Genomic DNA, 72,089 nt, shown 5'->3' on the forward strand with positions numbered 1-72,089 from the left:
ACCACAGTAGGCATTAAAGATTCGATATAATAATTAACTATATTAATTCAGGATCGACAAGTCCGATACAATAGAATCGTTTCCTTGCGGATATGAAGTTATCCAAATTTCCCCGGAAACACTTTAAAATCAATCTCTAGTCCAATTAATTGAATCTGTCAATTTCAAAACTATTTCAGCAGATAAAATTTGCAGACCCACTACTTTGTACACGCATCTTTAAAACTATGAATTCCTACCAAGTGAAACCTTTTGCCGTTTCTGAATACATAGCTCCAATTTATCATAGAAGTTCTAATTACGTTGTTGTCGCCGGAAAATTACGCTCAACATTTATTCCATCAAATACAGGAAGATAAAATGGATTGACAGTGTGAGTAACCAGGAAGTGCTAAGGGGAGTGGGAGAAAAGAGAAGCCTCCTAAAAACATTAAGCAGAAGAAGGGACAACTTATTTGGCCACATTTTGAGGCACGATGGTCTGATGAAGACAATCGTTGAAGGACAAGTGGAAGAGAAAAAGGGCAAGGGACGGCCCCGAATGAGTTATATAGGACAAGTTATAAAGGATGTAAAAGAGAATAAATATGTAGCTATGAAGAGATTAGCGGATAGGAGAGAGAAATGGATAGCTGCGTCAAACCAATCTTAGGATTGTTGACTAATGATGATGATCAAATACAGGATGGCAATATTGAAAAATCACTAAAATTAGAGAAAATGTATTGTGGGCATAATTTTAGTCGAAGGAAAGGAGTAGTAATGTAGAGAGGAAACGCTGAAAAGCTTCAAAATATGAGAAGCCGGCGGCTCGGCTGGGAAATAAATAGCATGTATGGAAAGCAAGAGGATTAAATATTGAAGGTCCAAGGGACGGAAGACAAAAAAATCTTGACTTTCGCCTAATTCCACAATTCGCAAATGCCTCGGAGGGTATTTCACGCGCTCTGAGTGAAAAAAAACACGAGTTCATTCCATCGTGCGTCGAATGTTTCTAACCCTCTGGTGAAAGAGTGGATCACCACATAATCCTAGAACGGGGCAGGCCATATGAAATTTGGGCGTGCTGCCATCCACGTTGGGTCAATGAAAAGAGCGCCGAAGAGACGACCAAAGCAGCATCAGCGGATAAGTGACCCAGGGGTCAGACCCTCTTCCTGACACTTCCTCTGTGACCAGAAACCAGGAAAAAGGAAAATTAAACTTGTGTGTTGTGAAAGGAAGAGATTAATCCCATTTTTGTGAGGAGGGTAAATGCTACGCAAGTTTCAATTGATAATGCTCATGAAATTCGTTCAAATGCACTGTAGATGCGTTGCTAGAGCAAAACTATGGTCTTAACAACAAGCATTATTCATGGGGAATCGTAAAGAGTTTGATTGGCACCATCGGCATCACACGCGTCATGAGTCGTGCTACGCATGCGCCACCCAAAACAACCATGCGCTGGACAACATGCTATGACTATGTATCTCAGGTTCAGTACAAACAGTGTGACGTCAGTGACCCAGGTTGAAGTTAAGAGCAACTGCTTCAATGGTGAAGTAAATGAAGGCCCTTATCCATTAGGTACAAAGTATGATAGAAGTTCAAAATGACTCCAGAATGCGTCGATTGCTTGCTCCCATTGAGGACCGGGGTGAAGACAAGTCATGGCAAACGCCTGAAGCCTGGCGTCCGTATCCAACCCTAGACTCTCTATCGAATTGTCACATTAACACGTTGCGAACGAATGGCGAGAATTCTCGTCATTGAGGCGCGTCAACTTAAACAATTTTAAAGCACACTCTAGGTCGCATGAAATCGTTTCAGGCTCGACGTGGTGGAAATGCGATATACCTAGGATAAAATGTAATCTACAAGTGGTAATTTCCACACTTTAATATATAAATCCACCATCGACTATGGTTTAGAAACTTTGTAGTGTTTTATGTAATCGGCCTTCTTTTGTTCACCCAAACTTCTTTCTCCTCATACTCCCCTCACGCCACTCCATATACCCCCTCCTCCAACCTTGGCTCTGGTATAAATTCATGAGAGAGTGTCCGTTTCATCAACTTAAAATGGCATAGATTGTCGAAACCACGACCGGCCGGCCGGTAGTGGGGCTACATATTAGTGTGGAAATTACCCTTTGTTGTGTATATTTTTATCATGTATATAATAGATATTTGTTAGTACGTTTTCAGTGATGTTCCCTTCTTATTGTGGATGGGCATATCGTAATATTTGATTTGGCATAGCGATATTTTGAATATTAGCTTTGTAATCATGTTTCAACCAATAGGTAATTCCCCAAATTGACACATATTTTCTATCTCAACACGTCTACCCTGTAACGTCGTTCCGCTTCATTTAAATGCGCCAGTACGCAACGAGTTAATGGACAACTCTCGCCATAGATATAGACGAAGAGAAGCTACAGGTTAGAGGCTACTCCTAAAATAATTATTCGAGAGGTCGTTGAGATGTGTGTGAAAATACACACGAAGACAATGTCTAGAGATATGAGTAAAGTGACATTGTCATAATAAACCTCCTATCAATGGCAGAATCACATGGGTGTTATGCAGTCAAAGTTGGTATCCGAAGAGCCAAGACCATACTGACAAATAAAGTGAAAGACGAAAGACTATACTAACAAATAAAATGAAAGGAGAGAACATATGTGTCGGAAATAAGGAGGATTATATGGTGGAAATGTCAGAAAAAATAATAAATGTAACATCTGCGCGGCATAGACATCAATAGGTCGTACAATAACCAGGATGTCTACATATTGGTGATTGAAGATGCAGATCTTCATTAAGATTAACCCGCGGAAGCCTTCATAAGGATGTTGGTACTTGATTGAGATCGAGAGAAATTTCTCAGACGACCAAATGAATTCACCCTATTCACTAAACTGAAGAAACCGACTATAGTTTCGGCAGAACTGTCGTGCGACGTAAATCGCGGAAAAATTCTGCTTCGCGTTCACACCCGTGAAGTCTGCACGAAAGCGGATATTAAGATGTTTTCCCGGAATCATTTTACCTTTGCACCATCCCAAAATCCGAATCAGTGGGTGTATGGTGGGAGTGTTAGGATACCAGCCTTCAATCAGACATTAAGTAAATATATATTATAATGATCTTATGTGAGCTTTGGTAACAGCATTATTATTTAAATTGGTCCTTAACTGACCTAGAGAAAAACGAATTCCTGAACCTATCCGTTCGGTAATGCAACTCCAGTACTGTCTCCTCTTAATCGGGTCACAAAATATGGTGAGACGCCACGAAATATCCTTATCGCCACACGAAAATATTCAATTACCTACTCTTCATTTAGTCAATCAGCTTAAACCTACCGCGTAATATCCCAGTCTATTAGGGCTCTCAACCTATAAAATGTGAATTCGCGCGTGGCACGTTTATCGAATAGCTCCGTTTTTCCATTTAATTTACTTAGACTGGCAAGAGACTCGGAGTTTGCGCGCTAGGCTTGGATGTCTTGAACAATTGAGAATAGATATCTTTCAGAGCGACGCGAAGGACAGCCTATTAGAACCCCGCAATATTTTCACGTCCCGCAGAAACGAGAAATAAAGAGAGATATTTTCCCGAACGGAATGTAGTTCCGTACGGGAGTTATTTTACCCAGAAAAATGAAGGCTTTTAATAAATGCTGGGCGGAACTTTGTTAGAGTATTACTTTTTATTTATGACCGACTGATGTCCTACATCTCCCTCCATACGCCTACTTAAGGAACTTGGAATGAAGTAAGGAAGGAAGGGTGGAATGTAAATTTGGATTTACTTCATAGACTAAAAAGTTTCAGTCATTTAATTTAGGCGTGAATTCGTGGTTCCACAAAGTCAGCTCTCCAGCCTTGGAAAATATACACTCTGGGGCACATATTCAAACCACGTCATCGATAGCTACTGAGGTATAGAAGTCGCCACGGTTGATGCAATGTTGAAGGAACAAGTGATTTGCGTTCTTACTGAAGACACCACCTTGGCACTCTCGGACAGCCTTCGGTATGAGTCATTTCAATGGATATGAATTCATTTCACGATCTGTCCACTACGATGACTTCCATGGCGTCCCCGCAGCACGTTTGGCCATTCCATGCGCTGTGCGTCACTCTGCCCGTGAATCCGCATCCCACGGCCCTCGCGTGATCGCAGTCCCAAAGAAATAACGGCGAGACCAGAACTAAAATTGTTTGTTGGAAGAGAAATTTGGAAAAGCTGCCATTCATAAATCTTTGACTGTCGGGCACTCTTTGACTAATAATCTTATACATTTATGAAGAAGCTAGAGCTTAAAAGGGCGCATCGTTTCCGCTCGACAAGGATTATTTCATAGCGCATTGTTTATTCAGCGCTAAAGCTTTTATCTTGAAATTTTTGGATGCATGGAGGTGACCCTTTTCAATAATTATATGTACCTCAAATTGTAAAGTTTTACCTCTGAACATTCTCAAAAGTAAAATTTTGCCTTTTGAAATGTAGGCAAATACTGGCATCTCTATGTAACCTGAATATTTTAAGATGATAGCGTGATTTTAAAATGAGTGATGCGTCACTAACTACGACAAAGTAGACCTGGTGAAACGGCCTCTTAATAGAATCAAGGCCAGTTTTGGGCTGGACAAGTAAAGTAGTGTTGCCGCGAGACGGGACGAGACTTGAGCCAGTCTCGTCTCTGTCTCGAACGAGACTCTCGTCTCGTTTCCCCAAAATAAATTTAGCACCATAATAAGGCGTTTCCTTTGCGTGCTTAATCGCTGAATCGGTACGCTCGAAATAGGAAAGCTATTAATATATATTTTGAATATATATATTTCTAGACACCAATTACATCAAACTACTACAAAAACATCAAATTTATTGATACTCAATGAATAAACTAGTAATATAAAAAGTTCTAAAAAGGGAATGTTGACGCAAATTTACTGCAGAGAAATCCCCCAAACGTTTAAGTAAATGATAGTATAAATAATGTGAGTGGTATAAGAGATCATTTTCACTTAAAAAGTACTTTAAATAATTTTCAGATTTAAAAAAAATTTACATAATTTTCTTAATCTGATAACCCAAATTTCACGTCACCCACGAGTTCACACAGAGTAAACTTCTTGCTGATTCGTGACCTAAGCGGTTTCTATGCCTTTTATTCCCAAGGCTGCTCTTGAGAACAGGAGAACAGCCCTTCTGCTGTAACAGATGTCGCGGGAATATTAAGGAAATCTCCCGCCATTTTTGATAGTACTGGAAATGTTGCCTCATATGCCTTCCACCATGTGAATGTGTTTACATCGCATCGGGGATTTCAGCAATTGAAGATAGCCTTCAAGCTCTTTCCTCCATTTTTCATGTTGGGATGATTGACTAGGAACGAATATATGAAAACCAAAAGCTCTTCACAGAAAATGGTCGTATTTCTACGTAAAAATAAAAAATAAATAAAATTTCTAAGATTAATTGAACTCATAGGTCAAAATAGTATAGGTAAGTGAACTTAGTTGAAAAGGAGAAAATACCTACCAGGACTGGGTCTTGACTGCTTAGAGAGAGAATATGAATCTAGAAAATCTTCCTCGTTACTTTCAACCCATGCAGACGTCTCAGGATTCTCTAGATCCATTGACTAACATTGGCGGGCTGTTTTTGGGTGGGTTAACTTTCATGATAGACATTGAACATTCCCTCAAATTTCAAAAGAGACTTTTACTGCACCTCTTTTCCCCATTGCGTCCTGGAGAACGTTTCACATTTATGACTTGGATCTATTATTAATTCCGTGCAATAAATCCAGTTTGTCAGGCGGAAGTGCTTTAACATCTTGTCCCGAGCATCTTGATGGACAAGCAGCAGTTTCTCATCACCTTCGTTCCTTCAAGGCTTGTTATCCAGTATTTCCGTGATTTTTCTAGCTTATCCAACAGGAAGGTTTATGAGTGGAAGGGAGTTCGTAATTTTCTCTTTCTCATTTATTCCTAATTTCCACTTTAGAAAGTAGTCCAATTTTGCTGGATAAATTTTCCAAGATTATTATCACAGGAAACAAGGAAAAGTAGTCAGCATTGAACACTGCATTACTTGGCTCCAGAAGTCACGCTCATACATCCAGAAACAGATTATTTAGCAAATAATCTTTTTTATAGTTAGATAATTTGTTGAAAAGTTATTATTGAATTATATTTCAACTTTAAAGTTAAAGAAAAAATGCAAAATTTACTTCGTCTTAACAGAAGGACACAGTATTAGGTATAAAGCTAGACCAAATACCACTCAAGGACATGCATCTGTATTTCGAGACTTTCGAGAGTTTCGTGGATGTGGTGTCGTCTCGTCTCGTTAAAAAGTTGTCTCGTATTGAATTCTACCCAACGTTCAATTTCGGCATGATATACCCAAAATTACAACTTTTCTACTTTTAAAACCAGCGATTTTACACTTTATGCAGAATTTTAGTATCCCTTTCTCCCCTTACCTTACCTAATAAGCACTCAAATCTCAGGAGATGTTTGGCCAACTATGCCCCGCCATCCCCCTCGGTCTTGCATCCAGCCAGCATCTATTTCCATTCTTCTTATATCTTTCCCAATTTGGTCTTTCCTGTGCAGACTTTGTGTCTTTGAAAGACAGTGCGTCTTTCTTCGATTTAGAAATAGTCTCTTTGGTTTTGAGCCTGACCGTTCGGAGAGATCCAGGTGACTTTGTATGTATCTTTGCGTGAGAAGCTGGTGGACAATATACTCAAATTTCTTAATCTTGCTAGACTGATCAGCCTAAGACCATTATCATTGGTAGTTTCACGTGGGTTGTTGCATCCCATATTGCTGCCATCCCAGATCATTTCCCACCCTTGCATCTCCTTGTAGTATTTTATATCATAGTTTGGTATGCTTGACATGATATGGTCCAAAAGGTCATAAAGTGTCTTTTTTCTAAAAAAAAAAAAACAAAATCAAACGTTATAAGTAGAACTGTCTTGGGCACACCATTCTAAATATCGTTCATTTTACCACCAACTTTTGAAACCCTCACCTACTAATCGAGAAAAATTATCGAGTAGTTTTCGCGTTGGCAAAAAATTACATTGGGTATAGTAGAATGATTATTTTATGGGTACGAATAACTAAAAAAAGGAAAACAGCACAAATGAACTACATTGGTCCCGCCAACGGGAGTATAGTGACCGAAAATTGTGGTAGAAAACGAAAGCTTTTAAATACATTCAAAATTTATTTATGTTGTGTAGTCCAAAAAAAGCACTAGGCCAATTATAGAGGGCTCTCAATGAAAAAGAAAACAATTAATTAACAGCAAGTAAAACGTAAAAAACAATGTAAAATTAATATTCAGCAGCATTATCAAATAAACAACTAAGAGTGGTAGGCTTCATAGGGGGGTGTGAGGAGTTGGGGGAAAATTACGCGATTGGAGATTGTGCGAGATGGATGAGGGATGAGAAAAAATTATCACAATTTGGTACGCACTCTGAATAGTAATTAATGGAAGGAGGCAGTTTGAATAGAAAATAACGTTTTGAGACAGAAAGGTGGGGTGTGAAACAATGAAATAGGTCACTTGAACTCGTCGTGCGCAAAGGAACACGAAGCGGGAAAAGACAAAGAAGGTCTAATGATCTGTATTTGCTATTAATAATAGTTTCCCGTCATTAAGGATACGGCGATCAGCTAGAGCTACAACACCAAGAGAGGATCTAATCATATTGGGGGAAACGTAACGAAAAGGCTTGTGGCGGTAGTGAACAATAGGGAGGGAAGAGCAGCTTAGAGTAAAAAATAACCTCTAAATCGTTCTGAGAGGTAGCTGAAGGAATATTACGCCCAGAGAGCCGGCAATTGTGACTCTATATATAATTACGTAACGTGAAAGGTAAGATTGTGGACTTGACAGGATTAACCCTTAGATGCACGCTAAGCGGGGATTTTGCCGCAATTTTCAAAAATTCGAAATAGCGCGTTTATTGCGCATGGATCACTGGTGGTACACTTAGGTATTCTATTTCTGTACTTTTTCCTCTACCAAGAACATATGTTTGCGTCAATGTGACGACCAGCTATTGCGTCAGAATCTTACAAAGTGAGAACGACGACAACTTCGTGTGATTTGCCGCTAGATGGCGTTCACACGATACTAAGGAACTTCTGATAATCTGTCGCTACCGTGGAAACTTGGAAGCATAATTATTTTTTCAATAATATGTTAATATGTTGTTTCGTATTTATTATATTTATGCGGCTACCCCGAAAAACTTTTGATGAATAAAGTAAGAAAAAAAACGGCTATTTCCAATAAACCCCGAACGGACAAACATTGCTCTCCTTCTCTGCTCACCACCTACTTTCCTGGTGCTCACGTTCTACAGAACATTTTGAAGGACTTGTATCCCATCCTGTCTAAACACAAGTCCATCTCTCAGATTTTCCCCTCCACTCCTCGAATCACATTCAAGAGACCACCGAATCTAAACACCACATTTAAAGCCACCCGCCCTCTTCAAAAGTCGCAGTCAGTCACCAATCTCCACACCCTCACCTTGCAATCGACCCAGGTGTAAAACCTGCAAGATTTTCTCTCCACCCCCTGCTTCTTTTCTCCCCAAACTTAAATGCCTTCCGATTTTCCCCTCCACTACTTGTACATTAGGCCGGCCCTTATTTTTCATAATTGCGAAAAGTTATGTTTTCCTGGTCTCAAAATGATCCAAATGGTGTTTATATTCACGTGTTAAAATTTGGTTACTTTAAAATAACGGCAACCCGTGCCCCAAGGGCCCTAAGTACTAAGGACCCTCAATTGAGTTTTTTGGGGCCGAAAAAGCGCTATTTCTATGTAAAACGTAAAAGTAAAGTCCTTCAGGACCGATTTTCTGTTTGTTTTAACCTATCTCTAAGCGTTTAGGAGATATCGTCCGTCGTAATGCGATCCCCCCCCTAAGGCGCCACCCCGCACCGCGGCACCGCTGAGGTATGTCCCGCACCACTTACAAGAGACTTCCCCTCAACCCCCTCCCCTCCCTCGGCAAAGACTTTGCTCCTGATGTCAAGATATAGCGTCTGAAGAATAGCGCTTACGTTAGAAAGAATTTAATTGCCATAACAATACTTCCAATCTAAGAGATCAATTTATTTTCACTCTGTCCATGAATTTCGGTATATTAACCAAAATAAAATAGATTGTCATTGTATTTCTAATTTTTCACTGACATCCCATATTTGACAATTAAAGTGCCTTTCCGCACGTAAGGGTTGTATTGCGATGAAAAGTCACACTTATTGTTAGAAATAAATTTTGAAAGCTCTCTTCCTTCAACGTGACTGCCTAAAAATCTTGAATTAGTTTCACTCCTCTCGCTGCACAATCATTTCCCACTTAATGACCCCGAATATTTTGCAAATCGTTCTTGTATGTTCATCACATTCGCGCATGTTCACATCAAAGAATGCAACACATATTTACAATACATTAAATAGCTATCTCGAATTAGTGGTGTCAAAATTTGGTATAGATACCTTAGTCATATCTTTACGTTTATAGAATGCCCTCTTCGGTGGATCATATTTTCCTACACAAGACCACATACGGCGTATCACGTTTTTTTCACACCTAGAAATGGATCCGTCAAAGAATGACAGGCATACCAACTCCTCACTCATGTACCACAAGTGGTTTGAAAACCTCTTTTGTGCTGCTTTCGCTATGTCCAGGTTAACACTTTCGTAATTAACAAGTCTTTGTAGGAACTGCGAGTCACTGATGGGAGCTAATGCAACAAAAGGAGCGGAGAACCACATCTTTTCATTTCTTCTTGAATATATTGAAATCTATTCAACTAATAACTGCATTTTGTACTCCTCTTTATTTGCGTAAGAACTTTATTTCTTCAGCCCAAGCACATTTATCCGAGAGATTAACTGCACTTTCCTCCTCGCGCGTCAAAAATGCAATGGTACCGCTCCTTGCAATGTCAAGCAAATCATCAAGTTTTGTTGCGAAAGATTCTCTTCTCTTCATATCCACTGTAGTTCGCGCTCTCTTTATGCCGTTGCACGTTCATCCATTCTTTGCGTCATTTTTCTAACTTTTCAATCGCCTTATTTTCCGTAACAACAGGAATTCTAGTTTTTTTTACTATGTATGAGACGCATTTCTCACGGTTTTTCTCGCACTAAGTCTTACAAATTTCGAACCCATTAGGTGATAGAGAAAACACACAGTACTTCTCTCACTGTCGGTAAATTTGAGCCGAGTATTTCTTCACCTTCTTTTCCAACCAGTTCAATGCCTGGATTTAGTCTTGATTATATGCCTTTCCTTGTTGGTCTATTTTTAAAATGAACGTCACGTTCATGATAAAGTATTTATTTCACCACTTTTCTCCTTACATCCTAAAAAACTTTGCACTTCCTATCCTTTGCACACTATAGACAAGAACTATCTCTATCTATCCACAGTGATCTACATCCGTGAACTGACAGCCTCGTTTCTTCTTCCTTGAATATTTCTATCTACTGTTGGAGCCCTGGAAGCCCTGCTCATTCCCTTCATTCCTTTATTATTCATAGACACATTTGTTACACATGCTTATAATATTTTGTACATAAAAAGCACTTTGGAACAAAGCCTGCTGGAATGGTTTGCGGCCGTATGGCGGCAAAAATCAAGGTTTAAGGGGTCGGTACCCAGTACATAGGACGGCGTTGAAGTTAAAATTGACATTACAGGCTTTAACAACATTAATCATGACACAAGAGGAACAACCTATTCAATACTGTACCACTAGCATGTAAATCTTGCCATCAGGAGCAAAGTCTTTGCCGAGGGAGGGGAGAGGGTTGAGGGGAAGTCTCTAGTAAGTGGTGCGGGACATACCTCAGCGGTGCCGCGGTGCGGGGTGGCGCCTTAGGGGGGGGGATCGCATTACGACGGACGATATCTCCTAAACGCTTAGAGATAGGTTAAAACAAACAGAAAATCGGCCCTGAAGAACTTTACTTTTACGTTTTACATAGAAATAGCGCTTTTTCGGCCCCAAAAAACTCAATTGAGGGTCCTTAGTACTTAGGGCCCTTGGGGCACGGGTTGCCGTTATTTTAAAGTAACCAAATTTTAACACGTGAATATAAACACCATTTGGATCATTTTGAGACCAGGAAAACATAACTTTTCGCAATTATGAAAAATAAGGGCCGGCCTATTGTACATCTACCAACATCATTTACCTCCTTCACTGTAATTTCTGCCCCGCTTTCTATGTCGGCCAATGCACCACCCCCCTCAATCTCAGAATTAATAATCACCGCGCCTCCAGCTGTCCATCATCCCCCACGCATCTTTACCAGTTCCTACACATTGTTTGTCGCACGACTCCGTCTTTAATCAATGTTTCAAAGTTTCAGTCATTGCCTCCCTCCCTCCCACTGACTCCGCCCTCAATCTCCACACCCTCGAATTGGCTTGCATTTGGCACTTACAAGCCAACCCCTTTCCGGGTTTGAACGTCGCTTCCTAACGTCTTTTTCTAACCCCCTCTCCCCATACACCTCTCCCCTCTTATCCCTTTTCCAACACTCTCCTTTCCTCCCCATTCTTAGCTAGGTTGAGAAAGAAGACAGTTCTTCGAAAGCTTCCGAGTTTATTTTTCCAGTGTGAGTGTTTATTTTTTTTGTGTCTCTGTGTTTATTGATATTGGCTTGAACTATTTATATTACGCTCCACGTGCATTTCATATTTTCCAAAACATTATGTGTGTGTATATATATATATATATTTTTTTTTTTTTCAAACATAATGCGGGGAAGGGGGGTATAGAAATAGATGGAATTGATGGGGGAGGAAAGGGGCGGTTAAAATAGGGGGAGGGGAGGGCGTCTAGGAGAAGGCAGAAAAACAAAGATGAGATATTACATCATACAAACAACCAAAAAACCAAATAAATCCCGGGTTTGCGTTATTTCACGAGGTAAAAGGTAAGGAGGTGGATTTACATCAGTGGGGGATTAAGTCGAAAATAGGTGAGTAACAAATAAACTCATTTTCGTTCAGTCTACGTATGAGAGAACTTAACTCGTTGAATTGAAATAAATAAATAAATTGTATGCATGGTAATGTTGTACTAACGCTTCAAACAGTAAAGGGAATGTGCTCAAGTCAGCGTGGCTAACCAAAGGCGAGGCAAAGGAAAGGATACATACAAAAGGAGAGCAAAGTGATTTGGTGGTGGGTATGAATGAGGAAAATAAAAGGTCTGAAAAGTGGGAAAGGAGAGGGGAGTTTGGAATGCACGTACCTGGCCCCGGCCGTGGTGACGTTACCGTTTGAAGCGGCGACACATGCACCCAACGTGCCTGTCATCTTTAAACGGTCCGCATCTTCCCTACTACAGCTTCATGTGGTCATTGCATTTCTCACCGATTCCCTCATTTGCTCACCGAGGAAAATTATCGTACACCTTTTTGCGAAAGTGGAAGGCTGAAATGTGGTAGAACAACGCATTAATTATTAAAATAAATAAAAGATTGTGGCACTTTTCCACAAAATTTTTACTTTGATTGATTAAACATTTTTTGGAAAAGAGCGACAATATTTTTTTTATTTCAGTATGTCTAACTGCCACCAATTGAAGCCTGAATCTGTTGAACTTATTGGAAAAAAAACTTGATGTTGATGTTGTATATAAAATAATATCGTCAAGTATTAGTATTCTATCTAAATCTGAAAAAAATATACATTCAGAAATGCTATATGAAAAATACTTAGACTGAGATGAGAGAAATGTCCCATTTGGGCTGAGCGTCTGGGAGCGAGTGGGAGAATCTCATGCAATGAGCAATGTGATGGCGACAAGTGCCGTAAGATAATCAAAATGTTTATTTTAAGGGGCTATAATTTTCAACTGCTGCGTACCTAATAAAATATGGATAAAATAAATCTGTTTGACAGCAAAATTGAGCCCCAATGAATGGCAAAATTATAAGTATACAATTGGGGGTAGAATGGTTCCTGTGAATGATTCTTTAATAGAGGTGCTTGGGAAGGTCAATGGGAGCGTATCAAAAACAATTAAATAAATAAAAAAATTCTTAAATAAATTGTGTGAAAAAGTAGCAAACATTTTTAATTGTTTACAATGGATTTTCACAAAGTTAAACCTGAAAGAATGGAGTTTATGGGAGCGTATTAGCCTAATGGGTGGAGCGTTGGGCTACTAACCGAAGGGATCTTAGTTCAAATCTCTGGAGAGACTTTAGAACCCACCAGGGCGATAACCTTAAAAGTGAGGTGGCCGAGGAGAAGGAAATGGCCCCAATGTCTGATGCTTAAGCGTCGATGGTTTAGAGCTGCATGAGACGAAGATTTAATAACCTTCTTCGTCCCATCTGTTTGCGTGCTCGAATGTTATCTGACAAAGTTATGAGAAGCAACGAGAATCAACCACGTACACCAAAGCCGTTCAAAACCAACCTTCGCGTTGAATCACTGAGTGAGGGAGGGGGAGCATAGACCATGTGGCCGAAACATATCGAGTTCCTCAAATTTATCCTCAACAGAAAGACATGCTCGCATCCATTGCCGTTGTCCACTCTGGGCCTAGTGGTGACCTTGACTGCGACCACGGATCCAAGGCGGTAGTGACGAGCAGCGATGGAGAGAGCCAAATGAGCGACAGAGACTCATTTGTCCCAGATGGCACTCCTCTCCCGTCAGGGGTTCTCGAGCGCTCACGTATTTTCTGTGCACCCGAGTGCCTCAACCAATGCATGACTGCCCGCACAATTTCTCAAATGCTGCCCAACATGAGGCACGCATTTGAATGCCATTTGCATGAAACTCGATTGCCTCAATGCGGGCGTCTGCGCCAACATTGCCCCTGGCTAAGTGCTCCACTTGATTCTCCTCCACCCAATCTCGACTGACACCTCGAAAACATTTGGCTGGCTACGAAAGCACATGGCAGTCGCCTGAGTGACGGACTTAGAGAGTTCTTCAACTTTTAACTTTGTTCTGTCCAAGTTGAATGAAGTTTCCTTAATCCACATTGCTTATTGTGGAGGAATTAGTTTGTGTGGGGAGTAGCAAGATAATGGAACTAAAGAAACTTTCGAAATGATGGAATTGAAAGTTACGAGTCGTTAATTTGAGTTCGCTTTTTTACAGCCATATTGAAACCGGAAATTTCAATAAGGTGGGATATGACCGGTTTCAAAGAAAAGCCTTATTAAATTATAAAAAGCTAAATTAATTAATTAATAAAGGAAAAGTAAAAAATGGAATATTTTATGATTCAATCAATTAAATATTAGAAATTGGCTGTTTCTCACATGGTTAAAACCTTTGGCATTAAAATATCTCCTCCAGGTAGGGGCGGAGCTCAACTTTACGACCACTATATTGCCATTTAATTTCTACAAAAGCATCTATCTATTATCTTGCAATTAGATGAAAGCCGATTCCTCCAAAATAAGAAACTGGGAAACACGCTCCAACTCAACCGAGCTTACCGAAAAACAACATAACCTAATCCGCGCATGAATCCACACCAGAGGTATGTTGGTATGTGAGTAGGCAAAGGTTTTCGGCCGAGTGGACCAGAGAAAGTTATTGGAAAATGGAAAGTAATTGCTCAATATGGAAAGACACATATAGGATCACTTCACGTGTTGTTGAATGAAATACAATTTCCCGCTTTTTAAATTATTTAAAGTGACGGAAAATTTCGACTATCATTTTCAAGTCTAAGATATTCGGCTTTATGAAGCAATAAATTGTTTAAAACAGTTAAAAACTGTATTTCATTGAACAGTACTTGATAGAAGAGTTAAACTACGTCGACCGTCAACGTCTACTTAAACCCAGAGATCACTGCAATATTAGCATACCTAAAAGTAGTCAAAGATAAGTCATCATTGGATGAAAGTTTGCCATATACCTTTGCCTAACTACTTAACAATGAGATTTTTCACCAGAATATGTTCAGCAGCAGCAGCAACTTCATTAATAATAACTACCAGGCTGAGAATTGACAGTCAAATATTTTACAAACTCAAAAATAATCGAGAGCGTCAAAACATGTCTGGCATTGAGCTTTGGGGAAATCAAAACGAAGAATATGCGGCAATACAATTAAACAAGAACAAGTTTTCATCATCAACTGCACATATATTTACCAGAATAACACATAACACCTGAACCAATTGTTACTTTTTTTGATTTTCTAGATTTTAACATCAAAATCAAAAACAGAGTATTCACCGAGCACCACGCCAGAGACGTTCACAAGACACAATTCATTCACTCACAAGGAAGTAATGACAGATGTAGCATCAAACAACAAATGCATTTTAACATTTGATCAAATTTAATAAACATAATTAATAGACAATTGTCTAACTTTAGTTTTAATAAGCAAAAGGTAAATGTTAATCAGACGTTAGTGGACATGTTCATAATCCGAGGGAATATCTCTGGAAGGAAACGGCGAGCCTACAGCGGGTCTACAGGGCAGCACGCTAAAATGCATCTTCAAGGTCCGAGAGTCCGCGTAGAATGTGGGTGGTCCGAGGCGAGGGCGGTGAGGCGAGCACATCCCTCGCACCATCCACCCTCCTCAAGAGACTTGCAGACCACGGCTGTCCGCAGAGACGCCAGCCTGGCCGCCTGCGGAAAACACCTGAAACAAGCGGAGCATAATTACGCAAACGCATTGACAATCATTAACTCTACTACTATCATCTATTGACCTCTCTTCACTTTCTGGCTAACATACATACGAATACCTTACTGCTGAATCACAGTTTCTAGACGATTGCTTCGTTTACTTAAAATCTACTAACTGCCTTCATTTTTATCCCTGGAATATCATAACTGGTTATCTACGTAAACAATAAGATTATTTGTTCTGTAAGTTTGAGAGTACTTCAATGACTTTATTTTCACTGGCTGGCTATAGAAAAAGTTATATTTCTGCTTTTAGAGGGTGCCTTATCAATGGCAAATCTACTATCTGCCTTAGAGATGCCTGTAGTTAATAAAAATTTATATATTGGGAGGGAAATGGTATCATGGAATCGATTAATTGCAAAATTATTCATAATTCATATAACCTCCTAATTATAAATTGATCAAAATCACCACCTAATATGTTGGTTCACCCATAATTGAGGTATATAACCTTATTTTCACATGCTGGCTAATAAACCAACGAATTGTAATTGAATTAATATTTCCAGGGAATGGTTTTACTATTGTCAAACTACCATCTTCCCTTCCACATGAGTAACATATCCCATTTCTACGTCTTTTTACAGAAATTTACAGTTTTTAATGCACCTTCACTGTGTCTCAAAAACTGCCTTTTAGAAAAGAACGAGAATAGTCGTGGAAAAAATTGTCGCTTCGCTTCGAGTTGCTTTGTTAAAGTGAAATGAAGCGAAGAAGGGCGAAAGGAGAAGGAAAATCAACGCCTGGCACGGATTGGACAGTCACTGAAAGGTCTCTCCCAGCGCTGGGATTTGATCTTAGACCCAAGAATGAGAACCCAGCATAGAAGCCATGATATTAACCCGAATCTTTACGTTTATAAACGACGACTACCAAGAATATCTACACTTTATCCATTGAAACTCAAAATAAATTATTTACTGCTCCAATTACATTTATTTCTCGTAAAAACACATCCTGTTTTACCTGAATTTTGATATCTTCTCCCAATTATATAGCTAATGTTTACGAGCGCTATATTGAACATTTGCCAACCCATGACATATGACAAAGACAAAATTAGCTACGAACTTATAACTGTTCCAAGTCCATGCCACTTTGAACACTGAACCAATTACCTGAGAGTTTAACGAGTTAGCCTTCCCCATGCCTGGCTGCCGACAGTGCATCACATTTGGCCTGAAATCACTGTGACACTTGGGTGAAAAGTTGAAATGGGCAAAAAAAAACTTGGACCCTTGAGCAATATCCCAGCCTATATTCACAGGACAGTCAATTGGCGCATTGATCCATGTGTTAATAGGGTAGTTTCCTTCATGAAAGAAAACGAAAAGCATTGATTGCGATTCGTCACCCGCCATTATTATATTCATAACGTATAAATTATTTGGTTTAAGAAATCCCACTTTAGACGAATGGCAATGGTCAATTTTAACCTCATTTGAAAAAGGCCAGATTGGCGCCCATGCGATGCCACTCCACGTGACGTCACAGGGACCTAGATGCTATACTTATGAGTAGTCAGGAGTTTTGCATCGTCTGAGATTACCAATGCATGCATGAGGCACAGAGCTCAGGGATACATTTCTTAATAATCACCTATTAAAATTGCCTATGGTCGGAAAGTTTCCTTTGTTTGATAGGGTATTAAAAATCCTTATATAAGCCAAGCGCTACCTGCTAGCTGGGTACTCTGCTACCTACATCGTAGCGTTGCTCATAGCCTCGCACCAAGGTGGCCTCACACGGCGGCTGCAGGAACCAGAATAACGTCACTCGGACTTTTCCCATCATTCCTACTTAGCCGTCGCATTTTCGCGTGCTTGAAATTTTTCACTGTTCATTTAACCGCGAAAAATAGATATCGTCATTTAAAAATCTAAAATCGTGAAAAAAGTACTCCTGGAGCTATAATATTTCGATTTAGGCAATAAACAATAGGAAACCACTTGAGTACAATAAACACACTTGAGAACAATAAGTACAATAAGCAACTTGAAGCTGAAACCAATTTTACTGGATGCTAGATATGAGGCCTCTTAACTTCCTAATGGCAAAATCATCTATATGAAATGATAGAAGCGTTGCAGGGGCCGTATTCTATAACTCTAAATCGATTCGTTCGGCACCGATTCGTCGGGTGCGACGTCACACCGACTCCCGGCAAGCAGTGGTGCGATTCTGCACGGACCCGAGCGGTGCGGCACCGACGTGAGGACGGGAGATTGTCGGTAGCCGTACAGACAGCAAAAAGATGTCGGTAGGTACGGCCACCGACTAGTGGGTTTCATGAACTCCCCGGTGCGCATTGTACGTTTTATTTTGTTTTTACCTCATCACCGAGTAAATAATGAGGTTTGCTGCAATTTTATCTTTTTCTGCCCCTTTGAATACGCCTCTATAATTCACTGTGTCATCATCTATATTGATTACCTTGACAGAAATATAAGATATTGGTTAATAAACATGAGGTTTGCTAACATATAATGACTTTCTCTCATTTATGTTACCACTTTCACTCGCTTGTAATAGGCTTTATTTCTCTCTATCATCGTTTATTTGCTCCTTTGACATAAAAAAGATATTTTTGATTAAATATTAGTTTTGCCACAATGTTATCACTTTATTTCACTCTGAATAGGCGACTATTATTTCACTCAATCATCATTTGGTGTTTCTCTCGGCAGAGAAATAAGATCTTTTTATTTAAGTATGAAGTTTGCCACAACGGTATCAGTTTCTTTCATTTGTAACAGGCAACTATATTTAATTTTATCGTCAGCCATTGATTCCCTTGACGATAAAAGAAGACATTTGTTAATAAGTATGAGGTTTGCCGCAATATTATCATTTTCTCTCACTTGGAATGCGCAACTTAAACATATGTATTTCACCCAATCACATTTTATTTACTTCCTTGTCATTACACTTCCTTTAATTACACCCAGCTCCATATTTTTATAACAATTTCCTTACTTGTTCCTCTAATATGACACTTACATTTGCTTCTGAATCCTACGTTCACGTTCCATAGTATGTTAATTTCGTCTGCTACGGTGCCAATGGCATAACCTTCCGTTGATAACATTTAGACGGAACTTACTTAATGACAACTATATAACCAAATCATGAATAAATAGCAATATACGGAACCAATATTTAAAAAAAGAAACTACGATCTCAAGGATAGTTTCAATAATTCATTCCAGCAACAACAATCCCCATCACATACAAACTTTATTGTGATGTTGTAATATTGTTTCCTTCGATTCTGTAGGTACAGCATTACTACCACACATTATATAAGAATTGTTAACAACTTATCCAATATCGATTATCTTAATCTAGCAATAAGTCGTAATTTCCGCAAATAAAAAGATTGAGAATGACGACAACAAACTGTGCCAATGAGTCTTCACTTGTTTTTACCCTTCTTTCATTGGTGGTAACACGTTAGATGACTTCCAACTTCGGATATATTCGGATTTTCCCTGATTGGGAAGGAAGGGGAACCGTACCGACTGGTTTGAAACCGACGACCTTACAGAATCGCTGAAAGTGCCGTTGTCGGTACGGAATGATGTCCAGTCGGTGGGCTTGAAAGGGAAACCGATCGGTGCGGTACCGACGAAATACAAAATACGGCCCCAGAATGGAGTCGTTCACTCGAAATCACCATTCAATCGCAAACTCGGAATCGGAATGGAAGGGAGCGATGAATTACGACGAAAAACAATCTTCGAACTTTCAAATAAGAAAACGAGGCAGGTGCTGTTCATTTTTCATAAGTCAGTGACATCATCAGAGATAGCGTTCATTTAAGTGCTCAGGGAGATTATCCATCGAAAATCGATTGCAAACGCCAAATGAAATCGATGCAAACAAGAGACCAGAGGAGGCTGGACACAAGGCTTAGAATGAGCAGAAAAGCGGAGATCCGCTCTGCATGAGAACGGCACGTCATCAAATTCATCTCCTTCACATACGTTTGTGTGAATCATAGCATAGCTCAGGTAAGGAAGACCAGGGTATCCACGCTTGTCAGATTTACGTAACGCTTCTCCATGAATCCTTTACTTTGGTTGCGCAAAACTCTTAAATCATAACAGAAAATATGAGAGACTTGCGAGCATTTCTAATTTAAAATTGATAAATACATTTCTGGTATTACATTTTCCACATTACACGAAGATAATAAAAATGGACTGTATTGTAGTATGGAAAGCAAGCAAGGAGAAGGGTAGTGAAGTCTCTGCTATGTTAGGTAGTGAAGTCCTGTTCTGAGTCTCGTTGTGAGCAGACGTGTCTTTGTAGAGCTCCTCTCCTCGTGTGAGTTTGTTTCGCGAGTTTATGTGAGTGCGAGTGACGCAATGCCCAACTGCCCGAAGTGTCTTTTGGCCGTAAAACGGGATAAAAGGTCCCTAAATTGTGCCACTTGTAGTGGATTGTACCATCTAGATTGCGTTTCAATGTCTGCTGAAGACGTGCAAGTGCTTGAGGAACTACAGCAGTCCTGGATTTGTGGGTCGTGTCTCGCCAGCCAACGTTCTGTGCGAGGAGAGAATACCCCGTTGAAACCTCCAGCCGTCCCAAGTGATCCTTCCGCAGCGATGCTGTCCGAGATACTTGAACGCATGAAAACTATGCAAAGTGAGCAAGGTGAACTTAAGAAATTGGTTTCTCAAACGCAGGTTACTCTAGGTGAACATGTTTCAATTCTTACCAACATGAGTGAATCTGTGTCTCAGCTTAGCATAGAATTGAAATCTGCAGTTAGCGAAACCGCCACCCTCAAGAAACTCGTGTGTGACCTTGAGGCCCGGGTTAACCGTGTCGAACAAGATTCCCTCAAAAACTCTGTGGAAATTCTTGGGGTTCCGGTAGAAGATGGTGCTAATGTTGAAACATTAGTATGTAAAATTGGCCAGGCTATGGGTTTGGAATTAACTCTAGAAGATATTGACCACACCTACCCAATTAATACTCGTAGAGGGTCTCAGAATACTGGTGAGGCCCGACCTATTATCTTTGTCCGTTTTCTCCGTTCACGCACCGCTGAGGCCTTTATTCGTGCTCGTCGTGCTAAAGGTAAAATGTGCCTATTCCATATCGGGATGTCGGGATATTCAGCCAGTTCACCAATATACATTAATGAATCTCTCACCCCTGCCCATCGAAAACTTTACGCTGCTGCCAGAAGTCTTAAAAGGGAAGGGAAGTTCAAATTCCTCTGGGTGCGTGGCGGCCGAATTTTCGCCCGTATAGCTGAAGGTGGTGAAAGACTTACCATAAGCAACAATGGTGATCTTGATTCCCTAGCATAGCATCAGGATCTGAGTTCATGTGTTGCAGCTTCTGTAAATCTAAGTCATAAATCTAAGCAGCATGAACTCCCTTTTGTAAAAATTTGCCACGTAAACTGTCAATCCCTCCTATGTCACATTGATGAATTTCGGGATTAATTTCTCACTGAATCTTTTGATATAATATGTATGTGTGAAACTTGGCTTCACCCTGACGTTTCGGATGATATGGTAAATCTATCTGGTTTTCACTTAATCAGGCATGATAGAATTGGGAAAAAAGGTGGTGGCGTTGGAATATATGTTCGTTCAAATCTGTCCGTGACTCTCCTTTCCCACTCCCCTCCTGCCTACTGCTTAAGGCCTGAATACCTCATCGCTAGTGTTTCTGACGTCAACTCTGCCAATTTACTATTATGTGTTGTTTACCGACCACCCAAGATCGGGTTCATTTCTGATTTTGAAAACGATCTCCTAAGATTTCTCCCTACTTTTAAAAATGTTGTTATTATTGGAGACGTTAATTCTGACATGTGTGTTGACAGCTATGATAGTCGCTACCTTATGAATCTAGCCTACTGTAATAATCTCTACATGGTTCCTTACGATCCCACCCATCACACTGCAAGTAGTCATACTTTATTGGATCTTTGCTTCGTAGATAACTCCGAAAAAATTATCTTTAGCTCTCAGTCCCCTGTTCCTTTTCTTTCCTCTCATGACCTCATTCTTGTACATTATAAAATCAAAACCCTTCGTCCTTCCCCTGAACCGTACACTTTTCGTGACTTTAAAAACTTCGACGCCGAAAAATTTCTTGTTGATCTTCAGACTCGTAATTGGAGTGATCTTTTTAAGTTTGATTCTATTGAACAAAAAATGCAGCTATTTAACGCAAACCTCCTGGCAAGCATAAATTCACAAACCACTGTAAAGACTGTCTACCCCAAATCCCGTCCAACACCATGGTTTACTAACGATATTCGGAATAATATCAAGGAGAGAAATCGTCTTAGGATAGCCTTTCTTCGCACCGGGAATGTTGACTATCAAAATAAATTTAAAACTATGAGGAACAAGGTTAAAACTTTGATAGTAAAGGCAAAGCGTTGCTATTATTCTTCTCGTTTATCCCATGTTAATGAGCCAAATTGAGTATGGAAGCAGCCACGCCAGCTTGGACTTATCTCCAATAAGCAGCATTCATTGCCATTAAACCTCTCACTAGACCAACTAAACGATTATTTTACCTCTGCTTCTTCATTATTGTCGGGTAATGCCTCAGAAACTGACCCACATGTTCCATTCAGTGACTCCAACTTTTTCTTTGAACACGTTACCCAAGAAGTTCTGCAGAAATTCCTTGCTTTTTCTAAATCCAATGCTACAGGTACTGATGGTATTCCCATTGATGTTATTAAAAAATCATTACCATTAACCATACCTGTCATTCTTGATATTTTTAATTACTCACTCTCTTCCTCTAAATATCCCTCATGCTGGAAAACTGCTTTAGTTCGACCGATCTACAAAGTTAAGAAACCAACTTCTCCTTCGGATTTCCGTCCAATATCCATTTTATGTGCAATACATAAGGTTCTCGAGCGAATTGTGCATCAACAAACTACAAATTACCTGACTGCGAATAAAAGATTTGACCCATTTCAATCTGGTTTTCGTCAAGGTTTCAGTTCTCCATCCGCTCTTTTAAAAGTCACTGATGATGTACGAGGTGCAGTCGATAATAAAATGGTCACTGTTTTAGTGCTATTTGATCTTAGCAAAGCTTTTGACCGGGTCATCCACTCTAAGCTTCTACAAAAAATGAAGTGCCTGAATTTTTCCTGCTCAGTACTAAATTGGTTCCACGATTACCTCACTGGGCGCCGCCAAGCAGTCAAAGACTCTAGTGGGAATATATCCAAATGGAATGATGTAACTTGCGGTGTTCCTCAAGGCTCTGTATTGGGACCTTTGCTTTTTTTCCATTTATCTTCTTGATCTTCCTCACAACCTAAAGTATTGTAAATATATGCTTTATGCTGATGATTTGCAAATTTATCGACATTGTCTTCCTCATGACCTTGAAAATACTATTGAAAAAGTGAATGAGGATATTGCCTCAATATCAAACTGGGTAGTAAATAATTATCTAGTTTTAAACTGTTCTAAAACCAAAGCCATTATCTTAGGCTCCACAAAACTTATAAATAAAATAGACCTTGATTTAATCCCAAATGTCAAAGTGAGTAATGTTAAAGTTCCCTTCTCTAACGCTGTCAAAAATCTCGGAGTAGCTATGTCGAATAATCTCTCTTGGTTAAATCATGTTCACGAAGAACTAAGAAAGTAAACCAAATTTTATATCTATTAAAATTAAATAAAGAGGTCTTACCTATCGAAACGAGGAAACTATTAATATCCTCCACTGTTTTCCCGCATTTCGATTACTGCTGTTTGGTTTACAACAATATCCCAGATGATCTAGATTTAAAACTCCAACGCCTTCTTAACTCCTGCGTAAGGTTTGTGTTCAACATCCGAAGAGATACCCATATATCACCCTACTTTAAAAATATTGGTTGGCTTCAAACTAAAGAACGCCGGAAATACTTCATAGCAGCTTTTCTCTACTCACTGTTTCGTCACGAACAGCCCGATTACTTATATACGCTATTTAAAATTAAGCAACAAACTACTTCGATTACCACGAGATCAGATATAAATTTTATATATTATCCCGCCCATCGCACAACTTCTTTCCAGAAATCTTTCCAGGTTGTTGGGTCAAATTTCTGGAACGAGTTGCCTAAAAATGTGAAAGAAATTCGGTCTCTGAAATTATTTAAGTCAAAGGTCTATAGCTTATTGCTTACCGCCACGCTGTAATTTTGATTGTAAATTGTATGTCTTACCGTTGTATACATTGTATAAAACTTGTATCATTGATTGGATATTGTATAATATTTTTTTTCTTCTTTTTCTCTATTACTGCTCACAATGAGTAATTGAGCAAATATATTGAAGTATGTATGTATGCTTTGTAAATTGTTTTGTTCTTAGAGGACATCAGTCCTAGAATAATAAATTATCTTTCTATCTATCTATCTATCTATCTATCTATCTATGCTGCAATATTATGACAATCATGGAAACCCGATTAAGTAAATTTTTAGCAACCACATACTCTGTGTATTATTTTCCCTATGCCTAGGCGGGAGCCACTCTGAGGCCACTATAGGTACAGTCCGCGAGCGTCCCGAACACTTATTACTGCAACCTCGTTCGATACTACAAGCCTTGCAGAGAAGCATAGTGGGCGTAGCTAAAGAAAAATAGATTTCGATTAAAATCGAAAATCGAGTTTCATTAGTGAAGGATCGAGGAGATCGAGATCGAGCCAATCTTCCAGATCTTCCAGATTCAGCGAGATCTTCCAGTTGCAATGCAAACTCGAATTTTCCACTTCGTTTGATCTCAGCAGCGTCACTGCTGGCCTATGATGACGTCATCCTTCGCCAAGTGAAAGACATTTTTTAAGATGCCCGTAAAATTGGAAAGGCAAACCTTCGATAATAAAGAAAGCATCTCAATCAATTGATCTTCCTTCAAAATTTGAGTGAATCGGAATGATTCCAAGCGATGATCCATAAACTTAAATGTGCATGTATTTGTAATTTTTTACTACAAACAATTCAAGCGTCTATTTCAATTAGAATTTTTTCACCTACTCAATTGTGTATTTTGAGTGTTTTGAGATTGAATAATTTACATATTTTTGTGCAAACGGTTTTTTTTAAGATAAGTCGATTTTGTTGAAAAGTCAAGCATTCCGTTGTTTTTAGAGTTGAGAGGGCTTCTTGGGTGCTTAATGTTTGCTGCAGTTGCTCAGCATCCATACAATTATAAAGAACAATAGAAAAACGAGTCATCTTTGTCAGGAAAGATTGGAAAGATAGAGGAATATTCAGTTGTCGTCTTGGACACTTTTTGAATGATTCCGGGATCCAATTTGTCATGGGAGGGCGTAACGATTGACGCGGGATTTAAGCGACCCTTTTATTGAGACATGGATGCCATTGAAAATGTCACTGCTTTTGAGCGATATTTACTCTTCTTTAGTATCTAGCCATTTTGTTCGTTCACCCTAAGTGCCATTAGGCGTTCGAGGAGGGAATAATTGACGGGCCTAACGCTTTCGTAGATAAGTAGATGACGTCATTAACTCATGGTGAGCGTGTCACCGGTCGAAAATGACACAAAGTGTTGAAACCATGGCCGGTCGTTGAGTGCTAAATTAAATAGTGTGGGAATTACCATTTGTGTTCTTATCGTGGATATTGCAAACTTCCTCAAAATCAAGCCTGAAAAAATTTTATAAATCACCTCAGCTACGGAGCCGCATCTTCGTATGACACAAAAGGCGAGTCCAAGTATGGATCTAAGGAGAGGATAAAGCACGCCACGCCGTCCGAAAAAAACACTCCGACGCACAGCTGTCCGAAATCAGATCGCTGCGTGTGAGTCCAAAATGGCTTTTTTATATAGACATTTAAAATTTAGCGTATATATTCATTAATGATACCGATTATAGATGTGTATGCCACGTTCACAAAAATTTGACAAGTTACTGAGATCCAGTAGCTCAAAATTGACCAAGTTATCAAACACTCGCATAATCCCGTTTTCTCTGAAAAAACTGACCCCGGAAGCACCTATACAATATAATCCGACATTAAGAGACAGCGCCCTCCGCCGACGATGATCCCGAGCTGCACCTTCGCACACTCCGAGAAAGGAGGCCGGCCCTAATTTCCCTCGCGAGCCACTAGATGGCGTACACTCTCCTCTAACCCTCCCCTCCCTGCCTTCCCCCTCCATCTACTTCGCGTCCTCCCCGCTAGATGGCGCTCGGCGGTCTTTAAAAAGCACGACGCGCGACTCACTTGGGGGGATTTCAGTCCATTGGAGCAGCTTGATAATGTGTACAGCTTCGATTGTGGAAGTAAAAGACTTGATTCAACTTTAAAAGTAATTTTCCATTCCAATTGGTATCAAATTTAACATGCTATATGTCACATGGTTGGATGTCATCCGTAAACAATGGGATCGTTCACCAGTTTTCATTTATCTTTGATTACGGTAAAGTTTAGTAAAGCAGATATTTTGAAGAGAAGAAGGTTACAGATCTAGAAATTCTCCTATCTATCGCCAACTTCTCTTCAAAAGCCAACATCTCGCCTACTTCCCTTCATATTACGCTATTCGCGGCAAAAAAATAATGACGGCCTTAACCCATTCGTAGATAAGTTGATGACGTCATGAACTCATGGTGAGCGTGTCACCGCTTCCCCACCAATCCATAGCCTCGCACGCTGACCTCACGTGGTTTGCTGCGGGTCACAATCTTGAGAGCGATTTCTTCCATGTATGAGCAATTCTAACTGGACCAATCGACCAATCGTTTACTTTAATGACGCCACTAACTCATGGAAAGAGGGCGGCAACTTTTGCTTGTCCTTATTTTAGACTTTTTATAGGATAGCTTAATGGGAGAGAATGAACACAGTAAAGAGATCAGGAACCTCTATAAACGTCCAAACATTATTTGTGAAATGAAGTCCGGAATATTAAGGCGGGCTGGACATATCCTGAGCAAAGGGGAGGGTTGTCTGCTGAGGGAGGTATTACATGGGAATCCTAAGGGCTGGAATGGAGAAAAAATAACCATAAATTAACCAGAGGGAGCGCTTCTTGTCTCGTTTTAAAACTCCTCCCAATCTGGAAAATATATGTAATGATAATAAAAGTGGAGCGTATGAACTGATTTGTGACGATTGTGAAACCAAATATATTGGCCAGACTGGGAGGAGTTTTAAAACGAGAATGAGAGAACATAGACAATATTTTTTAAATAACGACGACTCATCAGGAGTTGCAAGACATTTGAATAACGAACACCACTGGTGGAATTTTGATGCAAACATTTTTACATGTACATGACAAGGGGCGGAAACTGGATTTCTTAGAACAGTTTGAAATTGTTAATGGCCCTGCTAATTTTAAATTGTGTAACGACCATATGTTCCCATTCCACTCACCCCTCCTGAACATCGCCCTACCTGCCACCCATCGTCCATTGACGTCATCGTTAACCTTGGAATGAACACACCCCAATAACCCCTCCCCTCCCTCCCTCTTCCCTCCCCCCTCCTGAAAAACTCTACCAATATAAAAGGCTGTCACCCAGGGATATGTACCTTGATGATGGCACCAGTTGCCGAAACCATGGTCGGCATAAATAAAAGTGCGTGGAAACAGACAAGTGGTTTTACTAGGCTAAATAACATGATATTATAAAGATAAGCCTAAGAAAAGCATTAATACACGATAAAGACACCTTGGCATCAACTCGAGTAAATCTAAATCAGTAGTGTAACTAGGAATATTCTTTGGGGGGATGAGGGAGGGTGGGGAAGGGCGACCTCCTCCCCCCCCCTCCCCCCGTTTGGGAAATTTTCGGAAAAAGGACATGCCTGCAAATACATTTGACTAAATTTTGGCACTTAAAATTTGGGTTTCATTAAAATGTTTTGCTAAAATTTACTATATGTCAAAACTAGACAATAGTTTTTAAAATTATTTTTATTTCTCTGAGGCTTTGGGGGGATCTATCCCTAAGCCAAGGGAAGACCACGTCTGGAGTGATGGCACGGTAATACACGGGAAAGCGATAGAGGAAGAGGCTAAAGATGATACCGTATGGATCAGTTTGGCACACTTGGCTATATTTCACAGAAAACATAAATTGATCAGGGAGTGTGGGCGGATTGATTGCAAAAGAGATTCCACCGTCTCCGCCCACATTTCGTGCTCAGAGTGAACTCGTTATAGTAGATGAATCGTACGAGGACTTCAAAGCTATCATAGGGAAATAATGGAAGTTACGTTGTGGCAAATTTGTGAAGAAACTAGAAGTTATGAAGCAGAGAGAATATTCGACAAACGAAAGTGTCGCAAAGAGATGCTACTCCACACTCCTCATGACGTCCTCAAATACGGAGCAAGCAAATAAGTGATCACGCTCCCATAAGCTAACATTTCAATGACGCAAATTGCAATCAGAGTAAGTAGGCGAGTTAATCAATGGCAGTTGCAACAGCCTGTGTCTATGACTACGCAGCTGACAGTAAAGGGTTTGCACGGTTTGCACCCATCTTTCGGACAGCACGCTCGCGTGACACTGTCATTTGAAGTCTTTTTCATTTCGCTTCCACGGGATAACATTCTGGCTTGAGTTTATATCACGGAATCGATAAATAATATACCCACAAGTGCATATTCAGGGATATTAGAATTTGAGCCTTTACCATTGTGACGCGAAGTGCATGTAAAAATGGTAAATAGAGTTTTCCACAAAAAACCTCTTCATGTGTAAATTAAAATAATTTAAAAGCCTCATGGAGCTGATTGTTAGAAATTAACGAAGTAGCTACTAAAATATTCCTCTAAAATGTCGTTATGAATATTTACTTTATATGAATGCGTCTCGGCTTGAATGAATCCTTGATGCGGAGATTAAACAATAGTGTTATCAATTACCGGATTAGCCTTTAAAAACCTCAAGCTGGTTTCACATTGATATTAGGAGACACCGCTGCAAAAGCCGCGGAAATAAAAACGATTTTCAGAGGAATGGAAGCTCTCAACAGTGACATTTTAAGTTGAAATCGAGATAAGAATGCATGTCAAACTGGTAATCGAATCCAAAGCGGAATGAACGGGGGTTTCTCCAACCGTTAGTGACAGGGATAGTCACTCTGTCCTCCTCATAGAAGTGTGAAGCTACTTCAATCGTATAAATATCTATGTTGTGTGAGAAATTCCATTATCAGTCTTATCTCCCTCGAATCTGCATTGGAGCAGACGCTGAAAACCAGTTCACCGCGAGAGGCGACAAAGAACATTTTAGTTTAAACGCAGTTCTTATTTCTGTAGATAGTGATATCGCAACATTAATGTTTACGTTAATCGCTCTTTTAACATCACTTTACTACAACACATGTAAGTTCTTTTTCGCTACGTTACCCTGTCAGTAATAAGATGTATGCTGTACAAAATATCTCAAATACAATTTATCCGGTAATTAGCTGTTATTCAGGAGATGCACTCGCCTAGAGCGCTGCGAAGAAATGCTTCCCTGAGTTGGAAATGGGCCCACCGGCCTGTGCGGCGTATTTTAAGCCTTCTATGCCATCTGAAACCCTTAACTTTAGTGGCCATAGTATGTAGGGTTATCATGCTATATGCTCATCCCTTGCATTCTATGAAGAGGCAACTCATGTAGATTTAATCACTTTGGATACGGCCTTCTCGAAGTAATCACCAGTAGCAAAGCTTTAGCTTTGTCATGTAGTTTAGCGCTAGTTAAGGCTTACTCAAAGACTTCATTCCCTTCTGCTTTGGCATCCTTTGCGAACCACAAGGGGTCCAAGTGCAGCGGCATGAACGCGCGTCAAATTACCATGGGAATGAGGAACCCTGAATTTCGAATTGATGCGGGAAGTCAAAGGCCCACGGTCCACGGAAATATTTTCTTCCGGGAATCGGTGTGAATTTCATCGCCGTTCGCACGGCAGGCTGGAAAGCAAAGCGGTTGGATATACCACGTTGAGCAGGGGTATGTTTCTGTGCGCTTTCCTATGCAAAATGGAAAAAGTGTGCTCAAATGACTTTCGAGAAAATTATGGAGGTACATTTGTGACTGAGTTATTAAAAAAAAGATAATTTTCGCGGATGATATTTAAAAAAGGCTTTACCATCACAGACGGCGTCGATTTGGGTTAAAAGGCAAACTTATGGTCCAAAGAATGTGGACAATGCAACTCTTATACTATCATATTGAGACTTTTTTCAAGCTGAATTTAGCGCATAATTATTGAAAATAATGTGATTTGACTTTAATGAAAATATTCATTTTACGGAAATAAAAAAAATTAAGTCGAAGTGCCTCCATTTTATTTGTATGTAGCTTGGACGGTGAATTTTCTCTTGTCAAAATAACATGTGTATTCTAGTATTAATAAAACACTTATCCTTTGAATAGATAGGTACTGCCACAAAAGCCATTATAAAAATGCGAATTTACCGAAATAGTTCCAAGGAAAGCCTATATTCCGTGACCGTCAGCCAGCAAAGTGCAATTTTAAGGACACATTTTGGCATGCTCATGAAACTTACTTGTGCTTTGTTTCTCTTACCCTCGTCCATCGACAAATGAGTTAGGTGCGGCCATATTCATGCCGGTTGCGCCACATAGAGCTCATTTTAATTCCTTGCCTTGCGTGCAAAAGGTTTTCAATTAAAAATGTCACGAAGAAAGCAAAGTCTATTCGAAGCGGAAAGTTGAGCGGTGAAAAATGAGGGCGTGGCTGAGAAAATCACCCGGCCGATGGCTGGAGGAAGTGCCCATCAACCTAAGGACATACAGGGAAGCGTTTGACTGCTGATCAAAGGCTCGCGTGTTCATATCCCGGGTGAATCCTTCGGACGACCCCAAACAAAACTCTTCGAAAAGTGAAGCGGCCCGGGGAAAGGAACTGAGCCCGCGCTATGAATGTGTGATTTTCACACCTGAGCCCTACCCAAAACAAACTACGGGCAGCATATCCGAGAGACTACGTTGAAATCAATCCATATATCGTATGATACTTCTGGCAACGTGTAGTAATTCTTTTCACCATCTTCTGAACCAAGTTATCACTAGAATTTATCCTTAACTCATTGGCTTACTTAATAATTTCCTTTAGAGCCTAAAGTGATCTCCAACATTATTCCTTATTTATATATTTTACTCCCTTTGATTTCGATTATCAAATCCTCTGTTCTGACAAAAGCCTGCAAACTATGACGCATGAGTGGTTTCTTCACAGCAATCCCACAAACCTTCATTGCAAAAACCAAGTGAGTCTGTGAGGGATGTGTACGTGAAGTGCCCCGTCATCCCAAAACATTTTACCCTCCGTCAGTCGCGTCACACTTTCGAACGCCATTTTTCGCGTGGTTTATGCATAATAATGATTGAGACATTTTTATTAATAAAAGAATGAATACAACTTATTTTGACGATTCTTGCGTTTAATCTTTCGTTGAAATTATATCAGCGTTTAATTTGGGCGGAAAATGTAAACATATTTTTCACAGTTTCGCTGTACGGATTTTGCTAACAACCTCACAAATAATTTTGACTACAGGGGGAATTATTGATTTTGGAGACATCTTACATTGATAGCGCGTTCAGTTGACCTTGAACTAAAATATCTCCTACCAGATTAGAAAGTTATTATTCGATGCAACCACAAAATTGTTATGTGTATGTTTGCAGTTAATGTTATGCATCTACATCAATGTAATAAGCCACCATAAACGTATTAGCAGAGGGGAAAGCTGTGTATTGTACGCCAAAGTTCTCTCAAATTATGTGATAGCCATAGTGAATTCTTGGCAATAATAGTTTCATTCAGATGTTAGATTGATTACAATAAAATATTCGGAGTAATAAGATGCATATCCAAAATTTAATGGTTTAAATAGTTGTTCAGTTTAAAGTATAAACGTTATTCAAAACTTTGCGATATCGCGAAGCTATTAGCATATAACGCATTGTAACTCAAGTTGTCGAGTGGCGTCTACCAGACTCCAAAAACCACAAAATATTAAAATTTATTTCATAAATGTGACAAAACATATAATCATATTGGTAACTATTTCAGAGCCCTAAAATAACAAGGCACAAGGAATATGAGTGCCCTAACTGTGAAAAAACAATGTGGGCAAAGAAAGGAAAATGGTGCGGCGTCTGGTGGACGCCACGCGACCAACGGAGGGCTAAATATGTATGATAATTTGACGTGGAAACACGATTTCTTTACGTCGAGTGCATTTTTCACTTTCTGTTTCCATATAAACTGATCGCATGTCAATGTCATGCTGTGAAGTTTGAGATACTAATCTGAGTGAATCGGGTTGTGTGGTGGCAAGAACGTTGGCTTCCGACCTCGAATGTCCGAGTTCAAAGCCCGGCGGTGGCAGAGAAACTTTCCGATATTGGCCGATTCCCGCTTCTTCTACATACCTATAGCGAGTGATTGAACATTCTTCTCTGATGAATGAAAATGTTATCGAAAGAATCGGTCAAATTATGAAATGATGACCTACATGACAAAAGTGAGTGCTTGAAAATTATGCTCTAATGAAGAGAAATTATTTAGGAACTTAAACTGCTATATACTCATCGTGTTTTGGAGTGCATAGTGTACTAATTACATATGTACAGCGAGCAATTGAACAATCTACAATGGTGAGAGAAATTTTAAAGTCTTGAAAATTACTGTTATGATAAAATACTGGTAAATTCATCGCCTTTCGAAATACATGTTGCATTGATTATATGCCAGTTTTTGGTTCATTTCCTTTCTAATTAAGATTCCGTCTGATTCAGGGGACACTACAGCCCACGTCTCCCCATCCTCTGATGGCTCCCCACCCCTTTTTACCCACAATGCCCCACCAATCATGCGTCCGTTGGCCATCTTTCCTCCCTCGTCCCATGCTGCGGTTGACAGGTGATATCACATCTTCCTGTGCCCCTGCCTTGACAATCGTGGTGGCTGAGCCAACCTCTCCTCTCCCCAGCTGACCTTTCCTTTCCTTGGCTTTATTTCTTTGCTTCGCTTTTTACCTCTTGCTTCCTCTTTTAGCATTACATTTCTCTTAACAGTTACATTCATTTGCCCTTGTCGTATAACTAAGGACTAATGCTTTCCAACCTCTTCAATCAGTAGCGGATACAGAAAAAACTCAAGGGGGGGACGCAAAATATTTCTTGAGCACTTTTATCGGAATGAAAAATAAGTCACATGCAAAGTTTGAGAAAGTTTCATTTAAGCTGATTATACACACATACAAGATAATGTTATCTTATGATATAAAAAAGTTACAATTGTGGTTCTGCTATGTTAGGCAATGCTGGTGGCCACGCAAGGGGGGCGCGCGCCCCTTGCGCCCCCCCCATATGTATCCGCCACTCACTTCAATGCCAGTTAACATTTCCTCAACGGAAGGCGTATTCACTCAGTGACCCATCTCAAGGTTACTTTGGATAAATGAGGGTAGAGTATGCCCCATACTCACCGAAAGGGGTGCAATATTAACACATTAAGGACAGGGGGTCCGTTAACTTTGTTTGGGCCACCTTCCCTAGCAAGGACTTTTATCCACGGGCTTCTGTCGGGATTTGAACGCGATACGTTTGGTCAGCGACCCGATGCTCTGCTCAAAAGGCTTCAAACGTTTCATTATTTTTTACATATCTAGGTAAAATTAGCGGAACCAAGTTTATTATTAACATTGCAAAGGGAGGGTAAATATAATTGCGATTAACTTGGAACCTTTGACTTTCTTTAAAGCAATGCGGATTTCAGTACTTCTTGCCATCTTTAGTGTTTGTCATTCGCATTTCTCGTTATCTAATAGATATATAAAGCGTTGCACCACATGATGGCTCTGCTTGACGAAACGCGTCGTATGCATCACATAATTGAGTAAAAATGAAACTACCTTTCATTTCAATATTCCAAGCTATCTTTGGAAAAATGAGCAATTGCTTACCTTCATACCAATTCTTTCACTATTTTTTTACCATGGCAAATAAAGCAACTGAGAGTTTTTGAATCCCTTATTCCACCTCTAAGGTCATATTCAAATCATTTCCTAGCTATTCCACCCGCAGCGAAAGCCTAAAATGAATTTTTCTCAATCTCATCCCAGCCAACTTCCTCGGCATATTGAGAATGCATTAAATTTCCGGTGGAGAGAGGATTCCTTCCATATTTACGAATGTTAGAGATTGAATAGGGTGACGGAAGACTGCGCGGAAATTCACTTCATCCTCGAGAAGGTCCTCCGACGTTCGCGCCAATGCGCTTGCTTCCTCCGCCAGGAAAGCCACTCCCACTAGCCTCCACCATTCCAGTGCTATCCTCAGGAAAAACTATTATCAGATTCAGGAAAATATTTCCGATATTTGCTTGCATTAAGGTGAAATATTAACAACTAACTTCATCAATTCATTAAATTCCGGATTTAATAATTCCATGCCTCAGAAAGTGCCAAGAAAAGACGTGGGAACACGAGGAAATATCGAGATTTAATCAAGTTACATTTTTATGACTGACGTGTTTTTGGCAAGAAACTGATTGCAGCATATGCTTCTAGAAATCAAATTTTCTCCTTGAGAATTTTCTTGTTCATTCATAGCTCTTGTTAGTCAGCTCTTGCTTTCTCTTATCGTGTCAAATTTCTCTTAAAATTTCATTCATTGACCCTTCTATTATCGAAAATTTAAGCTCATTATTTTCGTTTAGTTCCGTTTAGACGTTTGCACCGGTATAAACTGCAGATGTGGTGTGGTGGTGATACCAGAGAAGAGAAATGGGTGACATTAAAGATCCTTTAGGTATTCTTATTTATTAAAATTTAACCATTTTAAGTGGAAACTAGACAAAACATTCTGTAGTGACTTTACTACATTTCTCATCTTCGTCTAGCAAATTGAAAGGCAGTTCAAATGACGAGAAAATGTCTTTTATTTGCCCATCATTTGACAAATAGTTTGATCTTGTCCGTATATTCCATTTCGACCGCTTTTATACCCTGATTCTTCAACATCAGCAAAATTTCCAGCTCATAATTTCGTAAAGAGCATTCCTTCGATAATATTTGATAATATTTTCCCCTTCCTATTGTAGCTGAGAATGACCTTCTTTCATCCCGCTTTTTATATGATCATTATTGTCAAATATAACCTACTTCTCCTTAAACCCAATAGATACAAGGGAGTTAGCCCTGCTATGCATCTATCTATATCCTGTTATCTATATCATGCTTAGAATCAAAAGTAATACTGACTTAAAAATCAAGATATTAATGCAAAAATATTAGTGAAAATGTGTGATGTAATAGATCAAGTAATTTTAAATACTGTTAATAAACACTCGGAAAAATGGTAAAAAGATGCTACCTTAAAAAATTAAAGATGTATGTTTACGTGAATTCTTACCGTATTAATTGAGAACCCCTTCTGAGGAAATATCATTCATCATCAAATTATAGAGATGATTTCTTTAGTGGAATGTAAATAAAGATCAAAATGAAGGAGGTACTTGCTAAGTCCAGGGAACAGCAGAAGACAACATAAGAAGAAAGCCGTGAGTATAAATGAGCTCTCAGGTTTGCTCTGGCGCAGAGAAACCTCAAAAGATAGTCAGGAGGCGAAATAAAAAATGCAGCATCTGAAGGCGGTTGCTTTGCTTCTGGATAGAGGGGAGAAAGTACGAGTATAAACCCATGTAAGAAGGCCACATCCGACAAAGGATTAGAATCACAGAGCAAAGCAAACTGCGGACCTCGCCCCTTGATCATCGTGGTATTACCTCATTTTAAACTGTCGACTCAAACCTGTTTGGCAGAGCTGTAATTTGTCAAGGATTAAACTATGATAAAAATATTGGATTTATTGGTAAACCATAGTTCGCAGGTCACCTATGAAATAGGATATATGGTTGTTTAACACTTACACCCAGCTAGGTACTCCGAGCTCTTTAAGAAGAGCAGGCTTTCTACAGCGAATTAACTTTCACCCCAGCTTCGCTCAAAACATTTTGATGAAACTTATTGAGCGGCTCTTTTGTGACGCAACTCTCAAAATTATCGCCAGTCAGGCTCTATGATTGTTGGAGAGAAAAAATGTTTTCCTTACAATCATTTATTATGTAGGATATTTTAAGGTGAACTATATGTTAGCACATTATCACGTGTTCCATAGAGATGAAATAGCACAGGAGCAGCGAAAAATGTTTATAACAAGTCACTAGAATGCCTAATTTAGCTCTTTTTCTAAACTCAATGCCCGTTCGCCAGATACCTTCCTCGCTTTAATTTTATTGCTTTATAATATATAGTGTGAATTTAATGTAAAAAAATGCACTCTATCCGTGATTAATTACCAAAAATATTATTTTTAACCATTATTACCACTTTATTAAGATGTTACTAATGCTCTTCTTATCTGTCTTTCCTTTCAGACTTAGTAAGCAACGAAAACTTCTGGAAAACAAATCCAAGCTAAAAACAGCTTCCCTTCGGATTTCTCTACGCTCCAAAAGTAAATAGGATAACCTTTACATGACAACAATACTACGCTATGATGTTGAAATTCTAATATAATAACACTCTACCTACCGTTCCACATCATTATTTTCCATTTAAGTACTAACCGCTAACCGGTTCTATTGAGGTTTTGGTGGAACATGGCAATTAAAATATTCCCCAGTGCCAGTTAATGAAGCAACAGAGTGAGTAAAACCTTATTGTGGGCGAGTGATTCAGCCACTTTTGAAGGAGCACATCTCGCCTCGTTATTTGAAAAGAGAAATGAGATCAACGTTCTACTCAACGATAAGCTTTATTTTAAAAGCACTCCACCATTAAATTAACGCCCGAAGTTCTACGTTGAGCGCTTTCCCAATGGAACATGAAAACGAAATAAATGAAGTTTAGAAAGATTTCTAACTCATTGATGCTCGCCCGTTTTTCCACTGGGCTTTCAGGTCAGACTTGGCAGTTTTCCGCCGTCAAATTCCGAAAGAAAATAAAATACACATAGCAGCGGGACGTGATAAAATTTAAGCTGAATGCATTCCGAGTGAACTTTGGAAGACGGCTCGCTATAATTGATTAAACTCGGTGACGAGGTTTTCGGCTGCAGACGCGTGGCTTAAAAATAGAGGAGGGCTTCACTTGGTCCGAGCGATGGTGGCGCCATTCACGGCGACGACGCTTGAATGAAGAGGCCTAGCCGAGTGGCAGCCGGAGAGATCAACAACATTATGTTTACCAAGCCACGGGAATGCGTAAGCTTCGGCTCTTTTAGGAAACGTGGTGTCCGCCCGAATAATACGTTCAATGCTCAAATTTACTGACTTTATATTCTCCCCTGTAATTTCATTGGAGAGGAAAAAAACCTATTACTTATTCAATGGCATCATTTATATATCGCATTCGATATGATATATTATATTTACTGCCATATCAGACCCAATCAACTACTAATCTTTTGGAAGTTAAATTATTTTGTTGCTAGGCTCTCCATAAAACCAGAATAAATTATTTCGGTATTAGCACATTAACACGTGTTTAATAAAGTTAACTTTGCGAGGTAATGTAAGCTATGTTAGTTCCGTCGTTGGAACAAATAGTGTTTTGCTCTTTCGCAAAATTTAGCACTCGTTTGCTTTATTCATTGAACACACTAATATACTGATTTATAATCTCTTTAGTCTTCGGCTCAACATTTGGAAGTTCATTTGTTATGCTGACTTATATTCTACCTCGTCCCTTTGAGATGAAAAAACTGTCCTTATTACTAAGTCAAAGATATCAGTGATAAATCGTATATGATATTTATATTTTATAGCAATCTTAGATGTGATCAGCTGCTAAATATGCTTGAAACTCAATGATTAAGTCTCTAGGACCTAGATAAAAAGGCTTAAATACTAAACTTGTGTATAAAAATCGTGCCATAAAGTAAACTTCGGCGGCCTCTGGTGAATAATGTTTTCCCAGCTTTTGCAATTGCTTTGGCTCTTCCACGAAACGCAGTGTGCGCTCGCCTTCTGCTCCGTTCGCTCCTCTTCACGAGCTTCATTTTCATTCTTACTCGACGCAAGTGAAATTTACGGAATAATTTTTCAAATAGATCATAGATACGAGTAAATTACAATTAGATTTTTTGTTAAATTTCGGACTTATGTCAGCTGCCATTGCTGCGGAAATTTGGGTATTAAATTCCTACATTATAGAAAAAAATGGTATAAACTCTATATTAGTACATCAACACATGTGTCATTAACTTTATATTGTAAATTAGCATAAACAGTGCTTACGCAGCCATCGGAACGCGTAGCCTATGGCTCTTCTGCGAAACAGTGTAAGCTATATATATAATATATATAAATTTGATAAAGACCGCATTTGTAAACCGCACTCCATGTAATATTGTACTTTTTTGCATTTTCATACCCGCACTGTTGGAGAGTAAGAATATTTTCCATGAAGCTATTCAATCTCAAGGTAATGTTCCAGGAAATTTTTATGTGGTTTTGATACTTTAAAAAAACTTTTAACCAGCCATTTAATATGCAAGCACCTCCTCCTTTTCAAAGCGCAGTATGAGGCTACTTAAGTTCCAAATCTATAAAGGCACATTATAACAAGCTCCGTTGAGCTACACGAAAATGAAAAATGATGTTCACCAATTCGGTATCTAGAGCGCTTAGTTGAGGTGTTTTTTCTAAACACGGAGTGCGTCCACGTTATCCTTTCACCAATCTAATTATCTACATAAGTCCACCCGGCGAATTCACTGGATACGAATACATTTTCCTTTTAATATACACTTACACAACAACATTGACAAACCATAATTTTGTCATTTTAAGAAGAAAAATAGTTTTATCAGTATCTCTATTCTTTCAGTCCTAGACCTAGTTGGCTTAAAATAATTTCAGTACTTCACATACAATTATTTAGTAACTAGGCTTCAAAAGAATTTGGATGAACTATATATAATTATTATACCTCGCATCGCCTACAATGCGGGAGTGAGTTTACGTCTTATACTGATTTATCAATAATATCATGCCTACCGTTCCTCTTTATAACCTTTCCACCAAAGCAACATACCATCAATGCCACGGTCGATTCAGGGGATTCAGGCCATTATCACAGCATTTATTAGCCTCTCACATTTCATAAGGGAGTGGCGATCACAGTATGTACCGTTTACACTCTATTCATTTCACTTTTACAGAAAACCATAAGTTTTCGATTGAACACAAAGGATTAAATTACCTTGACCAACATCCAGAGTAATATGGAACCAAATGGTGTAGCATTATAAGAGCTAATTAAATGGAATTCCTAGTAAACATATTTTGAATTCACAGTTTTCTCCCCCAAAAAAAGAGCTGATGGTGACCCCTGAATTATGAGGAAATTAAAAATATTCAGAATGATGAAAGAGCATGGAAAGTATTAAATTACTAGTTGAAGAGGAAATCTCTTGAGAAAGCTCTATATTGTTACGATAAAATAAAAAGAATAGGTTGAGAAATTAAAACATTAATGCAAAACAATAAATTAATAAAATATCGGGCTAATTCTCGGTAAAATATCCTAAAACGCTTACATAAATTATTGGTATCTATTTAATACAGCACCACCGAAACTATTACTTAACAAACATATTTCAACTAGCATACGGCAGACAATTTTGGCACAAATATTCATAATTTATAGGGACAAAAATTCACGAATATGTTTCTGAATACGATGATGTTTATTGTTTCTCTACTGCTAAAGTTATCAGAATTTGAAATATCAAAGAAACCATTTTTCACCTCTGTACAGCCTTTTAAAGCTATTAGTAAATGCAAAACATGCAACATTTTATCTACTACCACAGATATTAATTCGTTGGATGAATTTTATTAACGAAATACTTCCCCACACCTGCGAGTCGTAAATCAGTATCTGTTGACGGTGAAGTAAATGCTAAGAAAGCCATAGGCTTGCGGTTCGAGTTTTGGTCCCGTTAATTTAATTTCTCGAATAAAATTCACTCCACCTCTAAACTCAATTCAGCGGGAATGAAAATTTATTTTATTCCACAAAATATAGCGGGATATCTCTTCATTAATTTTCGATTTCGGGTCACTATAAAAACTATATGAAATACTGAAGGAGTCCTCGTCGGAAATCACTCCAATAGACAACTTTAATATCCCTTTTTGCAGCATGTTGCGTAGAAAATGTGCAGTAAATCACGAGGAATAAATGGATGTGTTTTCATTACACATCTCATCGTTGCTATTAGTACAAATTTCAGCATTGGTTCGATAAAAAATAAACACCTGGATAGTGTTTTCTTTTTGTAATTTGAACATGCTTTCGTGGACTTTATAATTGAAAAAAAGGTATCACGCGAATAGAGGAATATAATAATAAAAAAGGAGGGTACTGAATACATTAATGTATTTTTACTAATCTAGGATGATGAAGCAGCAAGGTAAAGAAAACATCTCTGAAATAAAGTACAAGGGCACTGATATGTGTCTATGAAGGGAAATAAAAAAATAGAAATAAAATTCAACCAGCCTCCATTCATAAAACATACCCAAATGTATAGAGTAAAGCATACACGAATTTAAGCGGAAGTTTTCACGAATGAGTAAAGATCTTTACATCTAAATGAAAAAACCCATCAACATGAATCACAACATTCTTTACCGTAGCTTGTAATTAATTAAATATGCCACAAATGGCAAAACGACTTCGTTTTCTTCCACGAATTTATTTTCTTGATATATGTTTCAATCTCAAGAGGCCATTTTCAAGCACAGACGGTTTTTGGCAACACTTATAAATTTATACCCAGAAGGGACTTGAGAAGGTTGTATTTTTTAATTGAAAATGTTGTTCTTTTGTACTTGAAAATGACCTCTTGAGGTTGAAACATCTCGTACGGAGAAAATAAATCCGTGGAAGAAAACGAAGTCGTTTTGTCATTCGTGCACTTCCACCAGGTTGAGCCGGAAATCATTGAATGTAATAAAATATGCCCTTCTCTTTCACTCTAGTAACTAGGACCGATCAATATTATTTCTTGCCGAGCTTGATGCTGTCCGCAGGGAGCAGTCGGAGGGAGCAGGGCCCGAACGAAGATCGCACGCGCGCTGCGCCTCTTCCATCTTGCCGTGAGTGAGGGCGGCGTGTGACGACGGCCGAGCCAGTGCGTCCAACTCCAGGCCTCTCTCTCTCTGACTGCGACAAGATGAATCTTTGACGGTCGGTCATTCCTGGTGCCATGGCGCCCTCAATCAGAAATTATCTTTTATCAACTTTTTAAACTATGACTGAGTATGGCTTTAGACAAGTGATAAAATCCAATAAGAACAAAAAAGACGAGTGCCAATCATTTATCGGTCTTTAAATTCTGGATATGGATCATGTTTAACATGCAACTAAAAGGGAGCTTACATTACCTCCCGCTTTCTGTCTAAACTGGAGGAATCTAGCAATACTATTTAAGTATTAGCTCTGGCAATAAAACTATTCCCTAAATATTCTATGTAGTTCTAGCGCGAGCAGTTGACAGTCAAGTGAATTGAAAACTCAATGGGTCTTTTCGGCTTTTGAGCAAATGAGGACAGGGAAATTGCATGTATAAATCCGATTTCATTATTTATTTATTTTCAAAAGCTGTGACCAAATGCGAGCGGCAAATTTGACATTAATATTTACACTACGAAGCACGAAAACGAAAATAAATTCATTTTATTTTACTCCAAGGCACTTCATCACCGCTTTACTCCTGGTTTAGTTAGGTGAGGTTAGAGCTCATCCCAGTGTAGGCCATTGACTAGTGAATTTCACGCATTCTGGGAATGGTGCCAATTCCCTTGGTCGCCTCGCGTTTCGTGAACTTTTAGCTTTTCAATGACTTCGACAGACGTTTAAACAGAGGATACTCCGATCAGTAACCAAGCACTCTCGCCAGCACTCATTCACTACAGGATGGCAATAGCTTTGGATAAATTGACGCCCTTCATAAATGAGTAGTTCATTAACGTGATACCAATGGAGCAGCAAGAAGAATGTGCAACATGACTAACCTACAAATACATGATGATAAGGAGTGCTGGGCTAACGATGAATGAAAATATTTAAGTTAAATTTTCAATGCACTCGTCAAGAAACAAGGGCACTCATTGCATCTATGCCCTTGGGAGAGAAATAAAAAAAGAACTAAAGTACAGCCAGCCTCCAACTCCGCAATGTACCCTGCATTATGTATGGCATTGCAGGAGTCGGAGGAGTGAATTAAGAATTTCCGGAAAACATAGATTGATCAGACGTATTAATTTAAACGAGGAAAGCGATCACCTGGTCCATTAAAAGTATTACCCACGGAAATCTGACTAGGATATATTATTTAATTTACCCATTAGATAATTTTTGGCCACAACCTTTTCAACTTAATGAATCCATGGTGTGTGCAGCTGGCCTACTCGAGAAGGTATCACTTATAAACTAATAAGTTACATTTAGGACAGGATTTTCATTATATTTCGGAAGGTTATAAAATGAAAGCAACTTCAATCAAGACACAGAAAAAAGTGCATAACTGACTGGGGAGCGACATATCCCATTAAGGGTTGAGCGTTTGGCTACTGACCTGAGGGACTCGGTTTCAAATCCTGGGCGATGGTTTTCAACACCTTTTTCAAAAGGAAGGCTCGCGGAACAATTTGGCCTGGAAAAAGTGACTGCCCCCACCTTGAATGCAAGAAATGTACTCGCCCGTGGCTTAATCCGGGGTAAACTCTACCCTCAGTTATCCTGGCTACTCCCCGGGTTGAAAAAATGAGTGGGAATAAAAAGTGAGAGGCAGCACCACTGAGCAACTTACGCACGCACTGATGACACATTTGGCATTTGACATCCTGAACGGAGAGCAAAGCGTATGCGAGTACAAGGGTGTGCATTCCACGAAAAAAAAGCCATTCGGGGTATACGCCAAAATGCCATCACTCTTGTGCAGTAAATTGAATAGTCACAAGCGATCCAAGCGAGGTCACTTCTTCCAACCCCCACCGAAATCCAATAAAACCCGCTGATAAAACTTGGGAGCGCGGTAGTCTAGTGGGTAGAGTGAGAGCTAAGCTGCTTGCTGATCGAGGGGCACCGGGTTTAAAGGTCGGGTGAAGCCTTCAGACAACCCAAATTGAAATCCTCGTCGTGCGAAGTGGGAAAGGAACATCCTTCCCTTCACTCTCAATGTGTGAAATTAACACACCTCTGGCCTAGTCCGGGGTGAGTTCTACCCTCATTTTACCTACTCGACCTTTGGGTTGATTCATTTAGCTAGCGAGGCACTGGTAGATCAACTGCGAGAATTATCAATCCTATTCCGGCTAGGTAGTGTTGCAATAACACCTCACGATGCACTATGATAAGTAAAGGACCACAGTGATATATTTGTTTCCCGCGGAAGTTAAAGAAATTTTGAGGTTGCATGGGTGACCATTCTCATGCTGACTGAGGTGCGGTCAGCAAGTTGCTGGCAGGGTAAACGTGGAGTTAGTTGCATGGACCAAGGGAGATCTTACAATTAGTAGCAGGGCTCCTCGCTAAGGGCTACCACTCTTTATGTCCAGATTGATAACGTACGCAATGAAACTGTGCAATTGAGCACAAACATCTGGAAAATGAAAAATACTACTACGCAAACCTATTCGAGGCACTGATTGGAATATCGGCCGCGTTCGTAGCACATTGGCCGATGAAGGGGCACTTGGGAAAGAGCATAATGAAGAAATTGCAATCATTCCCATCGGTTTTCATTGGTTGTGGTTGATTCCGAGTGTTTGATATCTTCATCGGAATTTGGACGTTGGAAATTTTTCATTTCAACCACGCATTATGAGGGCTCATTTCCACGTGCATAAATAAAGTATCGCTGAAGCAGGTGGTCGAAAGCTGGGGCCGGGATATAAAAACTCAACTCCATAAATAGAAAGGATAATGGAAAAAGTTGAAAAATGAAATACTCACCCGCAGATTGTTTTTTGAGATCATAAAATTCCATGAAAATAAAATTTCCAATCGATATAAACAGAATGAAAATAACTCAAACGTCAGCCAATCAGACACATCACGCGACCTCGGGTTTTTCCATTTCAATCTTGTTCCCATGCGCAGACGTCGATGAGCGCTCTTCTATATATATATTTACACTGCGAGGCATAGCTCGTCGTCTTAAGAAATAAATTCAATCTCGGGCGAATTCTGACCGCCTTTTCAACAACCCGCACTCAACTAGGACTCGTTGTGACAACCGAATGGAATAATTCGGAGCTGTGGCCAGCACTTCCGGAGCGGCCAGGAGGTTGCTGGTAATATGGAGGTGTACAATTCAATGCAGAAATTCCGTGCGTTGAATTGGTTTGGCTGGGCAGCAAGTTGTTGGCGAGGGAAGGGGGAGCAAGTGGGCACATCGATTCAAGCAATGCTCCGCGCTGTGGGGTCATGTCTTATTCCTCCCAAACATTCCCATTCCTTTTTCACAGTCTTCCACGAGATCGTACACCAATTCAGAGTTCCCTGTACTAAGAAGTGCAAAGCTAATATTACATGCCGAGTATGCATCCCAGTGCTGAATATTTTCTGCGAGACTCACGATCTTATTTTAAGCTGAGTAGTCGTCGGCGGCGCAGCTCGGACTAATTCTCGGGGTTGTCGGTGTCGCACACTGTCTAAGGACGATGAAGACGTTCACTGAGACCCGAAGCCGCATTTCATTCGAATAGTTCGATCGATGGGAGGGAAAGACAAGTGTGCGCGAAAAAACAATCTTCCTCATTCAGTCATTCTCTCACATGTTACAAATAAATACAGAGTAAGTTGACGCCTAATTTTCATGAGCTGGCGACGTCACTTTCGGCTCATAAATTCGCTCGGAGAGAACCGACGGAAGGAATGGCTCACAGCCACTGAAACAACAGCAAACTACTGGAGGCCGATTGGCGATGTCCACGAGTCGCGGTCTCCAACAACTTTCCTTCGAACATCTTCGGAGAGATGAGATGCGAGCCAATTTCGCTGTTTGGCCGTCGTCTGATGACCAGGCCCGCGTGCTAATTCTCCAAACTCACCATTACAATATTCCCGAGTAGAGTATCCAGAGCGAGACGAGCAGTATGATGAGGATGAGGTACGTGGTGATCAAACTAGAGGTCTCGGACTGAGGCATGGCAGGGGATGTGTGCTGGAGGTCTGCAGAGGGAGCGGTGGCTCGCTTCGGAGTCGCGGAGGCGCTGCAGTGGTGCGGGAGTGCTGCAGAGGTGTGGAGCCGTTCCCTGACGCTGGGAAACTGCGCGGGCCTTCACGAGCCGCGCCTTCCGACGATACACGATGGCCTAAAAATGCGTGCGGCGGGCGGTTGGTGGCTAAAGCCAAATGCGGCGGCCAGCACGTGGCCCTCTTCTCCAGTTTAGAAACACGCGTAGGCGGGTGTGGGGGTGGGTTGGAAGGGGTGGGTTGGGAGGAGTGGGCGGAGATCAACTGCTCCGCCATGGGCATGGGAGATTAAAAACCAATACTTACGAGGACGCATCACTGCCTGTCCACTCTGCTTTTGCAAAAATTATCTTTTTAGGTAACTTATCACTCACATACATTTCTTATTTTCCCGCTAACTTCTGGAAACTCGAATTGACGACTAATTAAATACTTAGAAACTATGTGTATACCACATAACTTTCAAATTGGTAATCTCCGACCGGTTTCAACACTCGCGTGTCATTCTAACGGGAAATATTGCTAATTTGTTTAGAAGCTATTTTGCTTCCGTAAAACTTTGATGGGAAAATAGAGTAGACCCATGTCATCACTTCCCTTTATATGCAATTCAAATATGAAATCCAACGGAAAAAATGTGGAGATAAAATTTTCAAATGTTAGACACAAGGAAACGTTGATTAGGACCTTCATATTAAATGACCTGAATCATTTCAAGATGTGAGAATACGTTTTGAAGCATTCATCGGTCATTAAAAAGGAGACGACACGAGCGGGAGTGATAAAATATAATCATGTAAATGTTTTTATAAATGGAGGGCCACTAAAAACAGACCTCCAGATGAATAATTTCTGAAAATGTGTTTTAAAATTTCTTATTTTTACTCAGGTTATTATGGTAAATCTTAAATTAGCATTGGAAATTTTTTGCTAAAATATAGATCCTATTGTGACAAAAAACTGTTTAATTACTGTAATATCATAACAATCATGAATAAAGGATATGAGGGCTTTCACCGCAAAACTCATTGAGTTATTAGCAGAAAAAAGCTGGATCTGGAGTCTAATCATGTCAGTTACAGGAAAAGGGCGCCACGGTTGGCTAAAAGACTTGGAAAAACTATTAACTTATACGTATTTGAAGTGAATCAACCTCTCTCTGTAACCTAATTTTCCTCCTTACCTTTGATGAATTCCGCTTACGATGGCCAAAAAATGTTAACAATGTGTGTGAAAACTATGGATTTGCATTTACAATTCTGGCGATTAAGTCGTGACATAGTAACGGGAAAAATGCAATTAAAATGGCAAAGGTACATTCTCATACATGTGGGTTTACAAGCAATTTATGAGGAAACAAAGATAGTGAGCGTTCATAATTTGTATCTACAACGTCGATAAGAATAAAATAGGAAGATCTGGGACTGGCCAATGTACATTCTGCCCTTGAATTGTAAAGATATGGAAGAATTGATGTTGAAAAATGAAGAAAGGGGAACAATGCGCAGACTCGAATGAAAAAATATCATCATTACCGGTCATCGATGCTAAGATTGGTATGAAGTATCTCTCCACTCGATTCTCCTTCAGTTAATATTGTTTACAACTGTGTATTCTCTTTCACATCCTTATTCACCAGTTACGTATATTTAATTTGTGGTCATCATTTTCCAATCTTACCGTCTACTTGTCCCTTGGAATTTTTCTTCATCAAGCCATCATGCCCCAAGACAATTAGGCTGTTTTGTTTACTTATTAAGATTTTTCGAGGGTACTTCGAAGGGAAGGTACCAGAGTTTGGACCAAGATATTAAGGGTCATTATTACTCGTCTACAACCCTAAGATTGGTTTAACGCAGCTCTCCATTCGCTTCTCCTCTCAGCTAAGCTTTTCACACCGACGTATTTCTTCTCTTTCACATCCTGCTTTGCCTCTTCCATGTGTTGTTTCTTTTGAGGTCTTCCTTTTCCGTTCCAGCCACCTACTTGTGCCTCAACAATTGTCTTCATCAGGCTTATCATGTTTCAGGACATTACCTATAAAATTGTCCCGTCTTCTTATCAAGGTTTTCTTGAAGCTTTTCTTCTCTCCCACTACTCTTAGAACTTCCACATTACTTACGACCTATTTGATTCTCATTATTCTTTCATTGCACCACATTTTAAAAGCCCTACCCTTGTTTTCTCTGCTGCTGTCATTGTCCCTTCCTCACTTCCAAAGATAAACATTGGTACTCCAAATGTGGGTTCAGAGAAATTGTTCCTTTACTTTTCTCGCTGTTAGTAGAACTTTCTCTTGGTGGGATGCTCTCTTTGCGTGGGATATCCTTCTGATAATTTCTTCCTTGCTTCTCCCGTTACTAGTTATCCTGCTTCCCAAATAACAGAATTCATCGACCTCTTCCAGTTTTTTAAATATTAGTCTTGACTTCTTCTCTTCTAATACATTTTAATATGTAGGTTTTCTTTGTGATTAAATCCAGCTGATTTCTACCGATTATCTTATATATATTGACCAGTATCTTTTTCCAACTCTTTCTCTGACTCTATTATGGCAGCTATGCCATCGCCAAATCGCTGCACGATAATATTTTCTCCATGATCGTAACTCCTGACGATATCTTTTTGAATAGGGTGGTTTCCTATTTTTTTTATTGCCTAAATAGAAAGATTATTACACCTGGAGTACGTTTTTCACGCATTTAGATTTTTAAACGACGATATCTATTTTTCGCGATTAAATGAAAAGTGAAAATTTTCAAGCGCGCGAAAACGCGACGCGTAAGTATGAATGCCGGGAAATCTCTTCGTGAGACTTATTTCTGGTTCCCGCTGCCCCCCTGTGAGGTGACCTTGAGGCGAGGCTTAGCGCTGATACGACGCAGGCTGCTAGCGGGTAGCTGAGTACCCTGCTGGCTGGTAGCGCTTGTCTTAAATAAGAATTATTAATACCTTATCAAATGAAGAAAACTTTCCGACCTTAGCCAGTTTTAATAAGTGATTATTAAGACATGTTTCCCTGAGCTCTACGCCTCATGCATGCATTGGTAACCTCAGACGATGTATAACTCCTATCTTCTCGTATAGAAACTAGGTCCCTGTGACGTCACGTGGAGTGGCATCGCATGGGCGCCAATCTGGCCCTTTTCAAATGAGGATAAAAATGGACCATTGCCATTCGTCTAAACCACTATTTCTAAAACGAAATAATTTGTATATTTTGAATACACTAATGGTGGGTAACGAATCGTAATCAATGCTTTTCGTTTTCTTTGATGAAGGAAACTACCCTATTGATCAATGGCTTTCTCGATACAAACGTTGAATATAAAACAAAACGTTGGGTGACTAAGCACAGCTTTGCCTCACTTCTTTCCTAATTGTTCTTATTTCACAGCTGGGTCATTATTTTACCGCTGCTACTTGGTTACTTTATAATTTTGCGGATAATTCTCCCGTCGTTGTAAAGACATTCAATTCATTCAGGATGTTTTCAAGCATTGTGTCGTACTCCACATTGTCCAACGCATTCCTACTCTCTCTCTCTCGTCCAGTAATTCAGCAATGTGGACTTTTTCTGCTCAAACTCTTCTCTTTGAGCAGCCTAAGGGCGAATATTTCTTCTCTTTTCCTTTCCTATTTCTGAATCCAAATTGGTCCAGGCACTCTTCTACAGACGATCCACACATGTCTTCCACACATGTTTTCTGCCTCATGGTCCTAAATTTTTACATTTATCGGTTCTTTTTTCTTTTGGGAATCGGGATTACGATCTTCCTCAAGTAGTTTGTTGGCATTTCACCAGTTGAATACATTTAGCTAATGAATTCTACTCTATCGTCAATTTCAGATGCTTTATCAATCTGTACGTCTCTTACATCCGCATCAGATTCTGAATTTAAAGGGCATAGCCGAATGAGAGGGTGAAAAGTCCATCCTCCGGGATTTTTCCCGGACTTGGGGCATAGGATTTGGGATCAAAAAGGACTAACCTCCTTACACTTCCAGTCCGCTAGAGGCCCACCAGGGCCGGCTAGCTCGAAAATTCTATTTCCACTGTTTTTTAAATATCTCGAGGAAGAAAGCATATTTTTCAATGCAGTTTGCGGCATTTGATGGCTTTCTTAATGGAACAGATGCCCAATTTTTTGCACAACTTTCAGTGGCATAAGAAGAAATGGCGTCGAATTGAAAACTTCAAGCGCTTGTTTTCATGAAATATTTTTGAGAGAGTCTCAAAGAAAAAATGTGTTTCGAAGGAGTATTTGAATACCTTTCGGCTAATGTAATGAAAAAGGTATATTTCGGTGGTGGAACACCGCGAAAAAAATAAAATATGCGATTTTGGCCATTTTTTGCTGTTTTTTCCATGACCAGTGCCCCCATAGAACCCGTTTCATACCATCTTGCACATATTTAGTCTTCTCACTAACGCTCAAACTCATACCGATTGTAATTCCAACCACAAAAAGATGCCGATATTCTGAAATCAATCTTGCAATCGGCACATCCAATGAAAACTTTCGAGGAAAAGGGTTACATTTTGATTCTAGATAGAGGATTTCGAAATGTTGTGTCATACTTAAAAAATTATTTAAAGTTCATTGTGCTGATGCCAACGTTGAAAGGCAAGCGAGCTCAATTGACAACAGAAGAATCAAATCAAATCCAGATTCGTAACTAAATAAAGATGGGTTGTGGAGGCCGTCCATGTCATTATCAAGGAAAAATACCATTTGTTAGATAACAGGCTGGATAATAAAATGTTGCCAAAAACATGATCTTACTGCAGGATAACATCCTTTTTTAATAACAGATTTGGAAAACGGCTTGATTGGGTTATTGATATCAGTGAGGAGGTTATAAATGCAGTCAAAGCAAGAAAATGCTGCGAAAATTCTTTGAGAGCAGAATTTGATAGCAAACGATGGAAACGGAGGAAGAGAGAGCTTAAAGAGATGACAGCTTCTGACATTTTAGACTTTCCAGAATATTCTCGACGTGACTTGGAAATATTTTTTACTGGGAGTTATCAGCTAATGCAGAGCCTACCGCATTTGGCTGAGACTCTGGATGAAAACAATAAGCTGGAAGTAAGCTATTTTCAAGAGAATGATAGGATATTGAGGGTTTCAAAGCCATCTAGACATAAAAATAAGGCTATAGATATAGGTGCTATATAGAATATATAGCAAATGGGATCAGCGGCGCAGCGGGGTATTGAGGGGTATTAGGGAGGTCTATGGGGTTTTGGGGGATAAACCCCCCCCCCACCAGAGCTCAGAGAATTTTTAAAGTCTAATCCATTTTACCTAATTGGACTAATATTATTTATAGAATAATGTAAGGATTATTCAAATATCCCTCAGAAGGCCGTAAACCTTACCATTTTGAACCATTTATCTTAAATTTTTCTGGAGGAGGGCCCCCGCACCTCCCGCTTCCCCTGGCGGGTATTCCATACCCCCTTACTCCCTAGCCTCAATTCCTAGCTGCGCCCCTGAATGGGATCAGACCAGACGGTATATTACGATATTGCTGTGATTGCGCCAACGGTAATCGAGCAGTAGGGCGTTGCGCAAAAGCTCTTGTCTTGTGGGTGTAGCCATGCCGAGCGTGGCTGATTATGCAGCTCTGTTTCTGCATCCCCTGTGGCAGTAACATTCCTTACCCATCACCCATCTTCACTCCTACCAACTACAGCGTTGCCGTACACTTCACACAAACGTCTATGGATGTTCACCTCGGTTCCTTTTTCTGTACACAAAGATTCAATAACAGCACGCTGCTTTTAACGTGAGTCGTATGTAGAAGCCATTTTGACGCTATACTACGGTTCTGCTATCCGCTAGAACGGTGTCAAACTTCACTACCACGAAGAACAATCATCAATGGTGAAGTTCCGACAAGGGCACTGATCTATGTATGCCAATGGCTTTTTAAAAAAATGTGGGGTATTGCTTATTGAAGGACTCTCGTAGTTTATTTCACCGTGAAATTTGTGCCCCCTGTAGTAATACTCGTGGTTCAGTGTTTCAAGAATGCAGCTTATTGCGCTAAATTTTCATCTCGAGGTTATCTGATACCTTTACAGCTGATCGAGTGTTGCTTGGAGGCCATTTAAGTGCTAAACTCCGTCCGATGGGGCACTAAATCGTCATTCCCATTCAAGGTGCTAAAATTTATATTAATTTTTTACGGACCTTGATTCCAATTGGCGCCTTTCGCCAAGAGCAGGCCTGTGCCAGGATTCTCTAATCTTGGTTCATTAGTCTATACATCTGGTGTGCTAGTCGTTACCGTCGAGCCTTAAATGTATGGCAGACATTTGGTTGCCCTCGGAATGAAGCTACTGGGTTGGCAATGTGAATATAAGGTAAGTTACGCCACATCTAATTTTATGGCTATAGTTGCTGATACACAAAGCAAAATTATAGAGTTACTGGTTGGCTTCAATACCATGGTTCATCCTTTATACCTTATTCAGTTCTCGAGAGCATATTACTTTGACAGTTTATGATTATCAGTATTCTAAGATCTCGCTGAGATGGCCACATAAAAGGTTGACCCCGTCACGAGATGACTAGATAATTTCGTTACTCATACTTTGCTGTTAAAAAGTTTTTCTTTAAACGATGGATTATATTGACGTTCGAAAACCTACCGTATATAGTCGGTATACCGAAAGTTGGCGCACGGGCCCGCGAAGTACGTGAGCAAAGGAGGGGACGAAAGGACCGACAAAAGAAGTGCATGGGAGCGACAGACACAGGCAGCAGGTGGCGGGTCAGTCATTTTTTAGCCGTCATACTGTATGCTTTGTTTTAGCTTTCGACCATTTCATTATTTATGATCAGAGCACTACGTGTTCATGATCATTCTTCTTAGCTTTTTTATTACTTTACAAATATGCTATTTAGATTGAGATATTATGAGAGAAAGTAAAAAATGTTAATGATTCTGTTAGAGGTGCCAGTTGCCTTCGTCTGGGGGAGGAAAGGGACGGGCGAACGGACGCGCCAGCTACCAGTGTCCGTCGGTCCCATAGACTTTTCTTCTCGGTCCTTTCCTCCCCTCCTTTGCTCGCGGCTTCGCGCGTCCGTGCGCCAACTTACGGTATACCGACTACGAGTGGACATGGCATGGAGGAGAGGGAAGTGTAAAAGGGGAGGGAAGTGAGGGAGGGCCGTGGTCTAGGAGAGAGGGGAGGGGGAGGAAGGGAAGTTGGTCGGGGATGGAGTGAAGACGAGCATGAAGAAAGGAAAAATGAGATTCAAGAGGGTAAGGGAGACAGGCTGGGCTCATTGATAGAATATACCATGTAAACATATCTTTGAAAGGTGCATGTTCTAAAAATCCTGTTTACGAAGTTTCACTTTCCACAATATGATTCTGAGGAAATAAATGTATGAAGTGAACCTTGCTTACACGAGTATTATCGATGAATTTATTTTCTTTCTTGAGGTTTGAAGAGTGAGCCAGTCAAATAAAACATGAGCAAATTAGTAAATTAACGTAGTTATAATTTTTTGATATGTTATAAGACCCAGTGTCTGAATTACGAACCCGGATTCACAACTCTGACATACCTGTGCAACCCTGGCGAGGACAAAAAACTGCGAACATTTCGCTGATTTTGGATACTTGCTCTTTCTTCTCGAACTATACGTTATTTGGGGCAACAAGTTATTATACCATTTAAATATGAATTTTTCCACAAAATGTGACCTAAATAAACTTTGCACAGGTAATACCTCCAGATATGCACTCCTCAAATATAGGCTTGTCCTAAAAAAAAGTAAATATTTTCGATTCAGTCATGTTTTAAGCAAATATTTGTCATAGTACTTGTGCTATCATATAAAACATAATGAATCATTGTGTTAAAAGTTTATTTACCTTTATTTTGAAGGTATAATAATACCTGTAAGTTTAATAGTCATCTGGAAAATGACTAGAAACTGAAAATGTGATTTTGATAGAAATTTAGGTTAACGCCACGTCGCGACGTCGACGCGTCGGTCATTATACGATTGTTTTCATTACATGAAAACAAATAAGCTTAAATAGCTTTAAAATACCAACGACACTTTGTAGTATGTAAGAAAATATGCCACGTTATATTTTGTTGCTAATGGCCCTGGTTGCGAATCTTCGGTGGCTAATAGCGACTCCACCCCTGACGAAGGATAAAAATAAATTCTATACCATAAAATATCGAATGACCGTGTATTTTTTTAACAATTTCAAAAAAAATATTCTAAGGCAAGGTATAATTTAAGACTAATTAATGCTAAGATATTACTAACGTATAGCTTACCAAGGTAATTTCTTCTACCGCAGGATTGCCAACATCGCGGTCGGGTTCCAACGAAGGTGCGCTTCGACGCCATTTGCAATCACTGCTGGACGAACACTGGTAGATTCGCGCAAAATCCATGCGGCCCATGGCTCCGGCACGGTGGTGCAGCGCTGACACTCAACGCCAAAGAATACCCCTCCATCTCCGAGATACAGACATTGATGAACAGGCATTCTCATTCATATCTCGATGAAAACAAAGGAACCACGAAATATACCTACCTTTTTACTATTTTCAAAGAATATAACCACACATAACGAGGTAGGGAAGTAGGAGTGTGTACAAAAGGGTGGAGCGAAAACGGACTTTGTTTCGGAATTAAAATTTTTCCTAAGCGGGATGGCATTCCACTTGTTTCAGAACCGAAATGTTTTCATAATCGGACAATATTAGCCAATACCGCTGGAGCACTTAAGTTCAAAATTTTACGAAAATTAAGGCGGGATTTGGAGACAAACACCTACGCAGAAGAAACCACTGCAAACGCATTTTGGCGATCACAAATGATGAGTATAATGTTTAGAATTTTAATTACGAAGTTTAAGGCATAATTAAAGAATCTTTTGTTTCTGTGCATTGATTGTGTACTGATGCTGACAGTAACATTTTAACAATGAAAGTGCATGAAAAGCTGTGCCAGGTAATTTTAAGTTAAATTATGCCATCTTGACCTTCATTTTTCATTAATCTTAGAGGTCATCATTATACCCTTTCTTCTTTAATTACAGAATATTAAGCACCAAAGAAGTTGTATTTCACCCAGAATGGAACATAAATTATAAAATGACAGGCATTCATTGTGACAGTCTGTCGATGACAGTACACTGATAGTTAATCACTGAAAACACAACAATAAGATGATTTGCAGTTTAATTCAAATCTGCCGCGAGAACGAAGGTGAACATCGCATCAACTGCCGTGAAAAAATATTTTTCTCGACCGGGAATGGAACCATGGACCTTTGACATTCCGGGCCAATTGCTCAGACCACCATTATCTCTACGTTCTTTGGACACCTTGCCAATATTAGCGAGGCTCAGCGGTGCTAGGTGTATAGCTCTTGGGATCCGTCAAGGATGGAAACGCGAGAGAATATGGGTTTCCAAGAAGCCACTTCCCTAGGTGAAGCCCATTCCAGCGCTACCGACGTGCTTGGCGGTAGATGTGGTTGATTTCAAAGTATTTAGCGCCAAGCGCGTCGTTAGCGTTAGAATGGGCTTCACCTTTGGGTAGTGGCTTCTTGGAAACATCTCGCGTTGCCATCCATGATGGACCCCAAGGGCCAAACACCTAGCACCGTTGAACCCAGCTAAAAATTGTAATGGGAATCAAGAAAGAAGAACCTAGAAAAGGTAGTGGTGTGCGCAGTGGCCCGGAACGACAAAGATCAATGGTCCCGTTCCCGTTCCAGAAGAATTTGTCCTCGTGACAATCAATGTTAAGGAGATTTGAAACGAACAGTGAAAATTGCGAGCTGAGAAATGGCAAATGGTAGGGGCGAAGTTAAAGGAAAAAGGGAGACAGATTCGATGAAGTAAACGGAATGTCATACCAACATCGTGTGAACGGCGATGTGCCTTAAATTCTTCGCGTGACCGACAGCAAAGGCTTGAATGGAAAAGAAATAATTATACACTCTTCCGTGTGAAATATTCTTGTTAAGCCCGTCATGTGAATGCTACTTCAATAGTCTGGATGAATTAGTGGAAATTAGACTCATCTCTTTACAATCAGATTCATGGGCTATTGTAAAAAATTACCGTGTAAATATTCCGTAATATGTTCAGTGTTATTTTCAAAACTTTTACATCTGAGTTCTCTGTGGTGGCAAGATACGTTGACGCAATTCTGTAATAATTACTGTAAAAAGTAGCTGGCTATTTTTATTAATTATTGTCATATCCTCTCCTATGTATATTCACCCATGATGTGCGGCAATTCAAAAATTTTAGACTTGAATAAGAAGAGCACGTGGATTATCCTGAAGCGCTCTACTGGTTATTATTCTTCAGTAATTCTATTGGTACCAACGAGCAATACAGTTTCCACTACAAAATAGTCACTCATACACAGTTACCATCACTCACACTGAAACATTGAATTCATAGATTTATATATCGATTTCAAAAGATACGCTGACTTCATGTAGCCCACTTAAATCCTGTACTTTGCTCAACGGACAGTTTATGTTTTGATGCGTACTAACTAATTTTATGCTGTGGGATGCCAGGAACTGTAATGTCACGTGGTGAGGCACCACACCACTCATACGATCCAAGCGTCTCGTCGCCCGCTCATGGCATGACTAACCAATCGCCAGTAGCTTTATGTCAATCCTTAAGTTTCTCTACATGCGACGGTCTTGCGTCACATTAAATAACAAGTCCTCGACTTTCTCAGAATACGTGGCTGAGGGTCGTAGCGGTTCATTCCGGAAATTTGTGTTTTCTAGTTCAAAATACGGTAATTAGAGAAGTAATAAAGCAAGGGTTAGCTGAAAGTTCCATTAACTTCACCGACCATGTTTGCAGAGTCAATTCCATTTTATAAAACCACTGTTCAATTTCACGAGACAGCTGCAACTGAAATTGACTCTAGTTCATAATACGCGGAATTCTATATTATTCTCACCCTTCATTTCCTATCATGAAGTACTATGAACAGCTTATGTCTAGGGCTTTTATGCAGTGAAATAGCTTCAACGAATGCAATAACTGAGGCGAAAAGTAATTGATAAAAGCAAAGCATGGCAATAGTAACTAACAGAATATATGATTGAATTAGTAGGAATGGATACATTTTATCACAAAGTATTCTCCATATTTCTCGAAACTAGTATTTTTCCATCTAGGAGTTCAAAGGTCTCATAGCTGATAGACTTCCCCCTTAAATCTATTGCATTGTGTCTGGCATCTTCGATGAATCTTCTCTCACAAAGGTCGATTATTTTCTGTTTTACTTCCGATATCTGGTGTCTACTTAATTTCCCACTCCCTTCCGCATTCCCCCCGTCATGTTGCACTTAGGCCGCGCGTGCTTTTGCTTTACCGCTCTCCTTACATCTCTCTCTCCTCACACTGACCCTTGATTTTTGTTAGAATAGTTTCCAGCATAGTACAACATTATCACAATAGAACGGTGCGGTTCTGAACATGGCTTTAATTAAAACAGAATTACTTACAGTTTTTTTATTATTTTATTTTTCGAATTTGTCATCTCAAACAGATTTTTCACATAACTAATAAATTTTAATATGTGAACCCTAATTCGCTCAACAAGAGAGAAACTATACGTTTCGGCGTTGACTATAGCCTTCTCCTAACTAAAGGCACCAAGAAGACAACAGATTAGACGAAAGTAGCGCTGTACTTGAAGTACCCTCATCAAAGCACTCAATTTGGGATCGGTCAGCCTTTGAAAAATCTCGAATACCCTAGGCCTACTATCTACTTATGAAGTGCTGAAAATACATAATTATTTTATGAGAACCCTGTATTTATTATGTATGGCCCAGGAACTGTAAAATTTAATCAATTTCATTATTGTCCTTAGCATAGTCAACCTCACCAGTCAATTGAAACTCCATCGTACTCGATTAATTCTATACTTAGTTGAACCGATTAAAAACGCACGACGAAATGATTGACGACTGAGAACCGCTATCATTCAGGATTCAGGTGGCGCCACTGACATTCGCCTTTGCCTCAGCTGTCCCGAAAGTCGAGGGATTTTCCCGTTGAGAGGGGGAGAGTTGGGAATAGTGCACGCGACACACGTGCAGCCGAGGCCACTGAAGTGAAAAATTAACCACGAAAGAAATTAGTAAAATTTAACTGTTATGTTAACTGCCTAAATGGATACATCTACATCTATATAATTCCCCGCAAGCCGCCTAAAAGGTGTGTGACAGGGGGTGTTAGGACACCAGCCGTTTGCAGCTAAAAAAATGAAGTGCTCTTACGAAGTTGGGACTAGGGTTTATTAAAGTCCTTTATGGTTCGGGGAAAAAACGAATTCCCATATCTATCCGTTCGGCAAAACATCTCTCTTAATTTATCGCTTCTATCGGACCTGGAAATACAGTGTGGCTCTTATATTATGTTCGCTGAGTCGCTCCATTCTCAATCGTTCAAGCAATCTAAGCCTAGCGCGAAGCCTCCGAGACTCCAGCGGCTCCCAGCCTAATTCGCTTAACATCTGTCTGTACGCCCGTAGGAGTTTTTGATGAAACGTGCAGCCTTCCTTTGTATTTTATTCAGTATGCATATTATTAGTTGAATTTAAGCAAGTCAACAATCGCTTAAGAATACAATGGTCTAATACCATTTACTCAAGTTCCTGTTCTATTTTACGAAAACTTAAAGGCCAGAGAATCGATCCCCGCTACGTGAGTTGCATCCATCTTTTAGATTGGGCCAGTCGATCTTCAGGGTGTACAGTAGGGCGGATCGGATAAATCATTTTTATTTTCAAATCCATCGGGCCCAATGAAAAAAAGTTGTCGGACTGATCGAAAATGAGGCCTGAAAAATTTGAGACCTCTAGGTGAACCCCTAACCCTCGCTCAAATGCCATTAATTGGGGGGGGGGTTAAATATCGAAAAATTTAATATTTTATGGTCATTCCAATATATTTTGCCAAGTTGCTGACCTTTGGAAAAATATTTCGTGCATTTTGACGTATCTGCCACCCTTAAGCAACAATATGCCAAATTTGAGTGCGCGTCCACGAAGGAAATATTCCAACGCGCACTTCGACGCGGGTTGAGGAGCGGCAGGATATTCCCGTTCCCTCTCCCCTCGCCTCTCCCCTCGTCCCTTCTCCCCCTCCCACGACCCGAATACAGCACATATTTCATCCTGCGTGTGCTGCTTAGGAGAGGGGTAATTTTTGATAATATAAATGGGCAGTGGGAAGGTGAAATAGAATGCGTAGTGAGATGACTTGTCCCTTTTTTGGCGTCCCGTCGGCGTTAAATATATCGACGTCACCATCTTTTAAAGAAGTGAGGAAATGTTTTTGTATTGTACACGATATTTTCAGATCCAAGAGCTCACCCAAGGAGCCTACGGTGTATGAAGTGGCCACTCAAGTGCCCAGAAAGGTGTACAAACTTTGTAGCCGCGCTTCTCTTCCGTTATGTCTGTGACTAAACGGATTTTGCGTTACCATAGGAAATAAGAAAACTTACGGAAAATATACGTAGAGGCCAAAAGAAGGGTTACCTTGACAAAAAACTCATATTTTTTAAAAGGAACCTTTGAACCACGCTGTGGCGCACGAAGAGCAGTCGATGGGCATTTCAAATGCAGGCAGGACAATGCGTTTCTAGGTCTTTTATGAGCGTTAAATTCTTCCTGAAGAATTATTCGGTATTAAAAAACCGAAACTACCTCAGTGAACTATTGATGACGTTCGAGGTAGTAGATTAACCGTCATAAAACTTAAAATGTGAGCAATAGCTTGAATATGGCTGAAAGATACAGATTTTAAAAATACAGGAAATAAAAAATCGGCTTTAAAATTGGCGCAATGACGTGAGGGAGCTGCATTGAATCCTTTATTCTTCAGATACATTGATGGCTTTTCAAGCATTGCCATTACACTTTTCACTTACACAAATGATTGCAGCATGGTATAATAAGTTTTTTATGAAATTAAAACTCCAGATGGAAAAATATGGTGAATTGATTTCGATAGGTATGGTAACCTGACATTAAAATTTGTTTACAGGTAGTGTCAGCGGCTTACCTATTATCGGCTACCGGGCCTAAATTCATCATATTTCGATAGTTCCTCTCTGGATATGAATATAAGGTGCATTTACCGTACATAATATTTTTAATTTACAATTTATATTAGTATTGACCTGTATTTGAAGTCGTCTCCTCTTTCGCATGCTCGAAACTTATTTTTTCTTAAGGATGTTTCCATTGAGATGCCAAAAAAATTAATTTCTTCTCGCCATTTATTCGGCTGTTGTTACTGCCAACTATGGTAAAATAAGGCATCTCTTGGGAAAATTTTCCTCTGGGAATAAATATATCACCGACTTGATTTATCCGGATACAATTCAAAATCCTCGAACTAACTTGAACCAGGCCGGTCTTCCTCTAACCTCCACACCACGTCACAAAATCGAAACTATCGAGTTTCCGAGATGGAATTCAAAACTATCTGGATTTCAATTTATTGAATGAGATGCGCTACTGCTCATATAATGTATTAATCGACCTTCATATCCAAATCTTGGACGCTTTGCCCACTACGCCACAAAAGCGATTTCAGACTGTTTCCATGCCAAGCGTGTCCAAACACACAGTTCCCCTGCCAAACATCCTAGAGGTGGCTCGCAGGGCATTATGAAGATGTAGATGTCGACTGCATTCACAAATACGTCAACGACATTAACCCCATACCCGTTGACACGAGGGAAAAGCACTATTCGAAATAATCTGAAGAAGAATTCAGAAATAGTTGGGCCTTTTACGCGTTGTCATAATGCGATACATTGGTTGAATATCGCAAGGGTATCAATTACATCAATAGATCCACATTTCTGCGAGCCCCAGCCGAATCTTCTTGGAGGGTTAAAAAACTTGGAGTCTTCTTTTTTTAGTAACTTCCTTGTGCCACCCCTTGTCCTACATAGGACCGCAATTAGCAAGTACTGGTTTCTCCCCAATGCAGAGTTTAACCTCGGTGACAAGAATTAGAGGTGGAGAGGTGAGAGAGGGGGTTTTCTTGTGCTAGGACTCTCCAAGAATATTGGTCAAATTCATCTCTCAGGCCCTCTGGGTTGGCCCATCTCAATCTCTAGTGTGTACTCGGCCTAATAACGCTTTCTTTTTACTCAAGATGATAGCAGGGTGGGCAAAGATCAATGTTAGATTAAGGTAATTCATTTTAAAGGAGGACACCTTATTTTATACTTCAGTATATTCGGAAAATAGTCAAAGTTACGCGGTATCACTTCCTGTTGCGGCGATGCCCTCACGCATGAATCATTAAATATTAAGATAACGGTGTTTTATGTTTCCTTGATTTACTTTCTTTCGGAGAGACTCTGCGCCCCCTTTCATTGATTCCATTTGATAGTTTTAATACATTATTATTACAAACGATTGAGGCGTAATTTTAAGACAATTACTTTTGTGAGCATGAAGAGGAGGATAAGGATTTTTTCGATTTCTCCAACCTAAATTTATGACATAAATTAGATATCTGTCCTTATGGCAAGCAAAATATGCATAAAAACGAGGTTCATTCAAGTGTAACGCAATAAATGGATGTATTCACTGAAAAGCTTACATTTAATGCATTAAAATCTTGATAAGAATGTAATGCGAAACTCCATTCTTCCATTTAATTTTTCCAACTAGCACTGCAATAGGGTTTTTTACAGTTGTATTTTCTTGTTTCTGTTGAAAGCCTGTAAATTCCAGGAGTACTTGTCTGCCATTGCTCAATTTTTTATCGCCGATCTCTCCCCTTCTGAAACGCTCCATTAACTTCGGTTGAAAGTCTATCTCTCGCAAGCATTAACGCGTGACGCCATACGGCCGAAAGCTGTTATCCTGGTCATTCTGATGTTCTTCAAATGAGGTTAAATTTGATCTTTGATTTCCAGATGAATTGTGATATATAATTTCAGCCACTCGCGCATAATTATCGCATTAATGATGAGACATAAGCCGCAATTGCTATGTTTTGATTTCTTTGATGAGTAAAACTGCCCTACTTGCCGAAATGCCGGAAATTAATACCTCGACTTAAGTCAAATATCGCGGACATAATGCGAAGAAAAAATTTAAGCCTACATACTAAGGCTCGAAAATATTTCTTTGTCATTTATTTACGGAAGGACTTAATTTTATAAATGTCACATAGTTTAAAATATAGGATAACCAAAATCTTATTACTTTTTAAGTTACTTACTTTCAATAATTACATCTCCAACGTCGATATTAAATTCCACCCTCTGTTTAGTGCTTTATTTGGAATGATGACAATTTTATGCCATTTACTTTGGTCGAATACCCATAAAAATTATATTGATCAGTTAAAATTCAATTATAAAAAATGACAAAAACTGATAAATGCCGTGACGCCGAAAGCGTTGATTACAAGGAAGCTCTTTGCCGATGATATAAAACTCAATGATGCCTAGTCACAGGTGTGCTCTGATTTTTGCCAACCAAGAATGATTGCGCACCAACTTTTGTTAGTTTATTCCGCATTTTCGTTTCTTCCAATGAGCTTTTAAATGAAAAGGGGCAGACTGTTGCAGTTTCAATCACGGGAATTTTTCCATGTTATCTGAAAAAAATGATCAAATATAGTCCTTTTGTCAGTTCAGCCCCCAGTTAGAGTGAGGGCGAACCGAATTTCACCGACATCATCCGTGGAAATTATCGTTGGATTATCCATTGAGGACATTCCTAAGGTATTCAAATAAATCCACAGATGCGAATGTACCTTTGTGCCCTCCTGAATTAAGGTTTGGTTTCTTGCTTAAAGTAGCACTGATTTCTTTATTTGAGTTTACCTTAAGGCGCTGATAACAAAGTTGAAGTATAGTGGAAACTACCGACTTCAGCTTATTTTTGATCGATTAAATTGATTTATTAGAAACGGAAAAATAGGGAATATAATTTTCCGAGTTTATTTTTATCACAAGAGAGGCTACTTCTAGAGGAGCTCAGGGAAATTTTTCCACGACATAAAATTATCATTGCTCAGTTTCTAATTTACTTGAGACCAATTCTGTTTTACTGTTAGTTCAGAGCCATAAACATGGTGCAGGAACACAAATTGAAGAGAGAAAATACGTAAAAAAGATAAGCAGCATCTGTTTGGGTGGCAGAGCAACAGAGGGGTTCTTATATTTCTATGGAAATTTACTGAAATTATTTTTTACCTATTTAAACTTTTAAGAACTCATCTAAATAGCATTCTGATTATAAAGGATTCGTTTTACGTTATTTGATCATTATTATCGGGTAAAAAATCTTGAAAAAAGGGGATGGAGATGTATCTATCTACCTTTGGACGCATGAAACTGTTTCACCACTTAAACAAGAATTACCAACCATGGCTCTGCATGGTTAACCCTCCAATTAAGTAAGCATTGAAAATTAATAACAATTAATTAATTATTATTTAATATGAGGTAATTACTGTAGTATTTGGATTGAAAGCAACACCAAATTATTAAATGCAGCTACCTTTCCATATTAAAAATATATTGTTTTGGCTAACTTAACGTTTTGCTCACGTATATGAAATAACATTCAAAAATGTATTTTCTTTCTGCGGTATGATATCATTAAATGTTTATTCTTAACAACAGAACATAATAAATGGTAATAAATTTGCATTGAGGTTTACTGTTTCGGAACTATTCTTAAGAAAGTCATCCGGCAAAAATACGTGAAAAACCTCGAAAGTGCAAATTATTTTAAACAAAAATAGATGGTGTGCATTGTATGCTATAGCTGGTATAAAATTTGAGGGGATTGAGGCCTGAGGCAAGCAATCACTGTATTAACGTTTCAATAAAAATATATTTAAGCTTTTAGGGAAGCAAAGATTAAAATAAAAAATCAAAATTATTCCCCTGAAAATACATCAAAGTAAAAGGAGGACTTAGTAGCATTTGAATCTCATGCGGATGTATTAAAAAATGAAATAAATGCAGCAATTAAGCAAAATGTGAACATTTGTAGCATTTGAATCATGTGCAGAGACAGTAGCGAGAGTCGAGATAACTGGAGTGAAATAATATCAATAATGAAAGTAAAACTAAAGCCCAATTGTTTCAAATAAATCAACTATTTCGACTCACATATCAGATGTGGAGATTCATCTCGTTGGATAGCTATCGTCAAAAAAAGTCCCTTAAAAACTTTCTCTTCACATGCACCTGATAGATTCAGGAGTTGAAAGAAAAACAGATACCTTTACTGAGAAAGATGAATCAACTCAAGTTTGTCTTCTTAAAACCTAAACAACACTCGCACAGCTTTAAAAGGGGATCATTGATATTGGGATCGTACCGTCGCGTCGCCACATTGTACTACACGCTTTGAAATAAGGAGGGTGGAGGACTTGGTCTGCTTCCGTGGGGAGGGGTCGTTTCAAGTGGACGCCGACGCTAATTGGACGACGCTCTACGTGACACTACTCTCAGCCCAAGGAGCGCGCAATTCTTCTCTTTTCAGACGCTCCACCGCGACGGTGGGATTCGACACAAATATCCAAGCAGATGATCACACAGACGAGGCTCCCGTACAAGTAATGGTTTACACTTTGGCTGCCTTTTCATCGGTTTTCTAAAATGTCCGCAGCGGTGCAATGAGTTGGGAGCGTTCCATTCATTCTCAATATACCCACAGTGGGGGTGAATATCATTGAAAATTGATTAATTTAATTCGGTTCACTGTTCTATTTATAGCTCATTTCGCCGTGAAACTCGGATCCCGCTGGCGTCAGCGACGCAACTACAAGGGGTGACTTTTGTGGGTCCATTTTAATGTGGGGTGAGAGGGGGGAACTTCAGTTATCAACTGGAAAACCTCTAGTTCACTATTTGGCAAAATATCTGCGAAAGAGGTGGCACATCAGCCTCCTCCGCCAGCTGAAAGAACCTCAACATGATGACGTCAGATTTGAAGAGTTGCTACGCCAGGAAAAGGCGGGGGGTGATGCGTCATCTTAAGGTGAAGTATTTTGGTCGAAATGATGGTACTTTTCCACTATCCGTTTATTGGCATCGATTGATGGAACTTTTACAGTAGCACAGGAAAACGCCATATTAAATATTTTTTTACTTTTTATCGGCGACGAATACTTGAGACGCGCTGCATCATTTTTCAGGTTTGCTTCGCTCTCTCTGGTGTACAATATAGAGGAAAAATATAGCGTTAGAAACCTACATAGCATGCACAAAACTGCACTTAGCTGGCTTGAAAATGATTGCGTATTGACAATAGTCCTCACAATAAAAAGTTTATAACATTATCAAATTGCGGATTCATTTACCATTACGTGCATGCATACTTCACAATAATTATCGACCTCAGGGCATGACTATCCTCACACATGACCACATAGCCTGTTTGCTCAGTCCTTCTGACACTTCCGAATCCTTCATCTATTGAATTCTATGCTGCTATCATCATCCATGCCACACTATCATGAGGAAATCAATATTTTCTTCAGAATCAAATCTTGATAAGGCATCACAGCGTCAAATAAGCATACCTAATCTCTTTCAGTTTCCCAGTTGTAGAAAATATCCAACTGGAGTAATCCACTACGACTAATACTTACGCCAGCTTTTTCTAATAGTTGATCTCTAACCATTTTAAAAATAAATAATAAAAATAAATAATAATATGGGTTGCCATAGGTTAATAATTGAATAAATGGTCCTGTATAACATGTCATGCATAATATTTTCTATATATACATATATCACTGCTCAAAAGTTAATGCAAAATGGATTCGTGATACAAAATATTTCTGTGTAAATTTAAATACGCACGCCAGTAATATACATCATAAAAGGAAAAATTTAACATTTGGTAATCGATATCTTGCTCGAGTATCCTAATGATTTTCATATTTCTTCTAAGAAGTACGCAAATATAATGTCCTGGCACCATCTTAAATAGGATCAAAGAGACAAGACTTCGTCGTGCTCTCCGTCGAGAAGCTAATTATCTCCTTTATGTGTGATATGCTTATTGAATTATGGCGGACGGTGCAGCAGAAATTGCCTAAAAAGAAAAGTAAGGGCAAAGATGAAAAATTTCTGTCCAATAATATAAAATAGGATTACGGTGGCTTTTTTCGTTCATTTTCAACTAACTCTAATCGTAATATCTCGGAGCTACTAGCCTCAAATAACGTGCTTTTTTGTTAAATATTGTATTCCTTACGTTCTAAACCATTCAAACGAAGCAGGAGGGCGTATTCGAGCAAACCTCGTCCTATTAAAGCAGATAATCCTCCAAATTATGGAGAAGAAAATTATTGCCAATCATCAACTATCGTTGAATTTTTAAGGTAACCGTTCTTTCCAAAATGGAGATGTACCATTTCATCGACTATTTTTTCTTAACCTGTTAGAAACAAAAAGTTATTATTACAAATTCCATATTACTATTATTATTATCTTTTTTAAATCATGCAGTTTCTTAGCTGGTTAAAACCAGCTGGAAATATTCACCTATCCTAAGTACAAATTAGGATTAGGCTCGGATGTTAAGGAAGAGAATTCACCCTATCCTACACTGTGCAATCATGCCCGGCCCAGGAATATTATCACAATCTGGCAAGTTGGTAGTAAAACAGCTTTTTACCCGAGGTTAATAAAGTTTTTTTAATTCCCAGGTCTTCAACTTCTTTTTTCAATCGTTTTGATAATACTCCCTCCACTGAGATTATTATTGGGAGAATGCTGGCTTCTTTCAACTTCCAGATATTTTTTATTTCACCGGACAAATTGTGATATTTTTGTACTTTCTCTCTTTCCGTAGACGCAACGTTGTGATTCAGTGGCACCGCTACATCAACTATATTTGCTCTTTCATGTGATTTGAGGATCAATAAAATATAAGATCTGTTGTTTAAGTATACCGGGACTAGCCACGGTGATAACTTTTACGGTGTCATCTGCAATGCACAAATTGTGCGAAAAATCCACAGAGGAAAAATCATTCGCCTTGACCGGGATTCGAACCCGGATCCCTCAATTTCCGGCCGAGTGTTTTAGCCAGTTAGGTAAATATACATTTATTTCAACTTTCAAGCATCTAAGTACAATTCTCCACAACACACATTAATATCATTCTTCTAACACAAATCAGTGTCTAGTGGTTCTTCTATCACAAGTCAGTGTCCAGTGGTTCTTCTAGCACAAATTAGTGTCCAGTAGTTCTTTTAACACAAATCAGTTTCCAGAAGCAGGCTCCTCTCCCGCCAGTGACGACGACGACACATCACCCGCACCATCCTCCGTCAGTGCTTTGCGGAAGACAGAAGCGAGGAAAGAGCGCACCTCGGCTGGCGCTCCATGCACCGAAATGCTATCAATAAAGCACAGTAGTCCTTTCCCTACTGCCTTATGTTTTAATTTAAAAAAATATATTGTGATATTAATGAGGAAAGAATTAAATTCTTAAAATTGGGAAATAGCTTAAAATTTAATATAATCAAATTTTCATTCGTGATGGAACCACCACCAAAGGCATCCCAGGTACGATAAATCATTCTTATGGCTCCCCACACTCTCCCACCATCATCACAGCCGAGAATTTAATGAGGAGCGAAGTCAACCCGACTGCATGCGACGCAAGCAGAAGAATCGGCAAGCCTCATTCTCGACATCACCTCGCGCGTAGGGAGGAGGCGAGCAATAGTGTCAAACATGGCGCTCGCCGCCCCCGCGTCCCCCCGGCACGCAGCCCAGTTCCTCCATGGGTTAGTGATTGAAGTGGGAGGATACTTTTCCCTCTCGATGAGCCTCCGGTAAACAGTCTTTACTACAAATTTTTGTCCTGCTCGCAGGCATTCCGTTATTTTACGGCATTCCTGAATGCATCTCCTAAACGGCGTACTTTGAAAGCTGGCTTCCATCCACGCGGAGTGAAGGAGACCCCGCCTGGCCTCATCAACCCCCCCCCCCCCAAATTTTGGTCGATACTTTCGAGAAAATAACATTGGCTTTTAAAGCAATATTTGCTAAGTTCAAACCACCTCTTGTCGGAGGGTTGTAAAGCTGTTGCCTTGGATCCTTTCTCAAATAACCATACCAGAGGAAAGAATTAGTGTCCCTAACAATCTTTGCATGCACTTCTTTTGGCAAAGGCCATACATAATCGAGGTACTGTAAGAGACAGAAACAGCAGAGTCACTTCCGTTCCCACCCTTTTCACGCCCCAACCCATCACCTACACTCTCTTTCATATTCCTTCCCAAGTTTCTGTCTTTGCGAAGGGTCGGATTGCTTTACCTCCGCGTATCCAGTGGCTGCTCCATCCTCCCGTGGGAAACTGCAGAGCTTGGTGAAATAAACACGATGGCTGAGGAGGGAGAAGGAGGAGGAGGGGAGGTCAGCGAAGGCGGGCTGTTGAGAGGCGTTCGTCGGTAGTCGGACGCGTGGCGGCGGAGTATGTAACCGAGTACAATAATAAAATCATCTCTCCGTAGTCTATGAGTTTCCTTTCAAAAATCCCTGCCAATTGATCGGCGACACCCCTTAGAGCATCGGGGGTCTTACACTGGTGTCAAGAGGTGGGAAAATTGGCATATTTTTGGAAGGACTCATTGATTACGATGGCGGCGAGAGTGAGCCTGGGAGGCCAGGAGATGGATTTGCAGCAGGCCATCACAGAGATGAGCAAGAAATTACGCGAGCTCGAAGCGGACAACGAGAGGCTTCGGCGGACGGGGACGGCTGCTGGGGAGGAAGGCGGGCGGAAAAACTTCGGCCTGCTTTCGGCGACTGAAGCGTTCTCGGGAAGACCGGAAGAGTCCGCAACGGCCTTTTTAGACAAAGTGGAACGCGCAGCCGATTTGGGGGGGCCTCTCTGACGCCGACAAACTGAATGCAACGATTCTGAAGTTGAACGGGGAAGCGGCCGAATTTTATCATAGCAAGGAAGAGTGCCGAGGGGCCGCGACGTTCGAGGAACTAAAAGCGCAGCTCTTGCAGCGGTACCGAACGAAACGGAGTACCCGTTTTTTTTCGGGAGCTGTTAACCAACATAAGAAGGGGCGCTGGAGAAGACTTGGAAGCCTTCGCAGACAGGGTGCGAAAAATCAACAGCCAGACGTATGACGTGGCCGGGCCCGCGGAGCATGCCGCCGCGACGCGCTATGAGGCAGATCAGCGCGCCCTTGACGCCTTCCTTAATGGTCTCTCAGGGGAAGTGGGCAGACAGTGCCGGCTGACGTCGCCTCAAAATTTTGACGAGGCGGTCGAGGCCGCCATTAGGATCGAGGAGGTGGAGAGGCGCCCCTTGAGAGAGGAGCCTGCGAGCCGCCATGTCTTCCGGGCTCCAAGGGAAGGTAAATGCTTTAACTGTGGCGAGATGGGGCACATGGCGAGGGAGTGCCGAAATCGGAGGCACTGCTTCAACTGCAGAGGTGAGGGCCACATCGCCCGGGAATGCAGACGGAGGCAGCAGACTACGGAGTTAAACGACGGCGGGGCCGGCAACGCCGCCAATTCCGGCCCCTACTAGATGTCTTCCTTCCGAGGGTGGAGAAAAGAGGCGGACCTATGGATTTGGTGGCGGTGGTGAGCATCGGGGGAAGAAGGGCCAGGTTCCTGTGTGACACCGGCGCTCAGGTATCCCTCGTGTGCAGTGATGTGTGTGGGGATGAGGGTATTAACCGGTCCCCTTATCGCGTGAAGGGCATTATTGGTGATGTGGTGAAAAGTTTTGGGGAAAAGGTTATTGAATTTTTTGTAAACGGGGTTCAATATAAGTGTTGCATGCAGGTTGTGAGTGAACTAGGGGATTACGAGGGGATATTAGGTTTAGATTTCCTAGAAAAGTTAGGTTGCTGTATAAACATTAAACAGGGGACACTCTCCGTAGGGAATGAGACCTGGGGTTTGAGGGGCAACCACGGGGAACAAGCGAATGTAGGAATAATGAAAGAAATCCGAAAGCGGAGTGACACGGGGTTTTTAATCCGGTCAATAGAGACAGAAACATTGCCGGGTAGATGTGAAAAACTAATGAGTGTCAATGTACCTGACCTACAAATCCCTATCGGCGCTGATATCCTTATCGAACCAAACTTTGAGGATCTGGAGGGCTGTGTAGTGGCTAGAAGCATGTCAAGAGTGAATGAAAACCGTGAAGTAATTGTTCAAGTTGCTAACTTCAGCGAAGGAGAGGTAACGCTAAAGAAGGGAACGATTTTAGCTTCCGCTACACAATGGGAAGATAGAGGGGCGGAAGAGGAAGCTGATTGGGGGCCGCGAGTGCATGCGGTGCGGCGTTGCGAGGGCGAAGTCTGTTTTGCGGATAAACTTGTGCATTTAAACCGCGGGGAACGTGACGCTCTATTGCCAATTCTTGAGGAATATAAGGATCTGTTTTCCGGTAAGGGTCTTCCACCGCCGACAAAATTGGTGACACATCATATTCCAACGTCTAGCGAAAGGCCAATCTATAGGAAGGCATACCGCACGCCATTCCACCAGAAGGAAATAGTCGATAGGCTAGTGAGGGAGCAGTTAGAGGCGGGTGTCATAGTGCCTAGTACCAGCCCCTGGGCCGCCCCAATTGTTGTTGTCCCTAAGAAATCGACTGATGGGAAAGATTCGTATAGGTTTTGCGTAGATTACAGGGCATTAAACGCCATTACGACTCCTGATGTTTATCCCCTGCCGAATATAGTCGAGACCTTGGACTATTTAGGGAATTGCCGATACTTTACTACGATGGACTTAACAAGTGGTTACCATCAAATTCCCATGGACAGAGAGTCACAACCAAAAACGGCATTTAATACGGAGAGCGGGCATTGGGAATATACGCGAATGCCGTTTGGGCTACGCAATGCCCCCGCCAGTTTCCAGCGGCTTATGGACAGCGTTCTGCGCGGGCTGAAACCGGCGCATTGTCTCGTCTATTTAGATGACGTGGTAGTGTTTAGCTCCACAATTGAAGAACATGCAGAACGACTGTGGGGCGTTTTGGAGAGACTGAGAATCGCAGGTTTGATTCTGAAATTTGATAAATGCCACTTTGCCCACGACAAGGTGAATTACTTGGGTCATGTGATAACGAAGGACGGAGTTTTTCCCGATCCATCGAAGCTTTCGGCAGTAAATGAATATCCCACGCCCAGTTGCACGAATAAACTACAGTCCTTCCTAGGTTTAGCCAATTACTACCGGAGGTTCGTGAAGGACTATGCCAGTATAGCAAAGCCCCTGACGAGACTGCTGAAAAAGGGGCAACTTTTAGCTGGTCAGACGATTGCGAAGTGGCGATGAGGGAGCTTAAGTCAGCGCTTACTAAAAGCCCTATTATAGTGTACCCAGATTTCAGAAAAACTTTCATCCTTTCTACGGATGCCTCAAATTATGCCTTAGGCGCGGTTCTATCGCAGGAGATAAACGGAGAAGAGCATCCCGTCGCTTATGCCTCTAGACAATTGAACAGCGCCGAAACAAATTACTCAGCCACGGAGAAGGAACTCCTTGGGGCCGTATGGGCTACGGGACATTTCAGATGTTATTTATTTGGTCGAAAATTTAAAATCATTACAGAACACGCGGCCCTCAAATGGCTATTGAGTCTTAAGGATCCTAACAGCCGCTTGGTAAGGTGGACGTTGAAATTGAGCGAGTTCGACTATGAAATTATACACAAACCAGGGAAGCCTCATTCAAACGCCGACGCACTCAGTCGGAAGGTACGAACGGTTGAATGAGGGCTATGTGACGAAATAATTGACTATCAGAACGACGACGCCGAATGCAAACGGTTGCGAACGCAGATAGGATTCTTTGTGAAAGGGGGCGTTCTCTATAAGAAAACCAAAGATGGTGAGAAAATAGTGGCCCCCGAGGAATTGAGGAAAGATATAATTAAAAACTTCCATGATCATCCATTGTCGGGGCATCTAGGGGTCCGGCCTACACTCGAGAGAGTGCGGGCATCATATTGGTGGCGAAATTTAGCGAAGGACATTAAAGAAGCTCTCAGAGACTGCGTCGCATGCCACCGTCGAAGCCCTTACGGGAGAACAAGGGCACCCATTCAGGAATTACCCTCTTCCGATAGACCATTCGATTTCGTTTCTTTGGACACCGTCGGGCCCCTTCCATGTAGTGAGTATGGTAACAAATACATTCTATCTATTATTGATAATTTTTCCCGTTACCTAGAAATGATTCCTTTACCGGATCAAAAGGCGGAGACGATCGCCTCGGCATTCGTGAGAAGGTGGATTCTAAGGTTTGGGGTACCGGTCAAGGTTCTCACGGATCAGGGTGCAAACTATATGTCCGATTTCTTTAAAAAGGTGTGCGAACTAATGAAAATTTCCAGACTTCGCTCTTCTCCTTACCACCCAGAATCGAACGGGAAAGTGGAGAGGGTACATAGAACAATTGCTGGTATACTTAGCCACTACGTTAACGACAAAAACTCGGACTGGGATATCTGGGTCCCATACGCTGTTCTTTGCTATAATACAAAAATTCATCGCAGTACAGGCTTCTCGCCTCATGAAATCGTTTTCGGGCAGGTCATGCGATCTCCCTTCGAGTACTTTGAACCGACATTGGGTCAGTTTGACAATAAGTATCTTCAGGGATTGAAAGAGAAATTGGAGACATTACGGAGTAGATGTGAGATCAATGACGCGCGCGCTCGCCGGGAGAGGGCGGCGGTTTTTAACAGGGGGACGAAGGACGTGGCATATGAGTGTGGTCAATACGTCTACCTGAGTGACCCGTGCACGAAGACAGGTGGAGCGAAAAAATTCCATTACCCGTGGAAAGGGCCCTACCTAGTGACGGAAGTGATTCCCCCGTGCAACGTGCGAATTCAACTCCCCTACAGATCTCTTTTGGTGCACAAAAATCGCTTAAAGTTGCATTTAGGTAATTTGCCAAATCTAGGTTTTCCCCCGTGTGGAGAACGTCGTCGAGGAAG

The 72,089-nt window shown here is 40.2% G+C and overlaps 1 long non-coding RNA gene across 1 annotated transcript; it reads right to left on the reverse strand.

Annotated features, from left to right (window-relative positions):
• Positions 1-15,164: 15,164 nt before the first annotated feature.
• LOC124171522 lies at positions 15,165-45,194 on the reverse strand. Its single transcript, XR_006867802.1, has 2 exons — positions 44,887-45,194; positions 15,165-15,696 (listed from the first exon to the last, which is right to left on the reverse strand). It is a non-coding gene; the product is annotated as an uncharacterized LOC124171522 (long non-coding RNA).
• Between the last annotated feature and the right edge of the window lie 26,895 nt (positions 45,195-72,089).

This window comes from Ischnura elegans, chromosome X (genome assembly GCF_921293095.1).
Source record: "Ischnura elegans chromosome X, ioIscEleg1.1, whole genome shotgun sequence".
Classification (NCBI taxonomy): domain Eukaryota; kingdom Metazoa; phylum Arthropoda; class Insecta; order Odonata; family Coenagrionidae; genus Ischnura; species Ischnura elegans.